The sequence below is a fragment of the Homalodisca vitripennis genome, chromosome 1, assembly GCF_021130785.1.
Source record: "Homalodisca vitripennis isolate AUS2020 chromosome 1, UT_GWSS_2.1, whole genome shotgun sequence".
NCBI lineage: Eukaryota > Metazoa > Arthropoda > Insecta > Hemiptera > Cicadellidae > Homalodisca > Homalodisca vitripennis.
In genome coordinates, this window is record NC_060207.1 from 43,431,202 (window position 1) to 43,503,290 (window position 72,089).

The 72,089-nt window shown below is 31.6% G+C and overlaps 2 protein-coding genes across 2 annotated transcripts in view; both read right to left on the bottom strand.

The window, feature by feature from the left end:
- Positions 1-10,623, bottom strand: part of LOC124360385 (trifunctional enzyme subunit beta, mitochondrial-like) — a 22,475-nt gene extending 11,852 nt beyond the window's left edge. The window contains exons 1-4 of the mRNA XM_046813980.1: positions 10,296-10,623; positions 4,384-4,558; positions 3,565-3,752; positions 290-477 (exon numbers count right to left, since the gene is read on the bottom strand). Coding sequence (XP_046669936.1) covers positions 290-477; positions 3,565-3,752; positions 4,384-4,558; positions 10,296-10,365 — 621 coding nt within the window. The 5' untranslated portion in view covers positions 10,366-10,623. The remainder of the gene's footprint in view (positions 1-289; positions 478-3,564; positions 3,753-4,383; positions 4,559-10,295) is intronic.
- Positions 10,624-24,042: 13,419 nt separating this feature from the next.
- LOC124360390 (zinc finger protein 37-like) lies at positions 24,043-58,917 on the bottom strand. Its single transcript, XM_046813993.1, is given in 7 exon segments — positions 24,043-33,928; positions 33,931-34,722; positions 39,091-39,174; positions 42,827-42,872; positions 44,902-45,030; positions 46,455-46,980; positions 58,740-58,917. Coding segments are annotated over 6 exon segments (1,818 nt in total). The 5' UTR covers positions 46,550-46,980; positions 58,740-58,917; the 3' UTR covers positions 24,043-33,256.
- Between the last annotated feature and the right edge of the window lie 13,172 nt (positions 58,918-72,089).

The window sequence follows — 72,089 nt, forward strand, 5'->3', positions numbered from 1 at the left end:
TTAATAATAACCGTGCTGAAATTCAATTTAGAATCGATAAGCTTTAAATACTGCTATTAAATGATGCAGTGAGTGTCCGTACTATTTTCTAAGGTTTCTATGGTGCTTTTTGAACCACTGTGTGGTGCCAAGTGAGTGCAGATGAGTAAGTATACAAATGGCTTCAAAATCATGATACCAAATTCAAAATAAATCTGTGTACGCAAGCCAAATGTGTGTCTATTCTTGTGACTAACAATCCGTACATTCTTAACTAATTAAATAAATAAATGTACTACCGAAAACTTACTTCAGGTACCAAGTAGTCCGGCCTAATACTCCCAAGAAGTTGAAGTTTCTGCAGAGGTGTTTTTGCTTTATTTGCTCTTAACAACAGAGATCTCATTTTGCGAGAGTGGCGGATAGGAATGTCTGACATGAATTCCACGCCACCAGCAACAATCACATCATACACTCCAGCAGCAATTAGACCAACACCTGTAGAATAGTGGAATTATTTTATTCAATCCATTGACCATCTGTTGTTTTAAGCCTGTAGGACTCCTACACTAGCAATTACAATTTAAAAATTATATTATTCTACCGAAATTATTGTCATTTTAGTTAAACGTGTTATAACTATTTTTATTTCTAACTTCTTCTTCGGAATTAAATTATCTACAAATTGATATCCAATGTTTTTAGTGTCTCTACAATTTGTTTGAAAAGTTAAAAATGCATTTATTATTTACTTATTAATAACATTTTAAAATCTACTTGTTTTTAGATAGCACAAAACTATTTTGACATGTTTTATTAATGGCTTTACTGAAAATACACACAGTTTTGTATATCAAACCAAAGATTTTAAAAGGAATAAAAGTATGTATACAGGTTGTATAAAATGCCTGGAAACACCTTAATATTTTTTCCACCATAACAGATCAAATCTACAAACTTTGCACAATTATGGAGACGGCTCAAACCTAGGTCCAATACGCATATAATTTTAAAGGTCTTATTAATATTAGAAACATTAATATTAAAGGTTATTATTAGAACATAACGTTGCAAACCAAACTTCATAAGCTTTATTCTTTACAAAATGGTGACTGTTGCAATAAGATCAATATTGAAACTTTAAATGGCCACCATTTTGTGTAGAATAAACATTTTAGGAACCTCTCTATCAGAAAATATACCTCTCTGTGTTAAAATGATTGAATTTTGTAAACATTTTGAAACCTTGAGTATTAAACTTTGGTTATTAAAAAGAATATTCGGATATTATCACATATTTTATGTTACTCGCCCCGTAAAATACACTAAAAGCACTAAAGAACACTAAAGCATTTTATTTATCAATGCTCAAAGTTCATGGTTTATCATTTTTCCTTAGTGTTAGTTACAAACTTAAACAAACCGGTACTTTTGATATTATCCGAAGGTCACAATTTTTGGAAGAGATTTTTCCTACTAGGGTTTTTTCATAATGACGTAATTTTAACAGGAAGTTAAATAAAGTCTGTTCTTTCTAATAATGTAGTTTTTTGGGCCCCTGTTAAGAAAATCTCTCAAAAATAGTACCTCCCGGATAATTCCAAAGTACCAAAAAATTACTATATAACATAATAAATGAACACTCTGTACATTTAGAATAAAATTATGTGGCTGATAGTACTCACGATTAAAAACAAGCATTTTTCTATACACATAGGTTGAGGAATGTGTTGTAGTTTCTGCTAGCCACCATTTTGTATTTTTTATTAAAAGATTATTATCTCTAGAACTCACAAACCAAACTGCACATACGTTACGATAAACAAGAGGAAATCTCAAAAAATTAGTTGTGTGATTTTCTTTAATATTAACAAAATGGTCCCTATTCAAACTTTGTACAGTCAAATAATAAAATAAAAACAGTATAGTTGTAAAAGAATTACAAGATACCAACAATTTTACAACTTTTATAACAATTACAACAGTACTTTTTTCAAGAAAATCAATCGACGCACAAGTGACCACGACCACTTTAAAGGTACGCTTCCACAAGTGCATCACTTATTTAAGAGTGCATTTTATATGCCATTTAAAAAAGAAGATGCCTATGATGCCCCTGTGATACGACAAGGAATTACATAAGAAGTCACGGACAATTGCTTTATTGACAAACTATTGATATAAGTATGAATCATGTGTATTTGTTAATGATGTTATAAGTGCTTATTATGCCACTTTAAAAAGGAGATGCCTATGACGTTTCTGTTATACAACAGGGTATTACGTAAAAGGTGTGGATAATAACTTGTATTTACTAATGTCTTACCAATAATAAAACACACAAGTTGTGTTATGTCAATAATTTTTTTAATTACTTTTATTAGTTAAACCTCTGACTAATCTTACCACATTTTTTTATAAAATGTTTATGAAATAATATTGAATAGATCTATTTTAACCCTTTCACACCGGCGCTATTTGACGTGCGCTGTGTCTGGGTGGCGGTGCACGCGAGACCCGCCTACCCTCGCTGGGCGGCGGGATTTCACTCAAATCTCACATCCCGCGTATCGTTCTAGTTATTTGCCTCTAACTTTTTTATTTTTAATTCACTTGGTTCCAACTGTACTCACTTGTAAAACTAAATTCTTTTTATCTTGAGTTAATCTTACGAATTTTCCGTCAATTAATATATGTGTTGTACATTAATTTAGTTTGAAAAACTTGTGTTTCATTACATTTTAAGCGTGTTTTGTGGTAAAAAAACATAGAATGAAGCTGTTTTCAAATAGTTATAATTGAAATTAGTTTTAATATCAGTATATAGCTTATGTTAGATTTTAATTAGAAAAGAACCATTTTCTTTGGGATAAGAGTACACCAATATGTTTTTATAGTTACTAATTGTATTGAGTAGAGTTCAGGAAATTTAAGTTATTTACACAGATTGAAATAGATTTGAGTATGATTTTCAAGTCCTTTTAATAATATAGGATGGAGTGATACCTTTGAAAGCAAGGATCCAAACACAATCCTACGTCACAACCACTGCAGTAGATAGTGGATCTCTTCTCTTCCCACTTTGCGGCACACTACATAACGTCGTCGAGTGTTGGATTGTTTTGGCCAGTGATTACTATTTCTAGCAGAAAGCCTAGTGGTTTCTCGTATGGTAGGACTCTGAACAATTTGCTCAGTGGGACCAAAACGAAGAAAAAGTCCTTGGACAAGGTTTAATCGAAAGTCACTAAGAGGCTTCTTTGTTCCGTTTTCAGGTATCCAAAAAATGAAAGAATAGTTTCTTTGCAAGTAAGCGTTTCAAAACAAAGTCAAAAATTTTGATTAATTTTTTGTAAAAAATACAACCTTTTAAGAAACAAACAAAAAACATTTGGCATGAAAAGGTTAGTTCGTTTAGGAGATACAAAATAAAGAACAAAGCACTACAGCGTGGGACAGATGCTGTCCCGCGCGCTACTCAGCCACTCATCACAAGTGGGACAGACGCTGTCCCGGCCGACACCTCAAAGGGTTAACAGGATTAAAACTGTTATTAAGTATTTTGCTATTAAACAAGTTACCAACCTGTGGTGATGCCTTGATTGCTTGAAATGCAAGCCATAGTAACAGTGTGAGCTGGTGTCCTGTCAGAAAACCCAGCACAGAGAGCAGCCTCTCTGGCAATGTTACTAGTCTTCACCTCTTGAATTACTGTCCCATAAACAATGTAATCCACAACTTCCTTTGGAACTCCTGTTTTCTTCAACAATCCACTGAAATCAAAAATGTATAAAAACTATGAAAGCATTAGTTAAGCATATTAAAAATAAATTATGTCTTTAATAAAACAAACTCCAAAATGAAGCTTTCATAACATTATCATTTACTTGCCTTATGATATAAATCGAATACAATTTTTATTTGAATTCACTCATACTCTTACAAAATGATACAGTGTATGAGTTTTTTTAACAACTTCACTGCAGCTAGTCTACAGCACTCAATGTGTTAATTTTATTTAAAGACTAATAAACACATAAGCAAAAACCACTTGTTTAATTCTTAATGGCTTAACCCTTAAAATGCTACTATCACACTGTCGAATATATGCAAACCACTTTAAAGTGCTGGTATCACCATATGCTAAATGTTTATTTTTCATCAAATTAATTACAGCCAAACAGTTTTCAAAAAATGCGTAGTTTGTTTACAAATACTTCTCTGAAAGATCAATCTCTAGTTTTAATAAAAGTTACCATTACTGCAGTTTTTCAACTCGATTAAAATTAAACATTCACATACAAAAATAAGTAATAAAACCATCGTCACTTGGATGTACAAGAATATAAAAATGTAAGCAACATCATGCAATAACATTCTGTTAAGATACTACAAAATACTTACAGCAATGAATGCCTTGCTAATTCATGTGGCATTAAGTTCGCATAATCGGTGCCTGATAGTAAGAATGGTGTGCGGACACCATCAACAAACACTATGTTCTTGCCAGTTCGATCGGGTACTGTTTTACGAGGACTATTCAGCACTCCAGTAGTTGATAAACATTGAACTCCAAGACCTAGAGAACAAAAGTGTCAGTCATTTTGAAATATAATAATGTTTGCTACAATACATTACAATTTATTGTTCAGCACAAATAATATGGTCTCATAAATAAGAACATGAGAAATATATCATGCGTTCAATCCATATTTTAAAGGAAACTTACTTACATATTTAATGTGTACAACAAACAATATCTTCAAGACATTTTGTATCTACCACAGTTTGGGTAAAGGAAATAAAATTAATACAGTTCATTATAAATAAATAATGAACCTAAGCAACATATTTTGTGAATACTAAAAAGTAAAAATGTAATCATGAGTTTTATGTGTACATAAAAAACTCATGAATCATTTGAGTCATTTTATACTATTGAATCAATGTATAGTGTAATTAAATAATATTCAATAATAATAATAATAATATGCTTTCAAAAACATAAAAGAAATATATAATAGGCTAAATAAAAATTTCATATACATGTTATGTAAGTTTGTTAGGTAACACAGATGTAATGACATTGATTTTATGATACCATGTAGAAAATATCAGAATTAGTGAAAAATACTTGTTTTCCAGGTTTTGATTCGAGAATAGACATAACAGAACGATATCTAGATATGAGGAAAACTCTTCCAAAAATAGTGGGCTGCGATGATAATACCGAAGTACCTATGCGATGATTTTGTCTTCCAATCACTTGACGTAGCGGATGAGTACTGTGTATGGTTAAATACTGTATAAGTTACTATTTTAGTTTGTATTTACTCAAATGCTTCATTATCGGCACATAAACAAATGCCTTTGCACAACACGGTACTCATCCGCTACGTCACGTGATTAGAAGACAAAATCATCGCATAGGTACTTCAGTATTATCATCGCAGCCCACTACTTTTGGATGAGTTTTCCTTATCAGAGAACAAAATAAACTTCATTACACATTCCTTCTTCCATAATGAATCGATAAATACTCAATGAGTCATACTTCCTATCGTCAAATCGTCTCCAAATAGACACATTTTGTTTTCATTGGTTGTCGTAATAACTTGTAAATTCCATAATAGGTTAAATAACGTCTGTTCTTTTTAATACTGTAATTTATTTTGTCCCCCATAATGAATAATCGTGCAAAAATAGTGGCCTCTTGATAGATACTCAAACAACATTAGTTTTACAGATAAAATAGTAGGGAAACAACATAAAACTCGTATTTATCGATAGTTTGGAACCTATTGAATACAACTGTCTGATTATTTGGCAAAAATAATCTTGTACTATATAAAATATTATCGAAATACAAAACATCAAAATTAGCGATGCTGGCACTTTATGCACTTTTCGTACCGTCAAAATTAGCAATGCTGTGGCACTTAAAGGGTTAAATACCGATCCGAAATGCCCCTGGCCTTCAGTGGTGCCTTTGGCGTCACCCCGCACTTCTGGTAAAAAAAGGAAACATCCTCGAGATAGTACCTAAATTCAAGCTCAGATCACGTGAGCGCTCCGTTAGTTCAACATAATCTAACTTGGGAAAGTGCCATGGGTATGTCCATGTAAAACAGGACAAAAATATTAAAAAAATATTTTTATGAAATAACCTAGGTTTGAAAGTTTTCAGATAAAGATTATTCTGAGCAATGTTGGCAGCATTAGCTTTTTAGAGGAAAAATTTTATTTTTGTTGGTATTTTTGTGTTTAGTTAACACCTGTTAGCAGAGTTCATTGATGGCTGTTTGTTAAGCCTCACATCTCAATTTTATAACTGATTATACATTAATCTAGAAGGTGGCCATTACCAAGAAAGCCATCTTTAGAACAAAAGCTAACTAAAAATATGCTTTTTTTACATTTAGGTTAAGAATTGTTCTTTCTATTAGGATATGGTTTTAAACCTTACTTCATGTAACGTGAGTTACCAAAATTACAGATTTTTCAAGTTTACTTATGTAATACACAACCAATAACAATAATAAAACAGATTCTAATTTAAGAAAAACTATTAAGAGTATGGTACTATTTTTTTTAAATTTTTAAATTTGTTTCATTTGCAGGAATTTATATAAGTTTTTCTGTAACGTGAGTTACTGTAAAAGATATTTATTCATAGCACTTTAAAACATTGTTTATATATTGGAGTTAATACTAATACAAAACAAGCTCTTAACATAGTTAACCCCCAAAACAATTAAATAATTTATGGTAATATTTATATTTGTAATGGTCAGAATATAATGCCTGTTTTTAATTGTTCAAACATACTTCTAAATATAAGTGTAACATGAGTTACCGAAATTTGTTCCAATATTTTGGGTCTGATCTTATGATTTTAATAAACATAAAACTTGCATTTAACTTAGATAACCTTACCTTATAAGCGTATATAAATCTTTTTTATTCAGGAAATTATTATTTGATTTATTAGAACCACTTTAAGTACACACCAAAATGTTGTAACGTGAGTTACCACTTCAACCTAGAAGTGAGTTCTTGAGGTAACCTTTGTCTTTTATTTTGGTTACTAAGTATTCCCAAAATGTACAGTTCTGGGTAGTTTAGTAGGAGGTAAGATTAATATTAATCCTAAAAAAATTAATCTGTAATATTTTTAAGATTAAGAAATAATCTTCAAACTTTTCTACTAAGCAAGAAAATATATGAAGTGCCTGTTAATGTTCCTTCGACAAGTAGTGGTACAGTAAAGAAATATTCTATATATAATCTGGTGTACAGTGATGACTCTGACCTTTCTGATGAAGAATCATCCGTTCCGAGTGTTTCTAGTGAACTAATTAGAAAAGAAAGCATCAAAAGTTGAACTTTCAAGTGAAAAGACTCTTTGGTTACATTTAATTATGTTGCTATTTGCCAAAGTGGTAAATTGACAAGTTTGGAGACATTGAAGTAATGTATTTGAAAAGTGATAAAAACTGTTATACATTCAAACCAATCGAAAATGATGTTACTTTTCGTCAAACTTGGACAAATTTTGAGTGCTCTGCCTCTTCCAGAAATTAAAATGAAAGGTGGAAGATATTATTATTATTTTAAAAACAAAATAAATATCAGAGAAAAGTAAAATGTTAGCTACACAGACTGTCTAATAGTTTTAAGCGTTAGTGAATATTCTTTATATATACAAACCATGTAAAAATGTAGTCTATAATTACCATAAAGTTATTTGATCTTATCTTTTTATTCTTTCATAGTTGTGTAATAAGAAAAATACAAACTGGAAGTTATAGAACAGGCCTAAAGCAAAAAATATGTTGTTTTTTAGAAATAATAAAACTTGTTTTTACACTGGTAAAAAGTTGTATTATTTTTACAATTAAAAACAAATATTTAATTATGCCAAACTAAAATAATTAAGTGTACTGATACTAAAGTAGTTATTGAACACAATTCAATATATAACATTGCATAACAAAATTTATTTCTACAAATAATAAATGTCCTTAGGAAAGAGACACAATGTAACATGAGTTACTGTAACGTGAGTTACTGTCAATTAGATCAATAGTATATTATTAAAATTATGTTTTTCAGTTCTTATTGTTGTAGTTTGTCACAGTTAAACTACAAACTCTTGAGCCAATCTTAAGTAATTAGATTAAGAAAATTAAACATTTAGGACAAAAAGTTGTTTCATATGTTAAAGTTTGCTTTCAAATTATGACGTCCTTTTTGTGTAACATGAGTTACCGAAACTAGAGAGAATTATTATTACCTTAATTATTAGTCTCAGGAAGTTGAAATCTGGCCAATGTGTATTATAATTCTTGCTTAATACTGCAAGATATTTTTGCTTAATATTATGCTTTAAAAAAATAAAATGTTTCAACAAACAACTTAGGACCCATGTTGAAATGTAACGTGAGTTACCATGGACATGCCCAATACCTGGGAGCTGACTGGCCTATACAAGAAACAATAACAAATATAACTAAAGAAAAGAAAGAAAAAGCTTAAATTAATAAAGAGTCAAAGAAAATAAAAATAAAGTTTAACTTACAGAATATTTAGTGAGGAGGAGGATATAGACAATCTAACACAATAAAACAGAGCACCCAACACAAATTTGTCCATAGGTAAAACAATACTGTTTATAAAAGTAACTCCATTGCTGTAACCAAATTCAAGAAAATAATACAAAATGGATAATAGTCACAACTAAACACAAAGAACATCTTTATTTTGAAATCTACTAAGCAGCAAATCTGACCAATCACGAAAGAGGGAAAAATAATTTAATAACCAGGTATGCAAAAACGATGCCTATAGGCAAACAAGACCAAGAGCACAAGAGAAAAAACAACAATCAAACTGCATGATAGATGTAGAGCCTATTGCAAAAATGAAGGTAAAAAGGGAACCCCAAATAACGTGTAGACTTTAATAAGTGGCCAACACTTGTTATTCAATTGCTATTATCAAATGGTTTGATTGTTTCTATCGGAATTATAATTCAATATATTACAATTTATTCAACTTATTAGTTAGAGTAATTTTAATGTAAACAATAAACAACAAGAAGTAACTAATATTTTGAGACTTCGAAAATAGCAGTGAATATGAGGAAATACGTAAGATATTTTTTACAAGTGACGAGATTTGTTTAAGTAGCTTCAACATGTGGGTTCAGCTTCTAGTAACCCACGGCGAGAATTCTTCCTCCATTTCACAAAAGCGGTTACTTATTGAAATCACGCTGGGCAAGTTATAAATATTGAAAGGTTTCTTTGATATCTAAGTCTAGGCCATAGTTGATTTTGTTGTTTTGTAATGCTATAGTAAAATTTGGGTATTTAAAATTGTAATGTCCGAGATTCTTCTTGTTACGGTGATTTATTATAACTCTTATTGTGTACGGTTTTTACATACATCAAAGTTGGATAATATATCGAATTGTTCGATAATAGCGATAGAATAACGATTGTAGGTCGCTTATTAAAGTCTCCCCCAAATAACTCATGAATTATCCTCAGATGCAGTTGGTAACTCTCTACTCTGACCTCTAAAATTCCTTGTATTTTTTCCCTGAATATTAGCCTAGTATCCCAGTTATCCTCTCTACCAATGCTTATTCCTCCTTAGCTTGTTATCTCCCACACTCAGAAACCCCGATTCCCTCAGTCCCCTAGACTGATGACTACTAGGTCTATTTGAGATATAACCTAAAAATTTTAACCATCACTTAGGCCTATTGCTTATTGTGCAATTAAGGAACACAACCGCCTAAAAATTCTTTCTGGAAATCAAAACTTACAATACTATTTTAAGAGATTTATATAAGTGATTTGAGATTGTTATATATAATGTAGTTAATGGAAACTAGAACCAAAAAGTATACTAACAAAAAAAATAATAACTAAATTAAAATATTTAGTTTTTATTCTTAAAATTTTTATTTATTATGAGTAGTTTATGGACTAAAAAACAAAACTAATTCAAAGAAAATATCTAGTTACAAATGTGTAAGCAAAACCTGCAAAAAGGTAGCTGATCTAAACAGTTTTGGGTAAAGCTCATGCTAAAACACTGAACAGTTTTAGGAAAAGACTTCAAAAATTGTCAAACATCCAAAGGGATCATAGGTTCTGGGAATTATTAACCTATGTAACCATTTCTGGAATTCCCTCTGCATCCAGCAATATAGGCCTAGACCAGATTATGCCTATTCATAATCTGAAAAAGTATATTTATCTACACCTTATAAAACATTAATTCACTGTATATTAACTACTTACCACATTTAGAATTAGTAGCCAATACTCCTCTGTTGACTGATCCCAAGCTTTTCAAAAGGAAAGTTGACATGATTTGGCACAAACCTTTTAGACAAAACAGTGAGCTTACGTTGAACCCCTGAGATTGTGCAACTTGGGTCTACAGTAATGTGTAGACCACTAATATTATTGTATATTGCTTTAAATTTTGAATAATTCAAACTAAATATAGTAAACAAATATTCAGATGATTACACAGAACTTTCACTACCACACTCGTAAATTCAGCACTTCCTATTGCAGACAACAGAATGCTAAATTGCCCGTTTACTTCCAGCGTTCCGTTGACTAAATTTTGTTTTTCTTATTCATCAGCGGTTCACTGTTCACTCTGGACTCGGCAGAAAAGGCGGAACGACAGTGCCTACAGTACTAGTAAACGTGAGAATTGCCTCTCTCAGAGACTTAGAAACAAATTGAATACCTAAGCAATCTTCTAGATATTTTCATATAGCAAATTTAAAATATATAATACGTTATATTAAACAGTATTTTTTTTTTTTGTAAAAAAAACTCAATCATGAAATTCTAAACATGTCCGATTTCGTTTCAGTTTCAGTGTTCCTTATTGCGAAAGAGGTCTCTCAGACCGTATCAGTATTCATAGTCCAGAGTACAAGTAAACACAATTGATGACTTGTCAAATATGTATTTCCTGGTTCAGATCCAATTAATTGACCTCTGCTGTTTGTGCTTTGAGTTTGAGACGGGACGGGTGAGCTATTCAACTCCTGGCTCTGAGGTCCGAAACACGAATGAGGCTACTATGCTGGCATGGAATATTTATTATTTCAAATTTACCAACACCATTTAATCGGATTTAATTTTGTGGCCAAATAGTAATTTGGTAATGATACGAACTAAACGATAAAATAATAGTATTATTATAGTTACCGGTGATTTAACGATTTGTTACACAACATGACTTTTATGACATTGATTGACTTTTAATGATTAATAATGGCATTATTTAATTAAAATACGTTTTTAAGAGAAGTTCCCAACCGCCCTCCATACTTTACCGATTCTTCTCTGGCACCCGACCAGCAACAGTCAAAATATCAAATGCATTCCCAAAACAACCCTGAAGCCTAAGCATGCATGAAAATGAGGCTTCGCTATAGAAACAAGCCAAGGACAATAGTAATTCAACAGTTACATGCCAACGGCTAAAAAAAATCAACAACATCGTTTTAAAAAGTTCAAAGTGATATTTATCCCAGTGCACCTAATTTATTAAATCACGTACTTTAAAACAGCGACTAACAAACTCTATCTCATGTGAAAGGTATATACCTCAAATACACTTATATTTTCAATTAATAGACATATAGTAACAATACAGAACTCCATAGAAAATAATAAATCTGCCACAGTAAAGTGAGCTGAAAGAGCTAAAAGTAGTAGTACATTTACGTAAATCAACTAAACCAAGTGAGGAAATTTCCAGATCATCCATAAAAGGAGTTGGTACTTTGGTATCCGGAGGTCACTCTGTACCTATCTAGTACCTTGTATTACGCGATATGAGTAGGTTTAGATTAGGTTATCATAATTATGCTACTAGTAGTACAAATTTAATGTTAACCTTTACGAGTGATCATGTGATCTGAACTTTAATTTGGGTACTTTTCTATCTGCAATATGCACATATGTATTTATCTCTATTAATATAGTCTCATTTGTAAGCCTCAATTGTTAATTCTCGTATATTTGTAACCTCTATCTGTATTCCATACAACATTGGCCTACTCAAAACAGCTTCGAATCAAGAATAAGAATATCTTGAGCACAATTTACCAAGATGCTGTACGATGTGTTGCTTAGTCCATTTCATTGCAGTTGTCTCAATAGCATACAAAAAAAAACAACGGAATAGTTTCATGAGTAAAGGTTTGATAAGGTTTAGTGAAAACTGATTAATTTTACACAATCCTGCAGTAGAATATTGATGGTTGATTGCAGAAGTGGTTTGTATATAAATTTGAATATGAACATTAACTTTGATATTATATTTTAGAGTACCTATACGCTATTTCTTTAAAATAAAATAAAATCATAGGTGTATCTAGGATGACCTAAAGGTGGGGGTTGACAGCCGTATTAGAGCATTATTATAATTCATATTTTATTCTCTACAAGAACGGCTATAACATAAGAAAAATGTGCCTTTTTGACCCGACTGCTCAATAACACAAAATATTTTAAGAATATGACGCTGTATTAATGAGAATAACATGCGCTCGGGAAAATGGTTATATCTTAAAAACTAGAAGACACATCATCAACCTTTTACCTAGAATTTATATACGTTCTAATAAGGGCATTCAAGATACATATATTTTACATATATTTCACTTTAAAATGTGGGCGTGTATTTGTATTACTTAAATAATGTGTTTTTGAGATTTAAATGTTTTTTTAATTTAAAACCATGTTATCCATAATAAAAAAATTGGGATATAAATTGACATGTATTTTTATAGATTACTAGCTGTTTTCCGCGGCTTCGCACGCTTTACGTAAGCCTTGGCCATGTATTTGCACTTCTGGTTCAAGTGCATTATATTCCTAACACCGATGTAGAGTTTGCCTTGTCGCGATCAAGAAAATCTGTGTATGCTTATTATAAAGCCATTATACACGTACACGTATTTTATTATAACGCGGTCTAACAGTCAAGCTTTAAGTTCAACCATATATTTATCATAAAGACAAACATATTATATTAAATTCTAACTTAGTGCCTTCAAATAGTCTTTGGCAAATTAATATACGTAACTGTCTTGTAGTTGCAGTTTATAATGTGCAGGCGCTTTGAAAACTTTTATATTTTGCAGCGCCACCTCGTGGCGAGTTTTATAAATGAGTACCGTATAGCATATAAACCTTCTCCGTCAAAAAGTACATAATATACATTCAAATTTTCATAATGATCGGTCAAATAGTGTACGATTCCATAAAGGACAAACACACAAACATTCATTTATATATATATATATATATATATATATATATATATATATATAATATATATATATATATATATATATATATATACAGAAGATGGAAACAATTTACTTAGAACAAGGCACATCAGTTAATATTTAAATCAAAAGTACCCTTTGGTCTGAATAAAAGATTAAATGATCAATTGTTTTTGTTATTATTTTTTCAAAATTCTTTTTCTAAATTCTCTCTGTTCATAATATTTCTCTTTGGTGTTAATCACATGTTAAAAAAATCCTGTTTATTTATTTATTTATCTATGCAAATGTTTATTAATAAATAAACAGGAATTTTTGAACATGTGATTAACACACCAAAGAGAAATATCATGAACAGAGAAAGAATTTAGAAAAAATTATAATAACAAAAACAATTGATCATTTCATTTTTTATTCAGACCAAAGGGTACTTTTGATTTTAATATTAACTGATGTGCCTGTTCTAAATTCTCTAAGTAAGTTTTGTTTCCATCTTCTGGTACTTTGCAAATACCTTTCAATGAATAACATTGTTCAAAATTTTGTTGGTGGCCTAATGCGTGTTGTGAAACCAATTTTTCATCCTGTTTTTTAGACGAACAACGATGATTATTCATTCTTATGTGCAATGGATTTGTTGTCAATCCAACATAATCCATTGTACAATTTTTACATGTTAATTGATAAATTACATTTTTACTTTTGCAATTAATTTCTCCTCTAATAGGGTAAGTTTCTTTTGTTTTACTACTGGTATAAAATTGGACGATTTTATAATTTTGCAAGTATTACATCGTTTGTCTTTACAGGGTTGACACTTAACACTTTTCTTCTTTTCTCAATTTTGAATGTCAGTAGGTGGCAATTTGGGCCGTACCAGAAGATTTTTCAGGTTAGTATTTCTACGAAACACTAGCCTGGGTGGTTTTGAAAAAGTTTTTAGTAATTGGTGAAGATTCAAGAATTTTGTGTGCCGTTCTTAGAATATTGTTTGTTTTATATAAACCAGGAAAATATTTTGTTATAAATTTTACATCATCATTATTTTGGATTTTATGAACATTAGAGTGTTTAATTTGATTATTTATAAATTTTTAAGGATATTTTCTTTTGACAAATGCATTTCCAAGTTTCTCTAGATAATTTTGAAAATCTGCAATATCAGTACATAATTTTTTGGCCCTAACTGATAAACCCTTTGGTACTGATTTTTTTACATGTACAGGATGGCAGCTGTTGAAATGTAGATAATCCATTGTGTTAATGTCTTTAATATGAATTTTTGTTTTGAGAAATCCAGATTTAATAAAAACATCTACATCCAAGAATGTTATGATTTCTTTAGAAAACTTCCAGGTAAATTTCAAAATAGAGAATTTGTTCAGATTTTCCAAAAATTCTTTTAAATGTTCAAAGCTATTATTCCAAATCATAAAAATATCGTCAATGAATCTCAACCATACAAGAGGTTTGCAGGATTGAGAATTCAAAAAATCTTCTTCTAATTTTGCCATAAATAGATTAGCATATGCAGGTGCCATCCTGGTGCCCATAGCTGTTCCATTAATTTGGAGGTAATTTTTATCTTGAAATTTAAAGTTGTTCATAGTTAAAATAAAATTAAGTAATGTCATTATAAATTTTGTGCTGGGACTGGCTTGCTTAGGTCTATTGCTTAAAAAACTATGAATTGCTTCTTCGCCCAAATTGTGAGGAATGTTTGTGTATAGAGACTGGACATCAATGGTAACCATAATTACATCGCTGGGAATGGGTTGCTTCATTTCATTCAGTCTTGTGATGAAGTGATCAGTGTTCTTGATGTGTGACTTCAAATTTTTCACCATTGGCTGCAAAATGTCATCGATAAAGCTGGAGATTCTTTCCGTTGGAGAACCATTACCCGAAACTATCGGTCTCCCTAGTGGTGGCCTTGTTTCCTTATAAATTTTAGGTAAAATATAGAAGACAGGGGTTCTTGGTACATCAGGAGTTAGGAGAGCTAATGTTTCTTGACTTATATCTTCTTTTGGTCCCTCAACTGCGAGAAATTGCTTAATATCATTGTTAAAACGTTCAGTTGGGTCATAATGGATTTGTTTGTAAAATTTTGTATCATTTAATTGTTTCTTAATTTCAAAATATAATCATCAAGATCTAGAAGTACTATTGTGTTGCCCTTATCTGCTGGTAAAATTATTATGTCTTTATTATTCCTAAGAGATGTTATAGCTTTTCTTTCTCCTGCTGTTAAATTGAAATTACTTTTTAAGGAATCCGTGAATTCATGATGTGACAAATTCGATATCGAAGCACACTTATGGAATGGGAAGAGGTAAGCCCCAAATTAATTACCGCTTTAGTGAAGAACTTTAGGTCCTCCAAAAGTCAGGATGTTTACGGCATGTCGGGTGAAGTCTTGAAGTCCGTCATCGACGCTATAGCTGACCCTCTATGCAAAGCCATAAATTGCTGCCTAAGATTTGGTGTTTTTCCTGACTACATGAAAATATCTAGAACGATCCCCATCTACAAGAAGGGCGACCATCAAGAACTGGCAAATTACCGTCCGATATCGATAATCCCGGTATTGGCCAAAGTCATGGAAAGTGTCATGAAAATTCAGCTAGTGAAATACTTTGAAGAAAAAACCTGTTCATGGTGGGGCAGCATGGTTTTAGGAGATGCCACTCCACTACTACGGCAATATTATCACTAGTTGAACAAATAACCAAGGCATTTGAGGAGGGTGAATCAATGGCGCTTACACTCTGCGATCTCAGCAGGGCGTTCGACTGCGTATCACACCAACTACTGCTCCAGAAGTTGTCTCACTATGGAATAGGTTCTACGGTCCACAAGACATTAGCATCGTATCTGCTAAACAGGAAACAGGCCGTCTTTCTGGAGGGTGCGCAGTCGGGGATCTTGCTGGTCAAGCACGGAGTGCCTCAGGGTTCTGTTCTGGGGCCCTTACTCTTCCTCATACTGGTCAATGACCTGGAACTCGAGGGTCGCTCTCTCCTATTCGCAGATGACTCAACCTTAACAACAAGAGGGAAAGATTTAAACAGAGTGAGGCAGGATGCAATAATGTTACTGGACAGGGCAAAACAATGGTTTGAAGTCAACCATTTGCAGTTAAACCCAGACAAAACCCAGCACCTGATATGCACACTCAAGAGAGACATAGGCTCCCAAACCAATGATAACGTAAAATTGCTCGGTTTTTATCTGGACCGAAGAATGACGTGGACGGCACATGTTTCTCAGGTCTGTGTCAAACTCTCCAGAGTGCTCTGCCTCCTCAGGAAATTAAGGAACCAGGTAACGGAGCCCTATTTACAAACAGCATATCATGCACTCTTCCAAAGCCACATTATATATGGACTGATACTATGGGGTCATTCTGGAGCCTGTGAAGACGTGCTGAAGCTGCAAAAGAAAGCTGTAAGAATTATAACCTCTTCAGGATACTTGGAACACTGCCGGCCAATTTTCATCCGCCTGAATATCCTTACAGTCTACAGCCAGTACGTCTACAACTCCATCTTGCAGGTACGGGAGCAGTCTTTCAGTATTCCCTCCAGAAGCGACATCCACGGCTATGACACTCGCAGAGCCCGGGACTTAAACATCGCACGATGCCGACTCTCCGGTACACTAAGGAGTTTCCCTAGGTATGGTCAAAAGCTGTTTAACTTGCTACCGATAAGTGTGAGACATCTTGAGCATACCAAGTTCAAGACAGCCTTGCATGAAGAGCTCATAAGGAGGCCGCTTTATTCCTTAAAGGAGCTGGAAGAAAAGCCACTGTTTGGGTGACCCACCGCCAGAAATGTAAATATTGTAAATTTTATAACTATTTGACATGAACATTTTTACTTTTGACGCAGTCTATACGGGAAATCCGTCCATTGACGAAGAATACAAGTATCAAGTATCAAGTAAGTAAGATAAGATGACATTTATGAATTGTTCAATCGGATGATCTGGAGGTAGATTAGGAGGGGTCCAATTTGACTTCGGTTTGAACTTAGCAACTGAATTTGGGATTTTATTATCATTCATTGTGTTTTGTAGAAAATGAAACTTTAGCCTTATATTACGCGCAAAAGCGGGGGCTTCAGCAAGAAAATCCATATGATTGAACTTTGGTGTTGGTGAGAAAGTTAATCCTTTGGATAAAACAGAAACACCTTCGGAATTCAAATCATATTTGGACAGGTTAAGTATGTTAGAAGCTACCATGCAATTTTGTTCGTTGTTTATATCCACAGTTTTATCCACACTAGAACTCACAGTGAAATGTTCTGCCAATTGTCTTGTAGTATCGTTTTTGGAGATTATGTTGATAGTCCCTGGTGGGTCAGTTTTTATGTTCACATCTTTATAACTGTAGCTATCTTTTAAATTGACCTTATTCGGTTCAGTTGTATTCATATAAAGGTTACTGAGTTTTTTGTAAAGTTGTTCAAGTTTAGTTTTCATTAGATGGTTACATTCTAGTATACGTTATTTACAAACTCCGGTTCATCTCGAAGAAGCTCCAACAGAGAACAAAGTTTGTTACTATGTTCTTTAGATAAATTTTTGTATAATCCAAGAACAAAGCTAGTGAGTTGAAAACTAGTTTGTCTTGCGAAGGAAAATACATCATTTCTTAATTCGATTGGAAAAGCAAACACAGGAAAATTTAGGCTGTAAACCTTTAGGTGTCAAGCCAAGATTGAAACAGACTGTAAGAAAAGCAATCACAATTCAACATGACAATTTTAATAGCGTGGTATCTAAACTGGCTAGGGATTGATTATGAACTTACAGTTTTTGAAAACATTTGACAAAAGTTTGTTATAAAATAAATTAAATGGGTTATTTCATAACCTCAGATATATCAGAAGTTCACCACCAAAGGGTTGTAAGTTCATTATTTTATTTTTATAGTTAGGTCAACTATTTAAACACATTTTGATAAGCATCTAATTTTGAATGAGTCTTACACAATTTTGCTTAAAACAATGCCGGAGAAGTGTATGACAGTAACAGCAAGTAAAATTTAATCACTTTTAAGAATTATAATATTTCTAAAAGGTAAAACCAGCAATCTAGAGGTTTGCAATTATATTTTATTTTTGTTAGTACTACAACTATCTGTAATCATTAATAACACAACTCCCTAATACACAACAAGCCCTAACAACTAAAGCAATGAGAACTGCATTAAGACTATTACAAATTATAGCCATTCATGGCCTTTGCTCACTGTATCGCTCACACCGAAGTGCGAGGTCTGTATTATGTTTCTCAACCCCCGTGGGTTGCAGATGGACTCGTCATTCCGAAAACTTACGAAGCATGAGTCTTGTGGTTTACTATATGTCAGCTGTTAAAATATCAAAATTAAAACAAAACTGAACTATGTTACATTGTTGGACTACAAAGTATACTTTCAGTTTAACGCAAGTTAAAATATACTTCTATCAATAGGAGGGGGGAGTTTACAATCCCCAAATTCCCCCCTCCCTGGATATGCCTATGAATGAAATAAAGGCCCAAAATGGAGCCATGCAGTACTCCTGAACTGGCAATGAAACTCTCAGAATAAACTCTACCAAATCATACTCTAAATCTTCTTTCCAGAAGGTAGGATTTTGATCAAGCGAATAAGGTTAGAGAAAAATACAAAACCCAGAAGCTTTCTCAAAAAGAAGCGAATGGGAGCTTGTGAAATGCCTTTTGGAAGTCAAGGCGATAGTAATCAACAGGTCCTCATCGTTAAACTGCAGGGCCATATACTGCCAAAAATTACAAAATCATTGTGACAGTCAAAAAACCTCTCATGATGTCATACTGAAGACCCTTTTATAAAAAGATTGAAGAATTGTCAATACTACATGAACTTTAAATACAATAATGAGTTAAATACAATAATGATATAGCAAATGACAAAGCTGAATTTATTTCTTCTGTTAGTTGTCAATAGGTCCTTAAACTCCCTCTAAGGTGTAGATTGAGTGACTGGTTAAGAAGATTCAGACTTTTCTTGAACTCATTCCTCTTCAGAGCTTTGAGATGTTGTGGTATTCTTCATTAGATTCTGGCCGATATAAGTAACTTTTGTTCAAAGATTCTTGTATGTGATGTGGCGGTAGCTTGTAGCGTGGCATGTGTGTATTTATGTATTTCATTATCAGGCGAGAAACTTAAATTTTCTATATGATGAATCTTCTATATGATAATTTCCTGTACAGGAATATACAGAATAGTGATTGTGAGAATTCCACGTGTTTGAAAGGGGAGTTTTGATGTGAACGCAAATCACCAAAAGCATGTGTAGTCTTTTTTGCAGGAGATGATTTCTCATTGATGACTCACCCATAGAGTATGCTCATATTGAGTTGTATTTAAAATAGTGACAAATTACAGTTTTTGCTCCCTCCATTGTATTAATTTCACAATGTACAAGTGCCTGCCTTGCCTTGATTCATAACATTGGTTGATGTGTTCATTTCAAGTAAGTTTACTGTCCAGTTTAAGCACACATATATTTTATTTGGTTGTTCATGGAGTATTAGGTTTGTCGGCAATCTCTTCTTATCATAGCAAAAGCTTCCTGAATTTTCTTGAAAGGATTTATTACTAAATTATTCCACTTTATGGTAGCTTTTAGGCTGTGTTATGCATTTATGAGAAGACCACCCATTGTATTGTAATGGGCATACACTAAGCAAACAGTATTAGTAATAAAATGTTGAATTAAGTCTGGGAGTTGTTGGTAAATAGTATAAACAAAGTTAGACCCGGTACTTTGTGGCAAACTTCTTATTGCTGGTGGATTGGATCAGCATAAACTTATAACCATTGATTAAGCTCAACTTAACAGGAAATACAGTTGCACTAGCCAGTCAAAACAAATCCTCACGAATTAAAAATCAATACAAAGTAAATAAGTGTAATACAAATAAAATACTCAAGTCTTTTAAAAACAAAAAATAATGCTAATGCTTTTCATCAGCAATAAATTCATGGCACTATAATAGCACTTTTCTTTAGGTAATAATTTCAAGTTTTGGGTTATTTAAAAATTTTTAAGTTCAGAGCTAAAATATTCAATGGCTTAGTTCAACTATGTGGCATTATAAAAGAAATGTTTTTTTATACAAGTTTGTTGAGTGGAAAAGGTATTGATATTTTTGAATTATCCTGAAATTAATATAAGTGGGTTGTTGTGGTTTGAAATAGGAAGAAGACCTTACAAATATACACCTTTCCAAACATGTATATAGAGGAAAATTTAACATTCTTGATGAAATTGCCTTCTTTTGCAATCAGAAAGGAAAGTTTTTTGTTTAAAGGTTATTTTTGACGATGGAAGGATTGTGAAGGAAACAGGATTTTTCCGGACATTTGCCATCGTTCAGTGAAACAAGAAAACAGTAACACTACGTTTCGAGATCTGCAATCTGATCTCTTCTTCAGGTAAAGAACTAACCTAATACATAATTACAAACTAGGTTAAAAAAAGCAAATCTTACTAAAGCGTTGTGGCACGCCTAAGTCAGGAATCACAACCTACATGTTGTTGTCAACTTCACTAACACTAAAGACATGCACTTAATACAAAACTATACAAAACACTAATCATTAAAACTAAACTACGGAATATAGGTCACAATACGTCTTCACTCGTCTACTAACCAGTCGTAGGTGGTTAGTAGACGAGTGAAGACGTATTGTGACCTATATTCCGTAGTTTAGTTTTAATGATTAGTGTTTTGTATAGTTTTGTATTAAGTGCATGTCTTTAGTGTTAGTGAAGTTGACAACAACATGTAGGTTGTGATTCCTGACTTAGGCGTGCCACAACGCTTTAGTAAGATTTGCTTTTTTTAACCTAGTTTGTAATTATGTATTAGGTTAGTTCTTTACCTGAAGAAGAGATCAGATTGCAGATCTCGAAACGTAGTGTTACTGTTTTCTTGTTTCACTGAACGATGGCAAATGTCCGGAAAAATCCTGTTTCCTTCAGAAAGGAAAGCATGTATTCTCAGTTTTTTACGTTCTGCTATAGTTTGCAATAAAAAAAACTTCCTTATAAACAAATTTAGACAACTGTCAAAGAAGAAACATTGCTGAGCATTTTATCTTTCAGCAGACATATGGGTTAAAAATTAAAATTCTCATCTAAAAATAATCCAAAAACTTCCATTTGGCAGTTGTTTTGAGCTGTCTTTATTCAGAATAAAATTCTCCTTATTGCTGTTTATTATTACAGAAAAATCTTGAATTTAGCTTGAGAAATATGTGCTGAACCACTGCATCAAGTTACTAACCAGTAAAAAGTGCACTCACTGATAGTAAATTCTTGTAGGGTATAACATTGTATATCAACAAAAAGGGAGATATCATTTGACAGCATAACAGTTTATTTAATAGATTATTTCAAAACTGCACTGAATGGAGTACTGACCTATGAGCCACTCCATAAACAATCACACCAATAAGTGATCTGCAATGTCTCACGTAAACTGAGCCATCCACTGTGTTTACCTCAATGTATTATTTGAGATGAGCCATATACAAGAGTCATTAAGCAAACTAGGCAGCCATCAAGCATGGCAAAAAAATAAAAATTGCGTATAAATTACTGTACTTAACCAAGCAAAAAGATGTGTTTATGTTACTTTGAATATTAATCGAAATGTCAGCGTGAACATTGGGTATATGCATTGTGAACTACAGTAAGAGACCTTTATAGCTATTTTCTATGTGACAATGTGGGTGCTTTGTGCTAGAGATAGTTGTGCTGCGCTGTTGTTATATCCCCATCCCTACTACTCGTCTAAATTTTGGCTCATGTCAGTGGATCATCAATCTAGTTTTACTGTTTTTTGTCTATATTTGTTGCTAATATTTTATATTCAGTATGAGTTTTTTTCCCATAAGAAACTATACTTTTTAAAACATAAATTATAAACCTTTGGGATTAAGAGATAATCATATCTTTTATAATGAATTAGCATTAAGACAATAAAATCTATGTTTCAGAAGTGAAAAATTACAAGTTTGATAAAAATTTCTACTTATAACAAAGATGTAAACTTTAATTCCATATTTAAAATACATTAGCATGCCTTCTTAAAAGCTTGGACTTACACAAAAGCCAAACATCCAGATTTAGGTGAACTCTTATGACATATTTCAGTAAAATGAAATTGCAACAAATTAAGTGATAGCTCCATTATTTGGAATAATGTATTTTCTACTGAAAATACACTAACATGAAATATTCTGCTGCATTGGTATTAAAGTGTCGTTACGTAAACATGCCATGGAAGAAGTTCTGTTTTTGTGGTAGTATTTCTGTGTGAAGGGTGAGGTAGTGGCAAAAGGGTATTTTCCCTAGGGCACCCAAATAGCTAGTGTTGGTCCTGGTTGTATAGGAAGAAAACCATTGAAGTGCCGAGCCCTAATTCCTGCAGAACAAGTTTTTTTTTATCAGGGTGGTGTAATTTACTGTGACAATAACTTTATTCAGGTCAAAAAGGAAACCCAAAATCTCACCCCTATGACATTTGACACCAAGTGATACATCACATCAGTTGTTGATTTGTTTTTAACAAGCAAACCAATTGTCAGCGGTCGAGCACTGCGAACAGACATATTGTCGTATATTTATAGTATAGGTTATAATAATCATTATTATTTGAGATAAGTGGATGCAGATAGTGTGCATGGAATCAAACAAGTTTGTTTTCTGATTTATGTGTATCACATTTCTGTATGATTTGTTCATTTTAACCTAGATTTTGTAGTTGTATGTAGGTTAGTTATTCACCTGAAAAAGTTATCAGATTGCAGATCTTGAAATGTAATTTTCTGATATTTTGTATCAATAAACATTGCAAAATGTCAGGAAAATTTATCTGTTTCTTTGTTGTGGATACAAAACATTAAGTATGTTTCCATTTTGTGTCTTAATGTGCTGTAGATCGTCCATCACCAACCAGGTGTTAGGCATTTCTCCAAAATTATACCACATGATTGTTCATTTATTTGAGTACTTTTCTAAAACTTTGTCCATTACTTTTGCAATTGTTGTTAATAATTATCATTATAATTAACATTATTTATGATTTAAATAGTTCCTTAATCTTCTTTTGACAAATAAACTTTCTGTTGATTGAGATTCTCAGACCAGTAGTCTCTTTTGAAATTGAAGTAAGACTGAATTTTGTGTGTTGATCTTGAAGTTGTTTATCTTGAATAGTTGGGCAGTATTGTGAGCAAGTCCTGTTTGAATAAGGGTGTCTAAATCTGAGTCAAGTAAATTGGACCAATAAAATTTAAGGATGTTGATGTCTTTGCATGTGATGTGGCTACCTAGCAAGAGCAATTTTCTTTGTGTGTGGAGAGTTCTTCTAGGATAACTCGTATATCATGTTTAGTATTATTCCGTCATGTCCACTTGTACAAGGTGTCTATTATGTGCTTGTTCTCAGTTGAGGATGACTGACAGGACTTCTATATTATGAATGATGCATGAATTCGTTAGAACTAGAAATGCTCCTACATATGCAAAATTTGAAACAAGCACCAACCAAAAGGTTGCTTAACAAAGTCTATTACAGGGAAAATGAGCATAATCCTAGTATATAGTAGCAGTAATTTTAGTTTTTCTATAGTAATAATTTTCAGGAAAGCAAAATAAAATACCTTAATATGTATAAAATGATAATTTTTATTGTTATAAATATCCCTCCACACAAAAAGAATATGTATCTAAACTAGTAAAATATCTCGTGGAATACAATACAAAATTAACAATGAAATAACTAAGCAAAACAAGTATGTAAGGAACAGTTTGGATACTATGCAGCATTAGAAAAACTGTGTTAACAACGAATTAGCCAAAACTACAAATTAACAATTCAAATTACAAAAATTCAGGTTATGTATAACCTTTTATAGTCTATCTTGATAAAGAAGTTATAAGTTCTGTAAGCATATGGTTGGTCGAACCAACTTATCATTTGGAATTTGATCAATTTAATATTTTATACTTTATTTAATCAGTTGAACTATTTTAATTGCCATACAAGTACACACTATGCAAAAGTAAACAAGACTAGATATTTCAATCCATTACATTTACAAACTGATTGATAAAAACTATTGATAAGAATAAGTTATATATTTCTGATAAATCTTGATGAGAAATATAAAAATGAAAGATAAAAAAAAAATCAAAATAGTATAATACATAGTTTGTATCACTGATTAAAATGTCTTTCCCAAACATATAACTTATCATTATTATATTATATATATTGATGAAAAACTATTTGAAAATTTCCAGTAAACCGAATATTAATACCTATTAATAATAAAGATTTCATAAATATAAAACATCCTGTATTACTAACCAAAATAATGCTCTTATTTTTTTCTTAAATTTGATTTAAACTATCTCACTTACAATGATTAGGGAAATGATAAAGAGAAATAATTCATTTTATTCCCTCCCATATAATTTTTCTTGTTATTATTAATATTTTGCCATATTAATGAATATATATAGATATATAAATATGTTTGCTCCGCCAGGTGAAAAATTTCAAATGTAAATAACAACATTTCACAAACCATGTAAACGAATGAAAGATCTTAGTAATTTTATAATGCGAATAAGCTTTAGATTACAAAGAAACAGTTCCAAAATACTGTTAACTTTCTTCAGGAATGTACAAGATGATTTGCCATAACAAAAACTAACTTTTAAAAAGAAAAACTGTAAAACAATCCATTATATGTATTCTGCAGTCAATGTGTTGACTTACTGTACAATAACTGTCTAGCTATATTACACGTAGATAACACAATCTTTGTGGCTATATACTCATTGTTTCTGGCTTCACGTAACAGTGTATGGAGCACTGGCAAGTCTGGCACAGCCAACGTGTAAAAAATTTCCAGATTGAAATATATTTTTGGTATTTTATCACAAATAGTGTAACATTTTTAAATTCAGAACATACCATATTTAGTTTTGACTGGGCAAGTGAATATCCCCATCACTGCGATCCTAAGGACCTATTGTAACAAGTACTATTCACAACATATTTTGTGGACAAGGTTTAAAGATGGATATTAAAAGTAGAGGACTTTTTTTGTCAACAAATTTTAATATGCTGAAGTTTTGTGATGGACACATTTTGTGATATCACATTGTAACGGTGGAAATGTGTAATTGAAAATTCAATTTGTTCTAACAAATGCAATACATACATACAATCCTGTGAATTTTAAATCAACCAAATATTTGACCTGTTGACAACTTAACGGTTTTCTTTTTGTATCTTAAACTATGTTGGTTTGCTGATTTAGACAGAGACAGATTTTTAGAGTTTTAGTTTTAGAGAGTTGTTTACTTTTTTATGCAAAAAAGTTATTTTGAATATTTTTTATTCAAATGTTTGTTTTTTTTTTACATTCCACTAAATTATTTTCACTATAAATGTCTGTGTCATTATCACGCAAATAAAGCCAGTCCTTTGTTTGTGATGGATATTTCCATCACAGTAAAAACTAGAAATAAAACCTAAAATACTCCAGGACGGGTGACATGCAACAATAACACTCAGTAGCTGTCTGCACTGTTCAACTATAGTGAATTCACTATAGTTGAACACTCATATGACATAGGACAAAGGAAGTACTGACGACTAGTATAAAACACCAGAACTACATGCGTGACATGCAGTTGTCACAGGAATGTTGAACAGAATAAAACAGGAAAAATATAACAATGCATAATATTACATCAGGGACACAAGTTATGCAATCGCTATGAATGTAATATAGTGTCAAAAACCATTAAGTAGTTAACATCAATAGGAGGATTAATTTGCTGATTTTAATACTCAATATATTTAATTTATTTAATATAGTAGACTTTGTCTATCATTCATAAACTACTATTAGTATCATGAAAAATCCTTTCTTACAATTATAATTTGCCAGATAACAAAGATACATAATTATTATGTTAATATTGAAAAGTTTGGTTAGTAATACAGAGTTTTACTTAGATTCAGCTAAGAATGACATTGTATATAAATTCATGATTAGTTTATCTAGTCATGTTCATTTTGTACGTCTTTAAGATTTGGGTAGATTTATCATATTATGTACTATTTAGTCCAACTGAAATAAAACATTTACCAAAGCTTACAAAACTTTGAATCTACAGGTCAACTACTATTTCATAAAAAGATCATGTTTCATTCTTGATTGTTTTAAATTAAATTATTATAAAATTTACATGTCAGAGTGTTTTACAAATATACATTACTTAGGATTTACTGAACGTTTTATGGTGTCTGTATTATTACAAGTTGACAGAACCAACATACAGACATTATAAAATAAAAATATCATAAAATTGGTTTCTTTCAAGAAAACAAATTTACAAGAAAGTACGTAAATTACTTATTATATAGTACTGCATTAAGTAGAAAAGGCACCATTGACCAATACAAAAATATTCAAATTTTACCACAAAATACGAGTGCTGATATTTACAAGTCTCTAAAACAATAAATAATACTTGCATACTTAAAACAATAGACCTTAGAAACTGTATTATTCTTATTTGTGACAGCTAGCTGCCCTATGTGATGACTAAGCTTAAATTATCATCATTGTATAATGTGGAAGTCTTAAGAAAGTTTAAAACCCATACAATTTGTTTCATTCAATTTTAAGTGCACTAAATTTAAAGCTTTTTTATAAGGCAAATATTTACAAACCTCACTAAATGTTACCTTAAGAGCACCTTCATAGAGAGAAACATTCCTCTACCAAATTAAAAACCGAGTGTACACAAGTACTAATATTATTTGTAAACTTCAAAATGCATTTACAAATAATACATTAAAATTTAATTGAAAAAAGATACCAATGCTTGATTACTAAACAAAGTATATCTATAGTTGCAAGCTATAGAAAAAATATGAACATTAAATATGTTTATAAGATACTTCATGCAGAAATAAGCAACTATTAATCAAAACAAAGTAACTACACAACAAATAATCTGTCATATATTTTGAAGAGTGGTTTAAAATAAAAATATATTTTTAATATATAATCTTTAATGTAACACAAATTATTTTGTTGCATTGTCTATCTATATAATTAAGTAATCAAAGAACAAAGAAAGACAAAATTCTTGAGTAATAAATCAATAGCATGCAACAAAACAAGTAGTTAGAACAATTAATATTGAAATCAAGGAAAATTAATTATTAAAATTAACTGTAGTATCTACTCAAAAAGATTATTGAGTTGTTCATGAAAAATTATACAACATGTCTTCACAATACAGCATTGCATAAATGTATTCTTAAAACAGAATTCTACTAAATGGAAGATAAAATATTAAAAATAATTAGGAACTCATAAAGAAAATGTGTCTAAAGAAGTTAATTTAATAAGTAGTTGTCTTAGAAAGTAGTCACAATATCATGAAATGCATCTTTCCCAAAACAATATAAATATAGTTTCATTACAATCAATCAATTAACTCTACATGAAATAAAAGTATTAAATGACTAAACAAGAATAAAATAATAACTAAATAACAAACCAACCCTATTTAATTTATGTAGTATTTAAAGCACTGTAATATTCTGTACATAAAATATTAATATTTCAACAACATTTTAAAATGCTTACATCTATTTCAAGCACCACAAAGTTATCTGAAGAAAACCATGATAAAGGGTGTGCTTTAAAACATGATTGAGATTTTATTTACTCACACTTAAGCATAAGTTATTATTTTAACAAAATTAAAGCTACTGTATATGCTATTTCAATATAAGTTCAGAGAAAATGATAAACTAATAGTAAAACAATCCTTTCTTAAAAATTTTTATCTGAGGACTAAATTATGTATCTTATAATTACATAAACAATCCTAAATTATTAATTAAACTAGTAGTGGTGTCAATTATTCACTATATATATTTTAGAAAAAAGTCATTGGACAAACCCAAAAATTTATGATTATAAAAAAATAATTAAGTTTCTTTTTGGAATTGTTTTAAATTTTATAAATTGTTAGCATTTAAATATAATTAACTTATGCAGAAATTTAGACTGAATCATGATGGTTTACAACATATACAGTTACATCTTGGTTTATTTTAATATTTAAGTTTCTTCTAGAAACAAAAATTAAGATTAAGGGGGAAAGTTATACAGACTTTCAACATCGAGAACACGTTACACTTACAGAGCAAGAACACTTGTTATCTGATATCTACTTCAATATGAAGTATTACGTTAGGCAACTTTTGAACACATAACTACACTAACATCCATAACAGTAATGTTATCTAAATCATTCACTGCCAATAATGGATTTAAACAAGGAATGCAAACCCGTTTTTACTTGGCCACTTAAATTTATGAATGTTTAACGCTTTGTAGTTTGTGAGTTGTATAATGACTTAATTTTGTAATTAAACCGTGGTAAAGTGTATGGTAATGTATTCGATACATTGCTTAACTCATACTCATAACTTTTATTATATTGTGGTTATTTTTATTCAATAGGCTGGAAAGTGTATGGATGAAATTAAACATTTACATTAACATGACAGGACTGTATAGAGTATCTTGTGCCTGTGAGAAAACATTTTAAAAAATTAAATTTTTTATAAAATGACAGTACTAAAATCTCATTTGAGCTCGAAAAATATCATAAGTAGTGGAACTCTATATTTTGTTCTAGTGTTGTTATCCAAACGATTCAATCGCATAAATAGCATGTTAAGAACAGTTAGTAATAATTGTCTGATATATAGATACATCTTGATTCTAAACATGCTAATTGAACTAGATAACAGATAAGGAACTGTTTTTGGAGTGTACTAAAAGATAGCAGCACCTCACAACACTAGTTGACATACAGAAAGACAGACCAGAGAGCTTATGCAAGTTTGTAACTCAACAGAAAGCTACTACTATCTTAGCACCGTGACTGGCAAGGTTGACATCACACAAGATACGTGTGACAGTGAGTTAACCGAAGCAAACGTGTTAATTCATCTTACAAAATTAGAACAGAAAAATCGTGACGCAAATAGAAAGAATACAATATAAACATCAAATACAAGGGCTCATTTTCAGCTTAAGATGCTTCATTAATTTTGCAATAGGAACTCCTTTCATAATTGTTTTGCTTTTTAAGAAATGTTATAAAACAACTGGTAGTATAAAATGGAAACAGAGTGAAGATTGAACTAATTGGAAATTAATCAAATTTATCACACCATTTCTTTAGCAGCAATGGTTGGAGTTGTATGGAACATGACGCCACCTTCTATTTTCAAATTTTTCAATTTTAGGTAAGGACTTGAGCGAAATTGTACATCTATTTACCCAAAACAACGTAAAAAACTAAAGTTAATTGGAAGCATTTAATTCAGTTGTGACATCACCTTTGAGTTGGAGATACATAACAAATTCACTGAATTTAATCTGCCTACAAGGAAAAAGAGATTTGATGATAACAAATTAATTCTAGCCACCAATACCCATGTGTATACTCTCTGAAATAGTTACATCCTAAATATTAAATATAATTAATACTAATTGAATGCTAAGTGACTGTCCATGTCAGCATGCCTTCCATACTGAACTTTTCATTGATGCTTAGACGATTTCACATGGCTTTGAAATAAAATTCAAGAATTAAAATATTCTAAAACATTTTTAACGCAATAAAATACTTTAAATATTGTTTCAAGAGTTGGTAAAATAATTATATTTCTTTAATAATTATTATATTGTTTGGGTGATGTTTAAATGTAGAACATTATAAATAATTAGTGCATTTTAACCGATTGTAAGTATTCTTTCAAGGAATTGTCTTTGTTTATGAACTTCTGTATCCTGCTATCTCACATTTTTTGAATTATTATCTATTTCTACAACAAGGGAATTAGAATTGCCTTTGCATATAATAAAACTTAATAAATATGATTACTAAAAATACTGTCATTATTTTTGGCTTTTAAAATGCTCTGTACTGATTTTATTCAACCTAATTTCAACAACACAAATTGCTCATTTTTTGCACAAGGTGATGACCCAATTTACCACAATATGGCGTGCGCCATTTTTAGCACTAATGAAATACTGTTAAAAAATGTGGACAAGATGCAATGCCCAAAACGGTTTATTTAACACACTCTGTGAATGAAAGAAAGACATATAAACCTTAGAAGAGAACTCGCATATAATTCCAAAATTTGGGTTTGTCTTAAAATTTAGTCAACTGTCCTTGGTCAATTAGTTATATCAAGTTTGGATGATTACATTTGTGGTGTATAAACAAAAGTACTATATTCATTATGCTGTTAAAAGTTTAAGTCTACTATTTGAATGGTTTATTATTGAATTAATTTTGTTCCTATCTGAGGAACAGATTACATGATCTGCTAAAACAAAATCAAAACACATTCTGATAAGCAATAGTATTGTGTTTAACTGTTCATTCAAAAAAAAGAAGCCATCAAATATAAAAATATACCTAAATCGGTTTTTTTTCACAAACTTTGTTAACAGAAGAATTCCACTACTGATACTGATATTTATAAATATATATATATTTTAGACTTGCATAATTTTGCTAAATATTTTTTACTAGTATACAACACATCATTAATGTAAATGTTAAGAAATTTGTAGACATAATATATTCTAAAGTTTTCTGGGTTTTTTTTTGTAAATTAACCCTTTGAGTGCCACAGCCATTTTTCAGTCATACATAAAATGAAGGGCCATATTTTGTAAATCTGCAAGCATATAGATTTTTATAAATTTGTTTGCTATTTTGGTAATTTTGTGAAGAATATGACACATGTTTAAATAACACTTAATTCAGAATAATGTTTTTTATGTATTGAAAATATTTCTTTCTTTTTTATAAATTTAAGTTTGAACCAATTTTGTGTTTATCCTATATTTTTTATACTGTACCATAGGAAAGGTAAAAAACAAACCATGTTTCATATATACTTCACATTAAAACATAATACAGTGTTGTTACAAGGTAAAATACTCCAAAATGCAAGAGTTTGAAAAAAGGTTATTACACGAAAGTTCAACTGACCTACATTTTTTTATCATAAATTTATTGAAAATGGTTTGGAGACCATAATGTATATGATTATAAACATATTTATAGACTGAGAGTTAGCGAAGCCTATCACTTAAGGCACAGGAAAGATTTTAATTTTGTCTGTCTAACGATATCTTGAATTAAATTAGCTACATATTTGAAATTTTGCAGGCAATTTCAGTGAAGCCTGTTATGCCACACCTACTCCTATCCTGTTTATTGTCAACCGGACATAAAAAATCTTTATGGACAAAATTTTTTTAATTTTTAATAAAATATCATGCAAGAATAGTTATGTGCATAATTGATTTTTACTCTTCAACAAATCTTAGTTTTGTTCATCCTCTGAAAATTTTACATCATTTCACCTTCTTGATTGCCTGTAATTTCCATGCCAGATTACTGCTGACGAAAAATAAAGAATTTACACTTTCATCTACTTGTAACAGAAGATTATCATCATTGGCAAAGTTTTTTTTTATTCATTCCTACAGTAAAATGGTACATTACTGCAAATACAATACACACAATAAAAACAATGCCCAAAAAAAGCTGCAGTGTTTTTGTGCAACAAAAAGTAGCAATAATAGTAATATAACCTCTTTACGCTTGTTTATACAAAAACACGGTCCTCAAAACATTGTAGATTATGATAAACTCAGTATAAACATACTAGGGATTGATACTAGATTTGACCACTACTCATCAACTCTCAAGACCAAACTTATGTCACAATGACACAGATATCCACAGACAGAAGAGGAAGAAAAACAATACAAAACTCCCTTATATCAATAGTTTAAAAATTAAAACATTGAATATTATTGAAACATGAATCGTCTGTCACAGACACTGGCATTCAAAGGGTTAAACACCACTTTGTATATTATTTCCTTTTTGTCACATTATAATCAAATTTTAATTTATCCTATGCTCAAAGGGTTAGATTCATTACTGTTTAGTAACTATCTAAAATCAACAGATTATTTCACTGTTTTTATTAATTATAACATTTGCATCAGTGCTTACAATTACACACTACAAATTTTTAATCCTTTTCCTCAATACTTAGCCATGTTTTAAAATACCAGTCAATTATCTGTAAAATGATGTCTTAACTTAATAAATAATACATAATAAATATTTTCTTTTTGGAAAAAGAGATCAGTAGGCCACTACTGTAAAACATATAAGAACAATTAATTAATAACTAACTTAACTTAGGCAATTAAATAAATAACATTATTTATCTAATAATACAGTACACTAAACTGAATACAATGTGTATTAGCTTATGAAAGCTAATTTAATGTCATGTCATAAGTTTTTCAGCAAAATATCAAATGAGAAAACAAACAAAACAATAAAGCAAATAAATACTGTAAATCATTATTAATCAAAATGGTACTATACCATACCATCTATGATAATGCTAAAAATAAGTTAAATCTTTACGTTATATCTTAAAAATAATAGTCATGCAGTAACGGAAAATTACACCTAAATAGTGCATTAGCTTGTGCAAGCATTAAAAAAATATTTTCTAAAATAGAAAATCTAATCACGCATACCTATAAGATAAATTTTGTCAACTACATGAAAAACAACTTACGCGATCAATATAAAAGTTCTTACTAAAAACAGAACTGAATATCTCTACTGTACGTATAACTTACATTTTGCTTTCCTTCCATACTAATAACTTAATTTGTTTAATTATTTTAACAAATGAATGAAAGTCAAGTTTCCAGTTTTACAACTGGTGTATGCATTATATTGATATCCACAGAAGAAAGCGGATCAGATATGTCAGATTTTGTCTGCTGCTTGAGCTCTAAAGATAGAACTGAATCTTCAATAACATTGTTATTAGGTTTGGCTTGATCTTTTTCTTCAGTAACTCTTTCCTCTTTCACATTAGTTGAATTTGTATTTATAGAGTTTTCTTCACTAGTTACTTCCTCTACTTTTAGCATTTCTTTACATGAAGTATCTGTTGAGGATTTAATTTTTGGTTTTAAGTTCACATGAACATTATTATTCATCACAGATATGGGTTTCACTTCATTTCTGTCAACTTTTATTTTGTGATTTTCAACAATAGTCATCTGACTGTCAATTATTTTATGTTGCTCAATCAAGTTTATCCCACCAGATTTAATCGGGGATCCAAGTGCTTTCCTTATCTCTACTGTGGAGGTCGAACCGTTTTCAGCCTCTTCTTGATCCATGTCCTGAACAGAACTGTTATCAGACGACCCCTCACGAGTGTCCAAGCCAGAGTTCTGATCGTCAAGCAGTAGGGAGGGATCTAGTGAGTCATCACCGTCTTGTGGATGCATCCGCTTCACATGCCTGAGAAGTGATGACTTCTGGGTAAAGTCAATGCCGCAAGTTGTGCAAGTCAACCGTTCACACCCGTATGACTCATCATGTGCTTTCGCAAAATGTTTTTGTCTGTGAAAGTTAATCCACACATCTTACACAGATGAGGTTTTTCTGCCGTGTGGGTCGCATCATGTTGCATCAACTCAGCAAAACTCTTGAAAACATCACCACAAGTTGAACAGGCAAGAGAAGTTTCCGTGTGAGCATGAGTACTTTGGAAGTGAACGTCTAGATGATCCTGGCTCTTGTACGACTTGTTGCAGATCTCACATTGGAACATCTTAGGAGCTGCATGGACTACTGCATGGCGCAGGAGGTTGGCTTTGTCCCTGAATACCTTATCACAACTAGGACAAGGGAACTGCTCTGCTTCGGTGTGTACTTTCATATGTCTCTCCAAGTTGGCTAACCTGTTAAACGACTTACCACATTCTTTACATTGACAATATTCCTCCTCAGAATGGCTCTTGAGATGCAATGCTAAACTACAATTACGATAAAATTTTCTACCACAGATTTTACATTCACATGTTTTTTCAACAGAGTGTGTTGCAACAGAATGCTGCCAGAGAGCTCCCCGGTTAGAGTAAACATTGGGACAATGTTCACAAGGGTAGCTGAACCTGTTTAAGTCTTGCTTCTTTACTTTTTCAGGTTTTGGTTTTTCAACTTTAGTCACTGTAATAGGAAATATACTGACAGAAGCTGCTTCTTCATATTCTTCACCAGATTCATTGTCAGAATAGACAGCTTCAACTCCAGTAAGCAGATCTTGAACATCCATTCTCTCTTCGATCCACTCAGATCTGTGCAATAGCTGCAAAATTAATCACAATTATACATTACTGTCAATATTTGCTTCCTTTAAAAAGAAATACTATACGAAATTTATAACTTTCAATGTTAATTTAACACTGAGTGATCATGAAAATGTTAACCCTGGCAGTGTGTTAAGCATCTCAAGTGCGCTTCAAAGTAGCTGTGTGTCGTGTAGAAGCGCCATCTCAGATGCTCTTCAAGGTTTTTGGAAAAAAGTACTATTTATTGGCAAGATATCTGGATGATATTTATGCCAATGTAATGTATTCAGGAAGTTATAAACTACAGATTATAGGTCTTCATCTGTAATGTAACAATTGTGGTGAACGGTTTTCAAAAATATATTTGAAAAGACTCTGAAGAAACTACCAAATACATCATTTCTAACCAATCACAGGATTGATTTGATGTAACTGTCACACCATTGCCAAATGCACAAATTAATTATCTTTTCAGCACTATAACTGCCATTTAATTCCATGTTCTAATTTGTGTACAATAACCATTCTCCCAAACCCTGACATCAGGCCCAGTACATTGCATAAAATACATAGTTCGAGAAAACATAATAAACTCCTTTATAATTTGATGGGTCTCAATAAAAAATATCAGCTTAAAGATGAAAATCTAATGCATTGAAAGAATTGTCAAGAAGGTATTTTTTGCTGCATGGTTGGCAACGGTTTCAAAACGAAGTTGGAAGCAATTTCTCTCTCCTAGAACAGATGTCCAGTCAGTTTGCCTTTATTATAATTCTGGTGTTTTTTTTTCTAAGAAAAAATAATGAATAGCATATAGGCCAGTAAAAAAATGCAAATAATAGCTTCATTTTAGTTACAAATTGCATTTTATCTTTCCAAAAAAGAAGCCTATGTTTAGGTTTCAGATTACATCATATATTAGTTTATATTTTTAATAATATCGCAACACATTTTATATTTGTTTATTCACAGACATCTGTTCCAACAAAATATGCTATAGAACAAAAATAAAATGTTTAATAATCTATTTTTACAAAAAACTTTATACAGTATTTTTAGCGAAAATAAGTCAACGGGCGCCTGTTACATATTATGTTATATTAAATGTATTACTCATAGTACTTTGATTTTCTACTTGTTTACCTTATGTAATTAGTTTCCTATATTGAAAAATATAAAAATTCAGTATAGGCCCTAATTTGTAGCTCATTTTTTGGGTTTTCACTAAAACTTTGTTTCCACAGTATTTTTATTTTATTATTTATCTCTAAAAATTATATCTTTATTAGCTATGGTTATATATTTTGTTATTTTCTAATAGGGTATTCTTCTCACAATATAACATAACAATTATTTTTGAATTTTATACTTACTCTAAGGTATATAAAAAAAATACTTAACCTACTGTTTACAATTTTTGTAACTTGAGCATTATTTTAGAAAATGTATTGCAAAAAGTAAAACTTTATTTCTGTTGAAAAACTAAGTGCATATTTTTTCCTGCATAATATTCTGCTCATTTTGGCTGTTTGGAATTTTCTTACAAGCGTTTCAATGTTGGTAAAACAAAAATTTTCTGTTCTCATTCTTTTCAAGACAACATACAGTAAACCATAACATTTATAGATTATATAGTAAATGTTTATAAAACCACACTTTACGAGAAAAAAATGAAGTGCTACAATGTAAATATTAAACAGATTTAGTATTTTCTCATGGATTGTGCTTGCAACATGCACAAAACCGGAGTCCATCTAAAAAATTTAACATGGTTGCAGTAAAAGGGTAAAAAATAAATAAATTCAGAACAGCAGAGCTTAAAAGAATACAATTGTATTAGTAGTAATTCTAACACATTTTATATCTGCAACTCATTCAGTTTGTAAATGAATTAAATCAATAATTTATCTGACTAAAACAACAAAATAGTCTTAGTTTCAGGATGAAGTGTGTACACTAGATGCCTATATTTGATCTAACTGTTCAAGACAATTACTACCATCAGTTCCTTCGGCTTATACCATCACCCCAAACACAAAGTAACATAACTGCCATAATTTAAAAATAATTTTCTACACTTTCACTTAAATCATCTGAAAAAGATTAAACAAGAAGTAAGGATTTGTTTATGGATGGAAAAAATATGTAAATGTATACATGACTACAACTGGTAAAAAGTTTACAATGGGACATAATTTTATTTATACATTCCTGAAAAATTGTGTTTCAGTACTTAGAGCAATTTTTTGTTACGGGTGACGATATTTGGTGGTAAAGACATATTGTAGGATATTATTTATATAGTGACTACTAATAAAAAAAATGGGGTCACTTAAGTTACGCGCTTGAGTTCGCAAGAATTTGGAATGTAGTGTACCTTGGATATCAGCCACCCTAACATGTGTTTATCATCCATGCTTCCCTTCTATACAAAGCAGCCTTTTTGTCTATAATTTTTACAAAAGGCAAAAGCAACTGCATTATTAATATAAATTTAAAATACTGTTACTTAAAACAATTTACAGAATTTGAGACATAACACCAAGAAACTTGAAATTTACACCAGATATAATCTAATGAGCTTTCCAAGTAGTATCAATACTGACCATCGAACACTGCTCTTTCAATAAGAATTACATTGATTTTCAAACAGTCCTTATAACCATTCCGAGAGAAAATTTTATGGATAATAGTATTTCTAATCCTTTTAACCTGGGCATACAATATATTGTCCACAGAAAACTATGCAAAGCGTACAGGTGGATTGTCTGCCGAGTTACTCGCCAAATGTACGGGCAGACAATTTAATGTCCAACGAATCCGTAATTTTAAATAAAGTATATTGGCTGAAGGATTATATACTTAATTGTGTTAATAGTATTTTTTTAGTTTATTGGCGATTTAATAATCATGATTTAAAACACCAACATTGCAGCTGGAGGAGCAGGTGATGCGTGGTATACAGGCCTAGGGCAGGACGTTTTTTTGTAAAATTACCTGGTCACAAGAAAACTTGTTAGGTTTGTTCAAATAAGGGGACCAAATGTAACAGGAGTAATATAAAAAGATCAATAACTGTCAGTTCTCCTTCCCAAGATGGCTGCCATCCAATGTATTTGTTTAAACATATTTGCAATTAGGCCTATCCAATTGTTTGATAAGCCTACCATTTCTGTAAATATATAAAACAGTATTAGCAAAAATGTTTAAATATATTTTGTTACTCAGTGTTTAGTAACATTTTGTGAAACAAACTTCATAAGCTCAATGATTGGAACGCTATTGGTGAGTGATTTGTATTTGTTTTGGGATGTTGTGGTAAAGTTTTTATTATTGTTTGTAGTTTTAAGGTTTACAGTTATTTTTTAACATTAAAACAATTTATAACCACAAAAAACACAAGATAGCAAATTATTAAAATGCTTTAATAAACTTTAAATTTCTCTATTTAATTAGAGAATTTTGCAAATATTGGTACCATAAACATAACAATACACTCAGTAGAAATTGGAAAAAAATGATTTATTATACAAAAACATAAAAATATAAAGTAGTGTGCATGCAGCAGTTTTATAACTTTCAAAACATGGGCGTAGCAGTTTTAAGAAACAATAATTTTTTTCCAGGTTAAAACAGTTAAATGTCTTTACATAATAAAGGAATCTACACATAACAATTTTGGCTCTTCTACAATTTAATGAAACAAAGTAATAATTCGGTTATTTAATTTGTAAAATCATCAATAAATAGCAATGAGACATTAATCATATGCACTTAACATCAAAGTAAAATTAATTATTTGTATCGGAATTGAGAATAGGTGGTAAACCATTGTAGAATTCCCTCATACCGATCAGAGTTATCATGTATTTTGCCAGCCTTTCCACCACAATGTACCAACTTTATATTCCTTGATTGAAATGTTAAATTAGACCTTATTATTTCTGTAAAGGAATGTCCAAAAGTCTTTAACCATATAAACAACGTGTACATCATTATTCTACAAACAACGGTTGACTACACTAAGGTGATTGTAATATGAATAAACAGAAATATCTTCGAAATTATGCTTCATATTTTTACTAATACTTCATTTTCTTGTGATGATTAACTTGATCCCACTCTTCAATAAACATAAAAAAATAAGTAATTTCATTCACTTTTATATTTACACTAAAAAATTGGTACTGGTAATAAATAATACCAATAAATAATAACTTTTAAAAACAGCAATTATACCAATTATTTAATTTTTGTTATATTGATAAAAATAAGTATTAGAGCTAAATAAAAAAGTTCATAACAATAACATAATGAATGTTTTCAATTAGCACTTCTTTGTAAAGTTTTGAATAAAGGTTGCTGTAAATTCTTTAGCTTTTTACCTGAGGTGGAGGAGGGAGATACTGGGGTAAAGGCACATTAGCTCTCATTGGCGGCATCGCTGGGGTCTGGGGTCTATTGAAAACCTATTACAACAAGTGACTTTTAATAGAATTTGTTTTACACAATACAGTAAAATAAAAATATGTAAATAGTAAATGACTTGTTAATTTCTAATAAAAATATTGTATTTGATTCCTAAACCAATAAAATATATTATACTAGATAACTAGCCCAACTCATTAACACGTTCACAACAACGGTTAATTTCCGGACTGTTTTATTTGTAGTCAAATTTTTCAATAAATTGCAACACGTTATCGTTTTTTTACGTTAAACATCAAAGTTTAAAAAAAATGTATGTGAGCTTCGCAATTTTGCACAAAAAAGTTATTTCAATATATTTTTTCTATTCTTCTCTGTGTACCCCAAGAGGAACCTAAAAAATAATTTAGCTTAAAAATTGAGCAATCGTATGCCTGACGGGGTACACGATAATCTGAGGTATTTATTTAAGCGCAGGATCACATTTAACAAACCACCAAGACAGGCAAACAATAAAAGCACAATAAGGAATTCATAGCAATGTGTACCCTATCGGGCGCACTATGCCCTTTGTTATAGCCCGGTGTGTCGGGTACTCAACGGCAGTTGTGATAGGTTGCGTGTACTCAATGGGGTACACACAGTTGTGAACGTGTTAACCCATTCCTTATAGAATACCATAAAATATTCCAAAACTTTTTTTGCTATTTCTAAAGTCCAACCCTTTTCCAATAAGTTTGTTTTAAAACAGAGTTTCTTATGGAAAAACAAATATACTAAGTACATATCATTCACCACAATGTAGAAAAATCACAACAACCAATATTTCAAACCTTGTATTCCAAGAGGTTTTTTGACAGCATAGGTTGTTGTGATTTTCAATATAGTGATTACAATAAAACCTCCACCTTCAACATGACATATACCATTAGAATTAATAGGTAATCGTAACTATTACGATTAATATATATGATTAGGATTTATTTCACTAATTGAAAAACTAAAATTTAAGTTTCTAGACTGAAGTAAGTATTTCGTGAAGGTCGCATGAACATAAAAAATGGCATCCGGAGTGGGTGCCCCATCACTTCCACATCAGATGAGAAAGTTGATTGAATAATTGAACTGTGTGCAATGACAGTTGAATAACAATCAGTGCTATTGCCTATGAACTTGAGGCACATGGAGTGTGTCTCACAGCATTATATTCATAAAGATTTGAACATGAATCATGTTTCCAAAATAGTTGTCATCTGAAATAAAACAGAAATAAGATTAAATCTGCCTAGCAACTCAACTGGCATTGCTGACCAAGACGAGTTCATTGATCAAAATTTTAAGATGAGTTGTACAATTGGTTTTCTATTTTTGTACAATCTATTTTTGTAAGTGATGAGTTTTCTGTAAGACCCTCAGACAAAATGTCAATTATCTAAATGAAAGGAAAAAAGTGAACCACAGAAAAAACATTCCACTTTGACAAACCTGGGGATGGTGGTGTTAGGAATGATTTTTTGAAAATGACAGGCTCTCACTGTTCACAACAAATGTATACCTCAAGAACGAATCTTTTATAAAGAATTACTCTACATTAATATTCCCATAGTTGCTATCAGAAGAAATCTCAGCACTTGCAACACATTTTAAACAAGTAGAAAACGTATGAACCTATTTTATTTGTAGAACACATCCAAAAATGTTAAGTATATAGTTTCTGGAACACACATTATAACAATTTTATCATTCAATGTATTTAAGAACATTTTTGTTGTTGTAAGAATGTTAAACATAAAAGTTATAGAACATAAATTCAAATATAAAGTTAATATCCTATATTAATAAACATAATCTAATTATTAATAATATGATTTATTATTCAGTGTGACCACCCAAAACCTGTTTTTAAATCCCCGGTTTTTCTGGTAAAAGATTTCTGATTCTCTAGTCAATTTTTAAACCAAATAAACAACTGTAATACTCTATATAGCCCATACGCCACGCGGAAAGGTGAAAGAAAATTTTGCCGCTAGAAATATGCAAGCGATTCGGTGACGATTCATTGCTACCATCTATTTTATGCTCCTTAGTTTTTTTCTCTGTGTCTTTCGATGTGTCGACATAACATTGTGTATATCTAACTTTCCTTTCTATAATAGTTGGAAAATAGATGTATCCAATTTGGAAAAATAAGGAGAACAAACAATTACCAACTGCACTATTATGTTGTAGATTCCAGTCCAGCACTGCGGGTCAGATGTCTGCGGTGCTTTTGGTACGAGACGATTTTGCCATTACACAAGGTCGGTTCGGTACAAATAAACCAAATACTTTCATCTGAACTCTACTTTTAACTCTGACCTTTTGGGAAAAACAAGACTATGAATGTTATGCTACTTAAAAGGTATTCACAGAGATTCAGGGAAATGAAAATAATTTTAAAACTACAGTCATATCCTCTACCTTCTTTTTTTAAATCTTAGAAATGGTAGGTTATACAATTAGCTTCCAGAATATAATCCATTTACGTAAAAATGTATTGATATATATTTATAGTGAATTTATTTATGTACAAGTACACTAAGTATGACGCATTGATAAAATAAAAACTAGTCATCATCTGTCTACCCCCGAGCAGCTAACATCCGCGCATAGACCAGTAGACATGCTGGCATTGACAAATAAAGACATAAAGTCACAGGTGTTTTATAGTCATGGGCTACGAAACTACATGATGTATGGCTTCTGGTACACGTTGGACTATTTCGTTTGAACAGTTTGAATACTCTCCGACCGATCGTCACATGTGTGGAGAAGTTGTTCAGATGAATAGTTGATCGGAAAACTGGTGGAATTTTTACCAGTTTTCGTCCAGCCAATGCCACTGTGACGGCGAAAACTGATGTGCATGGTAGATTCGTCCTGCTGGCTGTCTGCAGACTGGCAAGTTGCGAGAAAATTGGGAAACTATTATTGCATAATGTGAACATGATAAGCAACTTTACTTTGAGAAGTGTCACAAGTAATTACAGCGGGTATATCGATGGTTTTTGTGAGAGACAATACAAAGGCTGTTCACACATGGTAGTGATGTGTCGGCAGTGTTTACAATAGAAATTGTAATGTCCGACACTAGTTGCAGCAGCAGTTGCGAGAGCTCTTGCACCCGTTTAGACTAGCAATTATTACTGACACAAAACTTATGCAACTTTTTGCCTGTGTAAACGCAGCTAGTTCAGCTGAGGTTTGGATGTGACTCTGATTTCAAAACGTAGCATCTGTTTCTTTGTTTCAACCTATGTAATCTGATGTCCAATCACAGAACACGTGTGTGTGAGGAGAAATCATTCAAAAGCCTCGGCTGTGAAATGAGAAGCAAGCAGTGGGCAGTGAGCGTTAGAGCACCGACTTAAAAGTTAATGTTGTATTGCACATACGGAGAACGTTCGGCACTGGCCACAAGAGACATGAGCAGCATGGGACTAACACACGGTGCAGCTGATCCACCACCAATTCCAGACATTCAATTTTTCTCCTGCCGCTCAGCCTTCAGCTCGTTCCATCATTGCTGTGCATCATGTCGGACCCAAAAGCCTCTTCTCCATAAATTTTCCAGACTTATTTCCTGGTCGGGTGGCCACTCTGTTATTGTAATCTCTTACAATGTATTGAGTAGGCTGATAATTATTTACTTACAGGTGAAACTCTTGCATCAAAACAAAGCTTCCTTGGTTTTTCACTCCTGTAAAATTAAAATTGATATCATAACAGAAATGCACATTTATAAAAGGTAAACATGTATTTTGTCAAGAAAAGAACTGATTTTTAATATGTATGACAATTTGTGTCATTTAGATTTAATACTGAATTTATTCATGTGGACATGTTTCTATGAAAAAGTAATTTCTTGTTCTAGATCTGTACCTTGTCAGCATGCAGCACAGCCTGTACAGATATACATTAGGGGTAATACACTTGGAGAGTTAACTAAACACACTAAACAGGAAAACTAATCTTTGCTGAAGTGACTGTTTTCTGAGTCTTAGACTGTTATAGGCTACCCTTATCATTGAAGATTGAAGTTTCTTAGAATATACCATAGGCACCGAGAACCTTAGAGTTGGTTCTCGATCATCATTAAAATAAATAAGTATAGATGGAAAGTTAAGAAATAACTAGGAATAACATATTACTAGTGGTTTAAGAAATATTACGATTATCTAATATTTCTGTTTTTTAGCCCTTCCCAATCCTATAAAATCCCATACTGATTTCCTCCAGATCTGATTTAATGCATGCAAAATGCTCAAAATGTAACATCTGAATTCACTGATGTACTGCTTCTTCCCCTAGAACTAATTTGTTACCTTTTGTCTATATTTTTACTATATTGCATATTTAAACACAAAAATGTATGTATCTTGCGTATACAAGATAATATTATCTAACATATAAGGACATGACTCCATTTTAGCAGACGACCAAGCTGAAGTGGCAGGCCTGTAGTAGTATCTGAGTTAAAGTTAACCTTTATGAACGCTCACGTGATCTGAGCTTGAATTTGGATACTAACACGAGGGATGTTTTTGATTTTCGCCAACGTGATCTGACGTCGGAAAAGTTGGACGATCTGGGATGTGATCTGAGGTCAGCAAAGTACCGATCGCCAATGCCCTGCCCATCAGTGTGGGCTTTGGTATCGCCTTCCCACACTTCTAGCAAATAAAGAAAAACATCCCTCGAGACAGTACCTTGTTACTCTGAATAATTCAGGCTCAGATCTTGTGAGCGCTCAAAAATATTAACTTTAACTTTTTCTGTTTATAATATGGACAGAATATTTATCTACTTATATAGCCTAATAAAAAACAGTAGATGGGGATGGAGTTGACTCCGGATAATACAAAACTATCAAAAATTACTACTGTAAACCAATCCAACCAGTTATTACTAAGCAGGTGATCAAAAACACATTATTAAGTCATTAGATTTAAAAAAATTGAATTTTTAAGGTACATTTATTCACTTTAGACAAATAAAAATGCACTATCATTTTGGATTGGATAAGTAAGATAAACTTTAATTTAACAGAACATAAAGTCTCCCAAGGGAATTTGCAAATAAATAATTAAAGGACCAGTGGTAGAGAACAAACATTGTTTTTGGAAGGTAATGGCTTATATAATGGCATCCTTCAGGCAGAAGAATTTTGATTTATTCGTTTTTTAATCGTTTACTCAATTTATGTGTGCGTGTGTATAATATAATATAATTCGGATGTTGAGCATCATTTTATGCAGAATGAGTTGGAGAGAGAATTGTGCCTAAATTATATCCTGTGCGTAATTTAAGTATGTGTACTGCAACAAAACTAAAAAAATACATTTTGTTCCAAATATCCTGATTTCAATAATATATCTACCTACCGTTTCATTTAAAAAAATTACACGTTACAATAAATTTATGAAAATAAACATACTTATTCTATTTATTGTTTAGGGAAAAGACTAGAAAAAAAATAAAATTACTGTACTCATGCAAGATCTTATAACATTATAATATGACTTATAAATTATGAAAATTAACTGAAACTAAAAAATGAAATTAAGTAACTAATCTGTATTAAAATATACTTTTACAACTATCTTATGTAAATTTATTATTTACTCCTAATTTATTCTGTGTTTCTAGTTAAATCATTAAAAAACTAATTACATTCTTCGGTTATTAAAATCTGTATAACACATTGAAATAAATTTGATTATACTTACGGGTTGACTGGCGTTCGTGATATTTCAACAGTGCATTCAGCCAAGAGTGCCTTAGGAAGATTTTTTGTTAAGTTCCACATTTCTTGATCAGAGATGGAGTTATTACTCCTGACTGCATACTGGTTTTGCCTAAACAAAGTTAAATTCATACAATAACAACAAAAGAATACATTAACTTCATGAATTAATTTAATTCTTCCATCCAAATTCTGTCAGTCACATGTAAGAAATAAAACAAATAGTTAGTTTTAGTGATCAAAGGATGCATTTTAGTTTTAATATACCTTGGCTCAAAATAATCAACAGTTTGCACTTAATATAAAATCATAAAACAAATAATTTACATTATACTATATCCTATATTAGTACAATGTAATGATTTTGAAAACCACAGGCTGTTGAGGTTAACACTAGCTGGACAGATATTGAACAATAGTTTAGTATGTTGACTGTGCAGTCGCCTTACATGGTCAATAGTACATACATTCTCCTTAGACTTCATGAAGTAAAGGTGTTAACTAGATGCATTATAGCTATACAGACAACACATAGCCTGTAATGCTTTACGGTGGTAGTAGTTATTGCCCACATTAGCCTGTACCACACATACAGAACACTGAGGCCAACTCTACACATACTATATCATAAAATACACACTGCAGTTACAATGGTAACTAGCTCTAAAAATAGTCTTGTTTCCTTCAGATAGTTGGTTCACATTTTGCAGTTGATGTTCTATTGTGTTTTATCGTAATTAATCACGGTTTTGTTATTTAGCCCAGTAAGTTTTCAGGTTTTAGTTTATTTATTGTTAGTTGTTTCAATGACACTTAGTAAAAAAGTAAATGAAAAACACAACTTTAGTATTATCTGGAGGCCATTATTTTTGGAACAGTTTTCTTATCTGGAACCTAAAAAAACTATATTATTAGAAAGAATGTACTTTATTTGACTTACTGTGAAAATTACATGTCATTCTGAAGATCAGTTCTTGTTTTCCGCCTCCCGAAAGGAAGCGATGTCAGCCACTCAGTCTCTATCTACTTCTTGTTATCACGCGATATAAGTAGGTTTACATTAGAAAAGAAATGAAAAATATCCTTTGAAGTAGTACCTAAATTCAAGCACAGATCATGTGAGTGATTGTAAATGACACTAATAACAAATAGTAGATAGGAAAGTGTGGCCTCCTTCTTGCTTACATCGCTTCCTTTCGGGAGGCAGAAAATAAGAACCTATCATCATAATAGTACAGTGTAATTATCACAGTAAGTCAAATAAGTCTGTTTTTTCTAATAATGTAGATTTTAAGGTCCTCTGTAAGGAAAACTCTTCCAAAAATAGTGGCCTCCCGAAAATATCAAAGTGCCTAAAAAACTACAAATTACGTTATGAACTTTAAATGTTTTGGACAATATTTTTTTTAAGCTTATTGTGTTTTTTAGTGAGACTAAATCTATTATAAATTTGTTGTTAAAAATAAATTTAATGACAAATAAAGTTACTTATATCACGTAATTTATAATTAATTACATAACCAAATTAAATCTTACCATGTAGGTTGGTGAGAATATGAATGTGTTTCTTCATCAGAACCAGAACCATTATCTTCTTCCAAAACCACACTCAAGAACTGTGATGGTACCATGGTAATATATCTTTCACTGCCAATATTGAAAAGTTTGTTGGTTGATTGTAAACAAAATCTTATACTGAAAATTACAATTTGCTAACAGGCATTTTCTTTTAAAACTATTTTAAAAGATAAGGTTTCTCAATCTTCACTTACACAGTATTATTTGTTCTCTGATATAATCAAACCCATTCAAAATAGAAATCACATCTATCTTATATAATCTTTGGTGCAATAAAACACAATATCTCATTGCTTTAACTCCTAGATAATAAATCTTTTAGTAAGTAACATCAAATATATTCTTAACTATTTCCTATTGCATGTGGTACAATACAAATTACAAGGCACATGAAACAGGCAAAATTTGTAACTTCAGGATTGGGGTGTGTTTTAGGCGCATCAATCACAGAAAATTTGGGCATGTTTTGACATCTTCACTCCATCTGGAACAGAAGTAAAAATCACATTAAGATTTTCAATGTTATTATTAATAATTAAAGAACTTTTATTGTTAACTCTTACCTCAAGCTTTTAATTAATTACGCCAGTTCTTCATTAAAAGAGTTATCAGAATGATTTTATCCAGTGAAGTCCTCACAGTTGCTGGACTATATTTCCGAAGACAGACAAAGGATACCTTCAGGCCGTCTAATAAAAATTGAAAACATCTAACTCTGTTTTGGACAATCTACTTGTTACATAAATATAAACAGGTAAGGATTGATCATGACAAATGGTAAAATAAAATCATGGTTTTAACATGGGATTTAGCTAGGAAATTTTGTGTTTATTTTCAACATCTTCTAAAAAAAATGCTGAAATGTAAACAAGATAGTCAGTACCCATTCTTTGATAGCTTTCTAGCTATTATCATTCACTGTATTCTCTCTCCTATTCAAGTAGTATGGTATAAGAGTACAGAAAATATTGAATTTACTCCGATACCTGATCTAAATATTTCAATAATAGTGGTTAAATACAACTCAGTATCTATCTTGAAAGACAGCTCAAGCCAGCAATATAAAGGAACAGCGGAGACAAATAATTTTTACTAATAAGTAAGGTGTCTACAGTACAGTAGTTATTGTACATCAATCATCTCTACCTTAACCTTTGTAGTAAAATATAATTATGAACCAAAAGACAATAGTTTGTTTGCTATCTAGTCCTGGATCATTCTAAGTGAAATCAACACATTAAAGTAAAAAAATGTACTTTACCACCTCAGAATTTGATGAAATTTGGTATGAAATCCTCATATAGATTAGGAAAATTGCCAATTTTTTTCCCAAATATTTTGGACGGTTTTAAAGTTACGGCTATGTAAAGTTTCTCAAAATCTACCAAAAGACCAGAACCAACACATTTTGAAAAATTCACCTTAGTTTTTTTTCTAATTGAGCTAGAGAGGTGGGAGTGGTGTCATTTTACTCAGTTTGATATGCTCTTTCGTTAGATGTAAAACACAACATACTTTGACACAAAAAGTATTATTGAAAAATCAAATGCAAAATTTTGATTTTCTCAAAAAGTGCATATTTTAAATTTTGAAAAAAATTCCTAAAAGTAGTTTATATTTTTGGTAAGTGATTCCACTATATATCAGATAATGAATACAAATTTTGGTAAATATTTACTAAATCCACTTCACACTATTTGTCAAAAGTACAACTTAAAATAAGAAAATAAATGTATAGGAAAGTAGTACAATATATATAAAAGGGAGGAAAGCCCAAATAATAACTGAAATTACGTTGGAAATGCCCCTGGCCATCAGTGGCACCTCCAGCCCGCACTTCTCGCAAAAAAAGAAAAACAACCATGAAATAGCACCTAAATTGACCTAGAGCAACAAGCTACTGCTAGACTTGCCGATTACGTGTTGATGGCACGATGGCAAAACTACGTGTCATCCAATAGACTATCTTCAGTGCGACAACAGACAATTACTGAATTCATTTATTTTAACAATTAATATTGTACTCAATAATAATACCAGTACTGTACGTCCAGTTATTGTTTATCACTTCTTAACACATACTTAACCTATAAGTTTCAATTAGGTACTTTATTTAAATTTCATTATTTAAGTAATGTACTGTACTATACGCATATTTAATGAGTTCTTTTTATTGTGTGATGCACCAATTTTCATTTTTTAGGTAATTATTTGCTATAACTGAGCGTTATTGTTTTAACCCTTTGAACCCCAGACCAAAATATTGATGGTGGGAAAAATGTACCAAAACCATTTGACCTAAGAACTACAGAGAATCCCCGGAGCAGAAACAGCTGTATTGCATACTGTTCTTAAAAAATTAATATTTTTGCTATTTTTTAAGCTATTGTCTTGTATTACACACCAAAATGTCCAGAATGAAATTGTGTACACAGAAAAAGTTTAGTCTGAAGTATAAAAAATTGTTTAACAATATTAAAATAACTTTAAAATATATGTTTATAGATTTTTAGGTAAAAAAAAAAAATAGATTTTAAGATTTTTTAATTCAAAAATAAGAAAAATTTTTACTATGGGCACCCACATTTTATTTTTCTAAAATTAGTTTTATGTATGTACTAAAACAATTATATTGATATCTCTAAGATAAAGATTTTGCAACCGCGATCTCACTGAGGCCGGTTGGTCATTGTCCGGAGTAGGCCTAGCAGCGGCGTTACCGCGAGAAGTAGATAGCTGACTAAATGGCATTTCTTCATCTGAGTCCGAGATAGTTGGCCTATAGGTAGGATCAACATCAGTGTCATCACTGAAAATTGTGAGACGTCAGACCAATCATCATCTGATAGGTCAACATCCAGTTGTCTGTCCAATTCACTTGGGTGATTTACAATGTTGTCACTCATTGTTCACAGAACTGATTATTACTATAAGATTAAAACTAAAGAAAAAGTGACTAAAAACAGTCCTCAATTACAACATTTAACTCAATTCACACGCACAAAGACAATATACGTAACATTAGACTGCTTTGTAAACAAATACAGCTGTAGCAACAAAGAGTAATATATTGGTACTTTGGGATTATACCGACCACACCAGTTTGAAGAACACAAAAATATAAATTTATAGAAACAAACATGATAGAACGAAAAAACAACTGTTTAATTACATAATTACAAGCAATTCCAGGTATTGTGATCGGTATTGTTGTCGCTGTTATCTTATCTTTCTCGATAATCCCGATTAGGGCAGGGCGCGGCATCACATGGTTTGCACGGTACATAATTGCCTTTCCATTACAATTCAATTTATATTTCTGATCAGCCCCTCTAGAATTTGATATTTTACTGATAGGTACTATCTCGAGGGATGTTTTTCTTTCGTCGACATCAGAGCGGGGCTGCCGAAGCCCGCGCTGATGGCCGGAGGCACTCGCATTTTGGGTGGCGGAGTGTGATCAAGAATAAAAACAAGTTTTGAGTGTTTTTTCAATAAAGAGTTTAGTTTTAGTTTGGTAATGTTTGTTTTTGTTGAATTTTTGTGTTTAGAGAAATGTAGAGGTAAAACACGGAAGTACAACAAAGCGACGCACCAGCTGAACGGGCGGCTAGATTCTACAATCACGTTATCTACTAGACCGCTCGACTTTGACCTCTGTCTGAGGGTGGGTAGGGGTTTGTGATAAGACAATTCCTGTTTTATATTGACGAAATATTGTTCTACGCTAATCTAGTAATCAGTAGAACCTAAGCAAAATGTCAAATAACGATTCATGTCTGGGTGTGGTCGGTATAATCCCAAAGTACCAATAAATTTTTTTGAGCATAGATGTTATTTTAAATACACTATATTACTAACAAAAATTTGTATTTTACTATAATACTCATAAATATGTATTAATACTCGTAAAATAAGTATTTTACGGTTTCAAATAAATATGTATTAAACGCATATACCATGGCGACGATATTACGTCGCCCGGGGATTCTCGCATCTTCATTGGCGACGAAACATCGTCACCGCGGGGATCTTCGCATATTTTCTCGGCGACGATATTTCGTCACCTGTGGTTCAAAGGGTTAAATAATAAGAATTTCTTCTTGGATCTATTCAGATTAAAACATGTTTGGATTAGCGGGACTTCACTATATATCAGATAATGAATACAAATTTTGGTAAATATTTACTAAATCCACTTCACACCATTTGTCAAAAGTACAACTTAAAATAAGAAAATAAATGTATAGGAAACTAGTACAATATATATAAAAGAGAGGAAAGCCCAAATAATAACTGAAATTACGTTGGAAATGCCCCTGGCCATCAGTGGCACCTCCAGCCCGCACTTCTCGCAAAAAAAGAAAAACAACCATGAAATAGCACCTAAATTCATACTCTGATCAAATGAGTGCTCGTTATTGCCCTACTCAAAAGTTAGTTCAGCATGATCTGATGTTAGTAAAGTGGCCTACCCAGGGACCAACTTGCCCTCAAAAGAATTAAGTGATAAAATTTCAAACAAAATTAAAATCAAAAATAAATAACATAGTAAAAAAATAAAAATTATGGAAACTTACAGAACATTAAATGAAGGAAGGAATGAAGGAAGTGCTCTGGGAAAGTTATGAAGCCGGTCCAGTGTCTAAAACAACGAAATAATAGTGTACCCTCAACTAAAGGATAATGGCTGCCACATTTTATACAAAATGAAAACGCATTCAGAAACCTATGTTAAAAGTACACAAGTACACAATTTCAAAATTGATCATTGGAACATAATCAAAAAAACTAAACACCCACTGCACATATTATACACAGATATAATATGTGTATATTATATTATAATATGTGTATATTCTACAAATACCCTTCACTATTTGCAGAAGGTAAAAGAAAATGCTAATATAAAATAGCTAATAGTGACGACAAAACACATTGAAATGTACTACACAGCAGAATATAATTGAAACGGGTAAAAGTTAATTTAATGGTGACATGCACAAATAAGATGTGTACTGGCCGAAAATATTGAAAAAGAGGAATAAGACCAAGGGTACAGAGAAAAAATATAATTAAAATGTCGAGAAAGAGAAACAAAATTGAGAGCACAAAGGAAAAACATCAACAAAGAGGTGGAATCTGATGAAAAAAGTCAATCAATCTTTACCATCTAGAGGTAGAACTTTTTGAAACAATGCTCTGACCTCTAAAATGAGGTATTCCTTGCACTTTTTTCGCCTGAATGTTACTATCCCCTCCACCAATACCTACCTGTCCTTCCTTAGCTTGTTATCTCCCCCACTAAGAATATCCCCTTCCACTAGATTGGTGGACTATTAGAGATATTACCTAAAATTTCAAACATATAAGTTATTTTGCAATGATGGATCTTGACCACCTAAAAATTCTTACTGGAAATGAAAACATAATATGAAATTGATATAAGTGGTTTGAGATCATTATAGCTAGTGCTAAAGTAAATGAGAGCCAAAGTTTCCTAAGCACTTGACCATGAATGCACATACTCACATTTTAACCCATTGCGGATCACTGACGAGCTGGGCTCGTCACGCAGCGGCCGGGCCTAACGCCGCGGTGACGAGCTCAGGTCGCAAAAGCGGTCTGCTTTTAAATTTCCCTCCAAATAGTTCTGTTAATGTCTGATAGATCGGGCGATTGTCTTCACTTGTCTACTAAGAGTGTTTAACAACGGTCTACGTTTAGAGTTTTCAAAAGTTTTATAAATATCCTACAGATCGCAGTTGTATGTCGAAGTTGAAAAATCATTCATATGAGTTTACTCTCTGCTTTTTAGTGCTTCTGATTGGGTGTTTTCCTCAGTTGTTATTATAATACTTTTGAGGTTAGTGACACAACTAAACGACGCAGACGTACATGTTGGTGGGTTTAGTCTAGACAATGGCCCGGATGTTGCAATCGATTCGCCCGAGCCGCTTTATTTAGACTATGATTCAGACATCATCCCTGCCACGCCGTAACCTTGCTCGCGTGTTATCGTTCCTACATCATGGATACCCCTGCAGGCCCATGTTCCATCTGAACGAATACCTTCGCAGCTGAATTTTCTAGTATACAATAGCGAACGATACAATGTGGCACACCATTGCTGTTCGTGCGGCCGCTGCCCGTGAATTAATTCGCGCCCGCTTGTGCCCGCGCACCAAAACAATACGATCCGCAATGGGTTAAGGGCACTAGGCGCATATTTAAACTAGGAAAGTGGCAGCTCAATTACCTGACATCATTAAGTAAATAGATGGCACTTCGGTAATTGTGAAGTTAACAGCCGATCCGGCAAAATACAAGTTGTGAACTATTAATCTATTGCTATCGTCCTCCTAAACAAAACAATATAAGTTTTCAGTGGGTGGAAATGACAAATAACGAAGTTATAAAACATTAGAGTGGTACTACTTTTCTCATGCGGAGTAATATTGAATTGTTTTATGGGGATCATGAGGTCTTGTTATAATCGTAGTCAATCTCCTATTGGTTGCTGCTGATATCAGCTGTTACGCCATATTTAGATATGTAGGCTAATATAACAGTAATATTGAAATCAGGGGAATTTGGACTAAATAAAACATTTTTGTTAATTTCGAACTTCTAAGAATAAAAGTTCAAATCAGCCTGACACAAGTGGCTCCGGCCATCAACATGGGGCAGTACCAAAAATTGGCAGTTGGCTACATAGGAAAAACATCCCTCAAGGTAGTATCTATCAGTAAAAAATAAAATTTAAAATGGTCTGATCACAAATACCTCTGTCCAGCCACTACTGCTTTATAGGAAACGCAACTTAAAAAAACACAAATATTGTAAATTCACTTAACCATAACTTCTTAATATCTTGCAAGAAAAGTAGTTCCACTTTGAATGTTCTAAAATTCATTATTTGCCTAAAACCTTATATTGTTTTGTTTAGAAGGACAATAGCTACAGGCTAATAATGCGAATCTCGTTTCCGGTGTAAGTAAAAATAAATTTGAAAATAATGTATAGAAATTGAATCAAACTTTCAACAAACCAATAAATAGTGTAAAAAACAAACATAAGTTTAATAAATAAGCAAAACCATCGTAACTGTAACTTCGTATGTACGTATCACATGGGAATTTCCGATCACATAAAAATAGCTTTTCTTAATTTAAAAATAACACATAATTACACAACAGACTTAAGATTCAAGATTCAAGATTCAAGGTTTTTTATTGTCGTTAGGCAATCCCATAGAAATGCAATTGACAAAGTCATAGCTAATTATCTACAATGATCATAGCATATAAATCTTAAAAAATACATATTAGGCACATATTTTTCCTGTAAGTCAATTGAATAAATATGACAGTCAATAAATAATCTAAACTAAGTACATAAATTATTTACTAAAGTTAATGTAAGGTTTTAAAAGTTGAATCTACACACAGTTAAAAATATCATAAATAAATGAATAAATAATTTAAAATCTTAGGCTACTAATATCACAGTTTCAAAAAATCATTCACTGAATAAAAAACATTTTGTTTAAACCACCTTTCTGTTATTTTTTTTTAAAACTTTGCAGGGGTACAGTCCATGCCTTTTCAGGTAATTTGTTAAAAAATTTTAAGTTTCATTTTAATGTGACTTCTATTGGTTTTCTCTAATTTTATTTGAGGCAATTCTAAAAAATAATTTGATCTAGTTGGATATCTATGTACTTCCTGCCGTACTTTAAACAACTCAAGACTCTCTTTAACACTAATTAAACAGCAATATATATATAAATTATAAAAGGGTCATTACTTCTAGTTCTTTAAACATTTCTACACACGACGCCCTAGGTTGAACAGTTTTTTATTATCCTAAGGGCTTTTTTTTGCCATACAAAAACTTTTTCGGAATTACAAGAGTTACCCCATAGGGTTTATGCCATAACGCAAATGAGATTGAAAAAATGCATAGTAGGCCATAATTAGCATATTTCTTGATATACAGTTTTTTAACCTTCTCAAAAGATAGGTTACCCTTGCCAGTTTTTTACACAGTTTCTTCAATGTGATAATCCCAGCTTAACCTACTAATCTAGATACATTCCCAAAAGCTTTACAGGCTTAATGTCTTTATATATTGTGTGATTCAAAGAGAAAATGATTTTTTTCAGTTTTGCTGTTGTTTACCATAAGTTTATTAGCCTCAAACCAATCTAATGCCCTTTTAACTGCCTGGTTTTCTAACTTAACAAGTTCATCAAGACTTTGATCAAAATTTAAGAAGAGTGGTATCGTCAGCGTACAATATTGTTGTACACGGTGTGTTAAAAGCTAAGTCCATTGATGGCAATAACGAAGAGTAAAGGTCCTAACACTGAACCTTGCGGGACACCCACTTTTATTTCTCTAAAATTAGATTTGTCTTGCCCTTGTACAACCATCTGCTCTCTATAACTGAGGAATGATTTGAAAAGATTTAGTTCATTATTCTTAATACCATAACAAAACAATTTTTTCACTATTAATTCATGAGAAATACAGTCAAAGGCCTTTGATAAATCTGATCAGTGTTGCAGACGTCAGAAACTTGACTTTCAAAATTTAAAAGAATTTTTTCCACTACTCTTTCTACACAGCTTTTACAGTACTACGTCCAGAGATGAATCCCAAATTGTTGATCGCAGAACAAATTATTTTGTACAAAGAAAAGATTTAGTTGCATTTTTATACACCCTTCTAAAATTTTACTAAATATTGGTATCAAGGAAAATTGGGCGATAACTTGATGGATTAAGTTTATCTCCTTTTTTATAAATGGGTGTAACTTTACTTATCTTAAAAGCTTTTGGATATTTACCTTGTTCCAGAATCATATTAAAAATAAAGGTGAGAGGTCTTAAAATTATGTCTATGATGTCCTTTACCACTTTGTTAGATATCCCGTAATAGTCCCCTCGCTCCTGATGAGCTCAAGTTTGATACCAATTTTAAAATGTCACTATCTACAATTTTTTTCCAACTAAAGATCTCTATTGCCCTATTAGAATTCAAGACGTAATTATTTGTAAAGTTCTATTGCATTGTTTTCCAATACACCAGTGTTTAAACACTACTATGTCTAGGTTACTTACTAAATTAACAAAATAGTCATTAAATGTATCACATTGAATGCCTGCTGCCTGATCATACTTATTGTTATTGCCAGAGTTAGTTTTTCTGCTTTTATTACATTTCCAGGCTGCTATTATAACATTATACTCTCACTCTGAAAAAACACAATTACAAATTAAAAATGAATAAATTAATTTCCCAATATTTTAAATGCTCAAGAATTCCGCAATCAAACATAAAAACTTTCAAAACTAATTGACTGTAGGCTATTATACTGAATGCGCAATGATTAGAAAAACTAAAATGACTCCATTGTTAAAGAGACTGCGCAAACTGACAGATGGTGTATGATTAAACTTTTCTGACCCCAGAACACTCAGATAAGCTATCTGGAGCAGATAACGCTGAAAAGCATATACAACAAGAAGCTCTATACACAAATATAACTACAAATTTACATTTACTTTTCAATTATTAAAAAAAAAGTTATTTGTGCTTTCTACTCCCTACACCTTATAATTTTTGTTCAGAAGGATGATAGCAATAACGATAAGGTAATAACGTGAAAATTGTATTTTGCCGGGTCGGCAATTAACCCCACTAATACTGGCACTTCTGAAGATAAATTTTATCGTAACCTAAAATATTTACAAACTCTTCTTTCCAGTAATTAAAATATAATTTTCTATTATTTAAAAGAAAATCTACCATATCTAAGTATGTAAATATTTAAATGTGAGAATCTAATATTAGGTCTATATAAAAACCCAATAATATTTATATTATTAGATTTGTTACATTTCATTGCACCATCATTATTGGAAACAAAACTAATTTAATCAATTATATCAAAGGAGAGTAAGGTACATTTTAGAGAAGTTTTGAAGTGAGTTAAAACAGTGTAAACAAACAGAATTATTGTGTTATGTCTACAGATCAAAGAATCAGATTAATTGATCATTTCTTAACAACTGTTAATTCAGCTAATCATACATTTTGGGCAGAGTACCCGTTTGATCAACATATACCAAATACTAAATTAACCCTTCGTACACTGTAAGCGGAATATTCCGCCGAGTAAATCTAACGCGAAACGTTCTAAGCGGAATAGATCGCGGAATCCCCTGACAACGCAGTATATTTACGTTAGTTCTACAAATTGCCGCCAGAATGCTTGAGAGTGAATATTTGGTGATCTAATATTACGCGATGTGAAGCGTGACTCATCAAAACAGCTGGAACCAATCACAACGGAAGCTTTTGTTTGCTTTGTCAGCCCGCGCCATCGCCAGTGAGCAAGCTATACGCTCTAAGCGGAAATACTCGCGCGTGACAGTCAGGCGGCCGCTATGTACTGTTGTTGATTGTTTATAATCTGCTATACTGCTTTAGCTGTCTATTATGCGAGGTTATCCATATAGATAATGTGATAAACTATACATCTATGTAAAACATGTGAGGCCAAGCCTGCCCTCCACCCAGATGAGTGTTTTGAGATTTACCACATACAAGTCCAATATTAGTGTGCCTTTTTTATTTTTGTACCATTTTGTGTTCTTTATATATTTTATATCTGTCATGGATTTGTTCCCTTCATTATCTACTAATGTTGTATAAATAATATGAATTACTGTTGTGCTAACTTTTGCTACTTTCAGAAATGTTTATTGAACTTTATATATTGCGTGTATATTTACATGTATATAATGTACTCTCATATGTAAATAAAATAAAAGCAATACAAAAACTATTATGGGTTTTCAGCAGTTGCAAGACCAATAAACCTAAAAAAATATATAACTTTAAAAAAATTAAAAATTATTATTTTTTTTTTTATTGAGCATTAGAGCAATTTTATACAAATTGCTTTCAGCGTACGAAGGGTTAAAGTCACAAGTTTCAAATTAATAGAAATGGTATAACTTAAACAATTACTTAACGTCATAAATAATTTTTAAAACCCATTACGATTAATCAAACCAAACATTAATACAGGTGAAATGAAAAATGTCATTTAAATAATAAATAAAACATAAAAGACATCTTGAAACTGAGAAAGAAAATAATTATCTTTCAGTGTTATTTTGCACAGTATAAATATAGTATATTTTTATTTTAAAAAAGTGACTTATAGAACAAATTGTATTTAGAATATGAACGTGTGTTCAGCTGATACAGATGATTTTAGTTATTGTTCAAATTCATTACTATTGGTTGAATATATTGATGGATATAATAATTAAATATCATTTCATTATAAAAAACTAGATCCGCTTATCGTACTCTACTAACAATTTTCCATCAACCACTAATTCAGCTAGTTGACACTTTTTTTAATTCTGTTACTCAATAACTTACTGTTCATTTCAAAGATCAAGTTTTTAAACGTTACCTTTGATACAAAAATATATGACTTACTTAAAATATATTTTAATAGTCTATTTAGCCATGAAATAAATATAAATTTGCATCAAATTGGGTCTAATGTAGGTTAATAATTCTTAACTTCACAAGTTTGTTTTTTTAATAGGGTCTATTTTATATTCATTCTTAGTTTTATCAAATAAAAAAATTGGCTAAATTGTGTCAGCCTATACAAAATCAATTTAAATCAGGCATAAAATAAAACTGTAAACTTTGACACTGACAGTTAAAAATAATTGAGTTTCATAACCTAAGGTTAGCTACATACCTATAAATATTTTATGAAAGAAACAAAGTGACACATAATTATTATAAGAAACAAAGGAGGCGTTATAAAATTATCTATGAAAAGGAACAGTCAGTCCCTGACTGGGTCTACGAAAGGTCATGGAACTTTGTGAATTCCATCAAGTACAACAGTAGTACAACCCGGAGAACTTGTTTGCTGAAATGTATCAAAAATTTAGATTGAATAAGTATGAAGTCATGAAATAAAAGTGAGTTTCAATCTCTATAACAAATCGTGATATATAGGAAACTTGCTCAAATTTACATCTATTAACCCTTTTGTGCGAATTAAGAGAAGCAACACAGCCATTTTGAAAATTCCTTTTAATCCTATTTGTGACATTCTTATCTTTGATCCAGTTTCCTAAAATGTAAAATTACTATTATCCACAAATTTACTGATTAAACATAGGAAAATATTTACCTACAAACTGTAAAAGAAGTATTTCCTTTTCAGACCGAACACTTTGACATCTTAAATAAATAGATACAAAATTATTATATTTCCAAAATATTGACAATACTAGAAAAGCAAAGCAATATAATAATATAAAAAAAATGAACGCATCAATTCAACTTCACATATGATCGTTCCATCATAAAGTTCCATTTCCATAATTTAATCAAGAAGCGTGTAAGCATGCAATAAGGCCAATAAACCAAATACTGTATATCATATATGTCACAATGTAGATTTTTCAATTAAGCAAAACAAAATTATAACAGAACTCATAATAAAATTCAAAGTGAAATGTTATCATTCTAGAAACTTCAAATTCTGGAGAAATGTAGATACCAAATATCTAGAGGAGGAATGCATGATTAGGATTAAGGAACTCAAAGAGATTTTATATTATTACAAGATTTAGTGGCGGGTCGAAGGAATGCGTAGACCTGGTGAAGTACTGCAAGTAACAAAAATAATACGTACCCAAATATTGCAACAGAGCAAAGCCCAGCTGTTTAACACAGTGCGGAAGAACATGAGAAAAAGAGTGCAAAAATGACAAAATGAAGGGCTGTAAAGTATAAAAGTAATCGTGCAGACAACTGGAATGATGCAGTTTGGAGATTATGGACAATCTATGAAAGATCACTAAAAAGCCCAGATAAATGGGTAAAATGGAGTTTTTTGAGTTCTGTAACTGTCACACAAACAAATAAATTAAGGGTTGACACAAAATAAGAATAGGTAGGATCCGATAATCTTCAGAGGATGTTTAGAGAGATATAGAAGTGTATGATTTAAGTAAAAGAGTGCAGAGACAGAAAACTGTTAAGGAGATACGATGTTTTTCCTGTAAAGAAGTTTGGTGAATAATATCCTACTTGTACCAGGAATGGAGATGGGAACACGAGCTACGACCTAATATGTTCAGACGAACTAAAATGCTGAAAACTTTAATTAACGAACGTGATGTTCGGCAGTTACAATTATAATGTAGTGAAGAATTATTATTAATGGCAGTGCAGAAATAAGCTTAAAGCAAGGACGTAGTTAACAAAGGGGTCCAATGAGTTAGGATCCCCCAAAATGTTAAATTGTTTTTCATTACCTTTTTAGCAATCAATTAGTATTATTATTCAAATAATTCAGTATTGCTAATATGGCTCCTACTGTAACTATATTACCAAATTGGTTTAAATTAATTTTACTATACAGCCTCTTAAAACCCTACTTCTGTTTATTATTACTGTCTCTAAAAGCTCTATTTGCGTTGCGACACGAAAATGTGCATTGGAAACCGAGAGGGTGAGTACTGATATTGATCTTTAAGGTCAACAGCCCCTTCGTCAGTGTGTGCAAAAGACGATGCGTAGGTAGTGTCACACCAAACTACAATAGCGCCAACTATATTGTTCGACTCTTGTCAGTCTTCGTCTAGTAACTAATTGGCTCATTATATTCAGTCTAGCCTCGCTACTCAGAAGCATCGCAGCACGGTAGCTCTCTACGTGCTGTTTGGTTAGTTTGTTAGTAGTTCTGCCCGCAGATAATGAAAGCATATTAATTAGTTTTAATACAGTGATAGTGAATAGTGTACACTTTTCCGTAATGAAGCGATGTAATGATAAAACTTTTTATTTGTGATGGTTTTTTCATAAAACGTGGAAAACAAGATGTAAATTATTGCAAATAGTTTAAATTGTGATTCAACTTTGCCACGGCTAACTGTTGAAGACGTTACACCAGTTCACTTCATCGTCACTATTCAGTTCACTCCGATCAGGCCAAGTATGCGGAAAATACACAAATAGCAAGTGACGATGTTAATTTCCAATACTCGTCATAGCCTTGAGTTTTTTTTAGTAAAGAGCTGCAAGAGTTATGTAGCAAAGTTTTATTTGCAGTAGATAAATAAAATTACAACTTTGTATTTCCTACTGGATTAAAAGATAGAATAGACAGATACGCTCTCAAAGAAACGATTTACCTGATTAGCTTATATTAAATCGGCCAATAGCGCTTAATGTAAGTACCTTAGTGCATTTTGTACTGGAGCAGTTGGGAATGAGTCTCATGAGCACATTGGCTCTCTAGTGTCAACACCTTTAATCAAATGGAAGGATATGTTAGAAAAGTTTATTAAGCATTTCCAACAAATTGTGAAAAATTGTTCTACCGCTGCTGAGCATTTTTTGAATGCGAAAAAATGTGCAAACTCATAGTGATGCTTATCAGATAGATGTCGAAAGGAAAAAATAGGTTGAGGAAAATAGAAATGCTCTTAAACATATAACTGAAACGATTATTTTTATGTGGAGCAAGACTCGCCTCGCCTTTGAGAGGCGGAGAACATAATTCTTGTAACTATGGTCCAATTGTATTGTATAAGCCCAAGTCTAAAAATATGAAATTCAGGGTTCTTTCAGGACTTAGAGCTAATGCAGTGGATGAGAAACTAAGAGAGCATTTCATAAATAGTGCTGAAAATGAACTTCCATTAGTCCTACTATAAAATATGAAATTTTAGAAATGTTTGCCAGCATAATCCAGGAAACTGTGGTTAGAAACGCTAAAAATGCTGGAAATTTAACTTTAAAAGCAGACGAAAACGCTGGACATGTGAGGCGTGAACAAATGTCCATGTGTTCGCTTTATTGATTCAGAAAACAATGTAGACGTTTTGTGGAAGTTATTGACATAACAGCTGGATGGATTTCCAACTCTAATTTTTAACATATTATAGAGTCTTTGATTCAAAATGGAAAAGTTTGTTGGCCAAGATTATGATTAAGTGAGCACAATGAATGGAAATTTTAATGGTGTCCAGGCACGCATTAAAAAAGATCATCCAAGAGCATTAAATATGCATCGTGCTAACCGTAGATTAAATCTTTTACTGTCAAATGCAACAGGAGTATCAAGTTAAGAAAAATTTTACTTTTGTAAAAACTCTTTTACATATAATTTACAATGTGCATTTGTATATTATGTACAGAGTTTTGCAGGGAATAAAAACATATTTTTTGTGATTACATTACTATCAAGTCTAATCAATTTCAATTACTAATCCTGCACAGCCTCCTAAAGTGCCTCCACAATTGTGAATAAAACTCTAAAAATATTGTGAAAAAGTCACGCACTTATTTTGCTTCTTAAATTTGATAGTTACAAAATATAAATATTTCTGAAGGAGGTCGCCAATTTTGTCTTGAAACCTCCTAAAATTGTATCCAGGTTATGCCTTTAAAGGAAAAATAATCATGCTAATGAATCATGGATTTTGGATATTTTTTGTCACATCAGATCTAAGTAAGTTTGTCTCGAAATCGTTCTTAACAAGGGCTGCTGTATTAGACTATAAGGTTTTAAACAATATTTCCGAATTCAACTAGATAACTAAAGTTTGGAGCTATTTACCAACAACAAGAAGCACAGATACAGATACAGATGGATGGCTAAAATTTATACACACGTCTATACTCCTGAAATGTGTGTGCGTGCGCGCGCGCTTAGGTGCGTCCAGGCTACAGGGTAAAATCGGTTTTTGAGACTAATACGTTTTCTGAGTTGGCAAAGAATGTCACTGATTTAAGTACAAAACCCATTGATGTGTATAACCATCGGCTAAGAAATCTAATCAATGTCGAGCGGTGGCCTGAAGAAAGTGAAGTAGCGCTTCAGTAAATGAAAAAGTAAGGTAAGGTATTTATTCATGAAACAAAACTGCAGCGAATCAAATAAATAATTTTTATAACAACTTACTACTCAGAAATTTAGAAGACTTGTAAAAGAACAAAAAAAGGACCACCGAAGAAATTTCCTCCATAGTGCTCAGGTGAGTCTTACCAGTTTGTGTAAACAAGTAAATGTGTGCAAACAGATGTACTGTGTAATTTTCATCATCTGCTTAAATAATAAAATGTTATTTTAAGATTTATATAAGTAAGTTAACAGAATTTATTGATTTAATTGCAAAAAATTGTGTTTAATAATGAGACTACGTTGACTTTTGAACTATTCTGTTATAATGTACCACTCTTCGTTGGACACTTCAGACAGTCCAGGCTATAGTCACATGCGCATGTAATAAAGCGATCAAGTGACAGCATCAGTTAGGAGTTTCTCATCGTACCGAAACCAAAAACTTCAATAAATCATAATATCAATTTGGTGTTATTTATTTATTTCAAACAACTTCGAAACACAACACATTACCAAAGATTGCAATCGCAAGAACTGACAACAAACGCTCAGCTGTCCAATAATGCTCTGCTATTTATATATCTACTCGATTTATTCTTGAACAGGAGTTACTGAATTACACAATAAACACTAAGTTTGGAATGTTATCATTAATAACGTACCTACGTCAAGTTGCGCCGAACAGTATTCTAACGTGTGATGAGGAGCCTATCGAGGGAAACCACGAGCCTACCGAGAAATGTACGAGAGGATGCTAGATAGTATTATTACTCTTGCATTATTTACTCTATGTAATGCGTTTAGGGCTTTATAAATGAGTTACTATATAACACTGATAACATCAATACAAACTTCAATGCTCTATTTGTTAATTTTATTGTTTACATGCACCTTTATCGTTTTGCCAATTCCTGATTGGCAAACCAGGAATTTGAATCTATTTCTGAACATACAAACCACATTTTGCGACTAACCTATCGCCTATAAAAGTGTTGGGAGTTTCGTATATTCTAAGAGCACTGGCATAATTTCCACTTCCGGTGATAATATTGTAGCTTTCAATACAAATAAATCATGGTATAGACTGTATTCATTCATGGTATTTTTTGCTTCATTTCGTTTCTGGATAATATCTCAATTTATTAACAGTTTCCAATTTAGTACTTATTAACTATCAGTGCTTACGTTTATTCTATAAAATTAGTGTTTAAAAATAGTTTGGTAGGTAGTACCCATAAGACGATTTGATACTTATTGCTACCAAGTTTAGTTAATTGCTCGTATTTGCAGTGCATTTCCTTGGAAGCCTATCACACCTTCTTCAAACTAATTCCTGTCTATGTATAAACAAAGTTTAATGAAAAATTCAAAGTATACAAATAAAATTGTTCGGGTAGGGTACGATAAGCGGACCTGGTTTTTTATATCGAAATTGGCAAACGATATTACTTAATCACAACCATCGATATAATAAATCGATACTGATTAATTATTTTGAACAATTACTGTAACTTAAAAAACCTAAATCAACAGCTTTAAACACTTACAAATAATACACGTATGGTAATACTTCAATTTTACATGTAACATTTATTATTAAAAATGGCAGTCAATTTTAGAAAACTACACGACATGCTTTGAAAGATGATAAGACATGTTTTAGTGGCTTCAACATTTTGGACTCGTATTGAAAAACTCATTATGTGAAATTTGTGGGAAAGAAACAACTGTAACTGTGAGAGGAGCAGATATATTTTCAGTTTTCATAATTTTGGTTATAATAATTTGTTTGATCACTGTAAACATTAAATTCATATTGAAATTTAAAATATATGATTGTTATTGAGGACTATAGATACTTTTATATCAATTGATAGTTTAGGATTTGAGATGCGAATATTAGGTATCGATGATTACATTCTTCGATATAAAAAAACCGGGTCCGCTTATCGTACCCTACTCAATTGTTCCGATATCTTGTAGTTAGTTGGGTTAGATAGTATTATTATTTTTGTATTGTTAGATCTATTTATTCTTGAGACATCTAGTGGAAAACAGACACAAAGTCTGAGAGACAGACAGAAAAGAAATATTGCCAGAATCTGTTGTAATAGTTAAGCAAAGTATACATAATGGTTTATAGCTCAATTCTTTCTCAAGATATTACCCTGAGTTAAAGGCTTTGCTAATGCTCAGTTCTCTTTTGGAAGGACATGCAACATCCAGTGAACTATATCTTTTTTATAAACAAATAAATTTAATACAATAGAGTACCGAAGGACTTGATAGAGTGTAACTTTGGAATTCAACAACGAAAGCATCAGTAGGACAATACGAAAATATTGTTTCACTACAATAACAAAGTTTTACAATTTTGGAAATATAAGTTTTCAAATTCACAAAAGACCTGGATTTAGCATTGAGTTCTATGCACTTTCCTAGAGTGCCAAATTTAAACAAGTAATTTTTTTCAAACAATATTACAATATTTTATTTAACTTCGATTGTTATTTTTTCTATATACAAGGTGGCGCATATGTCAGTTTTCCCATAAATTGGGATAGTTGCTCAAGCATTTGTAGCCAGTCCCGGTAAATCGACTCGTAAAGTATCTCTGCTGAACTAGAAATATCAAGAAGCATGCAATGAATGTTGAAGCAATTAAAATTTAAGCCATACCGTCCATCTTTACTCCAAACACTTCACGAGGATGACTCCGATAGGCGATTGGAATTCTGTGACATTAATTATCCACTCAGAGGCTGATCCAAATTTCTTGCGATCAATTCTGTGGTATGATGAGGCATGTTTCAAACTAAATGGACGCGTTAATTGGCATAACTGCGTGTACTGGTCGGATGTCAATCCTCAGAATGTAATCCAAGCAGAATTCAATGTGTTTGGTGTTATGGTATGGGGAGGTATTTCGAGTACTGCACTGATTGGTCCTTATTTACTTCAAGGAAATGTTAACTCAGAAAGTTACTTACGGTTGCTGCAAGAAGAAGTAGTTTCCAAGCTCAAAAACAATCCTGTTTTCAACATTCATTCCCTCATCTGGCAACATGATGGTACCCCAGCACATTTCAGTATACAAGTTTGAGAATTTTTAAATAACACATTTAATGAATTGATTTGTCACCGTGGTACAATCGATTGCCCTGCTCGCTTGCCAGACCTGACCCCATATGTTTTTGCACTGTGGGGTTATTATAAAGGGACTACGCTTCAAAACTGCAAAATCTTGACGAAGTCAGAAACCTAATTAGAAAATGCATTTGAATTTGTTAATAACAATAAACCATTATTGCTAAAAATTTGTGATTCTGTTCTCAGTCGTTGTGTGAAGTGTATACAAAATCAAGGTGGACATTTCGAACAACTGCTATGACATTGTAAGGTAATATGTAAGTAATTTCATATTTTCAGTAATTTGATTTCTTGCCTAAAAGTGTTTTATTCAATTAATCTAGATAACGCTTTTAAATTTCTCTTCTGGGGAAACTGACATATGCACCACCCTGTACTAAGACTACATAAGTCTATGTAAATCTGTTTGGAAGCATGTTTTGATTGTACCAAGACATTTATCTGAACTATATTTTCACTAAATATATCTCAGTTTTTCAGATATTAATAATTTATATTGAAAACTGTCCACTGTGACACAATATGTGAGTTGTAAATTTATTTATAATAACTTTATAATGCATGCCTTCAAGTTAACAACCTAAAAAAAAGACACTTTTGTTATTTCATTAGAATTTTTGTTTGAATAAACAGTTTATTATAAGTATATTATATAAAAACTACTCATACCTTAATATAAACAGTGTTGTAGATAAGGAATTTTTCATCTTCCCCACACCAGCAAGGCTTTGTGACAGTTGTTTCGAATGTTTAAACCCTGTTGTTGGTTTCAGCAATGAATTTTCCTATGCATGGTATAGCAATGGGGTCAGGTTACAATGTCTGATAAGGTTTCAAATCACTTCTTTTTTAAGGAGTTTCTCGTTTTGGGTTTTAAAATTACCTTATTTACTTCAGTTTAATGCTATCTGTTAGAAAGAACTACATCAAACAATTTCTCAGCTTGCAATCTGAAAGTTTTGTTTCTAATTCAGGAACGACTCAATGCTTCAATTCAAAACCTGTTTCCATATTTTTATCAGTGACCTAACATCTATCTTGAACTGATATCCAGCTTTAGGTTGGTGGTATTAAAATACCATTTATAGCAGGAATTGCAGAATATTTAGTTCTGGACTCAGCCACTGATTATGCTGTAAATAATGATTTTAACAGATCATCCTGTTAAAATCAACCACATATCCCTGAACATCTTAAAAATGGTGGTAATTACTTTTATTCATAAACTATCCTTTTGGTATTTTTATAGGATATTGTACAGATGTTCTTATTCATTTCAATATTATGCTCTTTTAACATATGATTTTGTTTGAAAACTATATTTTTTGCGTTTTGTACATTTACCAACTTTTTATAAAAAGATATTCTTTTAGATGCTTGGTAGATCCTTGGTTTGAAGCAACCTTTAGTATACCACTGTGAGATGAAATATGGATCAGGGGTTCACAGTGTAACAATGAATGTTGTAGAGTGAGAATTTCTTTGTGTATAGTCTGGAAGTTTCAGGTGGTAGAATGCAAAAGAACCTCATGTCACTGCTCACCAAGCACATTATACTGACATACTTATTGTTTTTCTACACGTTTTGGGGTTACAATGTATTCAGCAGAAAATATAAGTAAAAAGCGTTCCAAGGTGTAACTTTTGGAGCAGAGTCTTATTTGTTTACCCCTAATTCGGTGAGTGTAACCTGGTAATTAAGATGTATTAGTTCTACACCCACTTAATAAGGATTTGTTCAAAAAAATTACTTTGGCAAGTTTTTATGTAACATAAAAACGTATATAACTATAACTTGTTCTCTCTATCAGCTTGAAGTAAGGACATGTTTTTATATTAGTTACAGGGTATAACTTTTCTTAAGAGAAACTTATTTGTTTGCATATCCAACACTACACAGCTACACAGTTTAGGGTGTCCTATAAGTGGAGGATAAAATGTTAATATAATCGGGACATAATTTCAAAGAAGAAAGCCCTATTTGTATTCTTCCAATTGCTAAGGATTTCTGAGCCACATACATTTTTTTGACACAAAAATTAAATTCTAAAGTAAATAAAGTGTTATATGGAATGTATGGAAAATTGCAATAGTGACAATTATTATGATATATTAGAGTAATTTTACATGTAGATGAGATATTATTGATTATCTATTTAATTTTGTTTATTGAGTTAAATGGTACAAACTGTTATTTAACATGTTTGATGTGGCAAAAGGTCCTTATTATGTATCTAATATGCAGAAAAATTCAAACTCATGATTTTCTTTCAGTTGGTACTATTTTGGTTTATTATGCAATAAAATCATCATATTAGATGTTCTCACACGTAATTAATTGATAGGACTGTCTGAATAAAATGTCCAATAAAATCATAATAGGTTGAATAATAATAATAATAATAAAGTGATGAATCATATTCATAAAGACCAGAAATGCTCCAGGTGACCTTGATTTTCACACAGTTCCGTCTCTAACCAACACAACTGTCAGGATATATAGCATAACATAGGTCTCACATATAACAACGTAATAGTACAACATGCACATAGCTGTGGCATGATTATTCCACACAATATTGTATGAATTTTATTTATTTACATTGCAAATAAATGAAATTAATAACCACTACATAATTATAATAATAATAAAAGGATAAATGGGATGTATGGACATGGATAGACAGGGTGGACAAAATAGAATATATAATTAACTAATCTCTTTTTAATTAATTCGTTATCCTGTGGCCAATTTCCAAGACTATAGTGTAACAAGTTTGCTGAATGGGTTTTGGATGCAGATTCAAGTAGCTCTTTGGTGATTAATGAGTTAGGGCCCAGGGGAGCAGAGATAGGATCAGTGGTGGAAGAAGGTTCACATCCCATGTGTCAAAATATTCCTTGCACTTACTAACACGCAAGAGGTCACACCCACGACAGTTTGGTGCAATTTTCAAAAACATTTAATATTATTACGGTTACTAGCCTGGGAACTTGTCTAATCTCTTCTCATATATTTCTTCACAAGTCCTTGATTATCTGTTAGTCTTTTACCTTGTATTTTTGAAAATAATTAAAATGGTATCCCCTGTACTTAATTTGGCAATAACCCCCTATACAAAAATTTCAATTTATGATTGCAACCATTCACTTATAATAAATTCTTCCATTTTGCATGCTGTTCTTTTAGTAAATACATTTTATTTTAAAGTAAAAATTTTTTATTTACATGCTTAAAATGTGCATATGGCAATTTGCTCACACGCAACCTCCCGTGTAGTCTTGGAGTGAATGTACCCGTACTTGTAAAATGTAATTATTATTTTTTTTTTTTATATATATTTTTTTTATTGAAACAGCTTTATTTGCAGATAATTTTAAGTAATATATTCTGATGCACAGTTAGTCAAACTAATCGCAGGATTGTTTTGAAATTTCCTATAAGAAAATAAAAAAGTAAGTGTGATCAAATTGGCTTAATGTGACCTCTTGTGTTCAGGAAGGAGGTGTGACCTCTTACGTATTAAAAAAGAATAAGTTGTTTCGTAAATTTAATTTGGAAGTGGCAGTTTGTCTTTCAATTATTAAGGTCTTTGAAGATATAATTCGTTATAGTTTGGTGGGCCTACACTCTGTTTAACTCTGTATATCTATAATCCATCCCAGTGCTTTGTTTGCAGTTTGTTTAGACGTTGTAAGGATTGTGAAGGAAACAGGATTTTTCATGACATTTGCCATTGTTCAGTGATTTTTATATAACTGAACAATGGAAAATGTTCAAAAAATTCCTGTTTCCTTCACTATCCCAGTACTCATAATAGAGAAAATAACATCTTAGAATTATTATTCTTAAGAAGAATAAAGTTAGGCAGATTAAAAATCCTAATACAAGGAATTTAAAGTGCCAGTTTCAAAAATATGTTTATTGATCATCCTAAGTTCATCCTACAATGAACCTAATATACAGCATAATTTGTACCCATTCAGTATATTTGTTATATTAATCTTATGTTTTGTTTAGAAGTGTCTGAAAATGACATATTTCACCCCCCCCCCCCCCCACCCCCCCCCCCCCCCACCCCCCCCCCCCCCCACCCCCCCCCCCCCCCACCCCCCCCCCCCCCCACCCCCCCCCCCCCCCACAATTTGATGCTGACAGCCAGTTGTGCTCCACTCTACAGCACATCAGAAGTTCCTTCTTGCAGATCTGTTTTCAGGATAAGATACTATCAAGTTTAAGTAACATCCCAATTCAAATTGTCTGGCTGAAATAAGGAAATACTACATGAGAGGACTAAAAACCATTTTTTTTTAACCACTGAAATGGAAAAAGGCAGATTAGAATACTAAATAAAAATTATGTTTTCTTAATTAAGAGGAACTACTTAAAATAGATTCAATGGTTGAGTCTCTAGAAACAGATTAATAATCCATATATTATAAAAATATGACCCAGACCATGAAATTTAGTTTTGGAGTTATTTCCATCATATTTTATTAAATCATACAATGTTATATATACTTTGTATGATATTAAATATAATACTTAATATGATAATTTCAGCTAATAAATGGTTTGAAAATGTTTTTAACATTCGTTTAATGGATATTTACATGTACATTCCCAAGAAAATATGTAATGTTAGACCTACATCTACACTTCATCAAAATAATCACTGTTTTGCTAGTTAAACTTCCTAAAAAGAAATGGTATACTCGTGGTTTAGCTAACACGAAGAATTGAATGGCATACTTAGATAAATATATAGGCTACAAAAACAGATTCAACTGGATTACTCTATATTAAGGCTAAGAAAGAATATCAGTATGCTGTCAACAAGGCCAAGAACTGACATAATGCAGAAAAGATAGAAAAAATCAAGCAATAAATGCAAAGGTGCTTGGAAAATCATAAATTCTGTCGTAAACATTACTCTGAAAGACACTGTTGGAGTATCTTCAAATTAATTTAATCATTTTTGTGTTCAGTCTATGGAAGAAATATATCCAGCAATATTTGCAAATCTAATAAAACTGCATCTTATTTTCAAAGAAAAAAATAATAGTCCTTATCCAACTTGTATGCATGAGTTTACTTTTCAAGGAGTATGATAAAGTTTTAAGTATTGTTTAGAAGTTTAAGCATTCTGATATTATTGATTTCTATACATTTTCTTGTAATCCTCTGAAAACCATTACTCACAATATAATTGAACAATTAACTTATTGTATAAACAAGTGTTTAAAAGAAGTTGAATTCCAAGTATACTGAAACTATCTAGGGTTGTAACTACATTTAAGAAAGGGGAGAAAAATTCTCCAGCTAGTTGTAGACCAATTTATTTGACCTCCCATTTTCTCAAAAGTCTTAGAGACTGTAATTTACAATCAGATGTCTAGTTATGTAGATAATTTAAATATAATTTTTAGCCTGCAGTTTGGTTTTAGGAAATGTCGATCCACATAGATTCCCACGAATTCTTGGTTAGTAAGGTCATCCACACTTTTTAATCTAAGAGCTTTACTAACCTGATTAAAGTGTTTGATGTTGTTAATCACAAAATATTCCTTCATAAGTTGGCTTATTATAGTTTCAGTGGAGTAAACATGAATCTAATTAAATAATTTCTTGAAAATCGTTAACAAGTTGTGTGTGTAGATAGAGAAAAATCAGATATAGCCTATATCAAACATGAGGCACCGCAAGGTTCTGTATTGGGGCCGTTATTATTTATTTTGATGGTTAATGATCTACTGTTAGTTTTTAGCAGTCACACACTACTTTATGCCAACAACACAACTTTTATCAATAGTAGTTCTGACTTTAAAACTCCAACATTTGACACACACAACTCTGTCGATGGTATCAACTTGGTTTTGGAAAAATGATTCTTAATGAATGATATAAATATATTTTAGCTTCAGTTAGTGTAGAAAGCGTCATGTTTTTGGGTGTCTATATTGATCAAACCTTTTTGGGAGCCACTTGTAGCATACATTTCAGCTAAATTGTCTCAAGTTATATTTTTACTCAGAATTTAAAAAAAATTGTGTACTTAATATATCCACACATCAATTACAACAGAATATCCACAATTATAATACTATAAATTATAAATATATTGATACACCTTTTTGTAGACTGTCAAAATCTCAAAAAAGTTATAAGGTACTAGGTGTGAAAATGTTCAACAAACTCCCCTCAGAAATAGCAGAACTAGGACTTTTTATACTATAGCTTTATTCAAGAATAAGTTTTATGGGTTTTTGGTTAATTTACCATTTTATTATATTCAGAAATTCTTTGAATCCAAAGAACTGTTAATGTGATATTTTATAAGATGTTTGTTATGCTAGATTAAATTATAGATTGGCCTTTTACTATAGTTACCACAGTTGGTTTAAATTATTTTGTCTGTCTTTTAGAGTTTTAAATTTTCTGGATTTTATTGTATGCTGACTTTGTCTTAAGTT